General features: G+C 40.0%; 3 protein-coding genes, 1 long non-coding RNA gene and 1 pseudogene across 5 annotated transcripts; 1 reads left to right on the plus strand and 4 right to left on the minus strand.

Moving 5' to 3' along the window:
* Positions 1-13,354: 13,354 nt before the first annotated feature.
* LOC145145689 (protein CORTICAL MICROTUBULE DISORDERING 1) lies at positions 13,355-15,069 on the minus strand. Its single transcript, XM_079074953.1, has 3 exons — positions 14,332-15,069; positions 14,160-14,251; positions 13,355-14,077 (listed from the first exon to the last, which is right to left on the minus strand). Exons 1-3 carry the CDS (start codon positions 14,995-14,997, stop codon positions 13,399-13,401), a joined length of 1,437 nt encoding a protein of 478 aa, XP_078931079.1. The 5' UTR covers positions 14,998-15,069; the 3' UTR covers positions 13,355-13,398.
* Positions 15,070-22,566: 7,497 nt separating this feature from the next.
* Positions 22,567-27,752, minus strand: LOC145145721 (ABC transporter B family member 19-like). Its single transcript, XM_079074956.1, has 8 exons — positions 26,681-27,752; positions 26,546-26,600; positions 26,292-26,467; positions 26,034-26,198; positions 25,659-25,954; positions 25,266-25,582; positions 23,066-25,188; positions 22,567-22,991 (listed from the first exon to the last, which is right to left on the minus strand). The coding sequence occupies exons 1-8, from the start codon at positions 27,710-27,712 to the stop codon at positions 22,644-22,646; spliced, it is 4,512 nt and encodes a 1,503-aa protein (XP_078931082.1). The 5' UTR covers positions 27,713-27,752; the 3' UTR covers positions 22,567-22,643.
* Positions 25,133-28,008, plus strand: LOC145145737 (uncharacterized). 2 transcript variants are annotated; one of them, XR_013726700.1, is made up of 2 exons: positions 25,133-25,471; positions 26,048-28,008. It is a non-coding gene; the product is annotated as an uncharacterized LOC145145737 (long non-coding RNA). The 2 variants fall into 2 exon arrangements; XR_013726706.1 differs by having other exon boundaries at positions 26,052-28,008.
* Positions 28,009-30,259: 2,251 nt separating this feature from the next.
* LOC145145705 (ABC transporter B family member 4-like) lies at positions 30,260-31,372 on the minus strand. Its single transcript, XM_079074954.1, has 2 exons — positions 30,847-31,372; positions 30,260-30,783 (listed from the first exon to the last, which is right to left on the minus strand). The coding sequence occupies exons 1-2, from the start codon at positions 31,358-31,360 to the stop codon at positions 30,422-30,424; spliced, it is 876 nt and encodes a 291-aa protein (XP_078931080.1). The 5' UTR covers positions 31,361-31,372; the 3' UTR covers positions 30,260-30,421.
* A 25,316-nt stretch (positions 31,373-56,688) lies between these two features.
* Positions 56,689-57,276, minus strand: LOC145105156 (uncharacterized; annotated as a pseudogene).
* Between the last annotated feature and the right edge of the window lie 6,560 nt (positions 57,277-63,836).

Below are 63,836 nucleotides of genomic sequence, written 5' to 3' on the forward strand. Positions count from 1 at the left end.
AATGAATGATAGTCTTGATTTTGATGAAGTAATCAGTGACAAAGTGTAACATCCCAAAAATGCAACCCAAAATTTTTTGTTTGAAAACTTTACTAAACCATAATATCAAATATTAAAGGATAAAACCATGAATCATGTATCTCAAAATGTCATAATAAATTTATCAAATCGAAACTAGTGTCAAGATCATATCAAAATATCAGAGTCTAACTCCCAGGCTAAAACTGTGGTGTGTGCCATGCCATCATCCCGAGCCCTTCCCTTTGCTAGCTGAAGTGCCTGAAACCAAAACTGAAACTGTAAGCACAAAGCTTAGTGAGCTCCCCCAAACTACCACATACCATACAATAACATATAATGCACATACTGGGCCTCGCCCACTGCATCGGACCGAAGTCCGGAACTGACTAGGGCCTTGCCCACTGCATCCGACCGAAGTCCGGAACTACTAGGGCCTTGCCCACTGCATCGGACCGAAGTCCGGAACTAACTAGGGCCTTACCCACTGCATCAGACCGAAGTCCGGAACTGCATCGGACCGAAGTCCGGAACTGACTGAACATAGCATAACATAATCATAGCATATAATATGAACACATATACTGCATACTGCATCAGACCATAGTCCGGAACACATAACACACACCATGCCTGTATCACAAAGACACCAAACATACTGAACTACTGCATCGGACTGAAGTCCGGGACTACTGCTAACTAGACGGGCCAGCATTGTGGTCGTAGACCCGTTCCTACTGGAAGGAAACTCACCTCGCAAGGCTGGCTGCTGAAATGCTGCTCGGGAACTGTCTGACTGCTGCTCCGGTAACTCCCCGGCTACAATTCCCAAAAGACACTTAATCAGACACTGATAACTAATCTTAGGGTAAAATAACTATTTTACCCCTGGTCAAAGTCAACAATCCGTTGACCTGACTCGCCGAGTTGGGCCGCCAAATCGTCGAGTCCCTATCTTTCCTTCTACTCCCCTTCCTGACTCTACTCGTCGAGTTTAGAGAAGACTCGATGAGTTCTCCTTCTATAATAACATCAAGACAACCTTTATCTGACTCACCGAGTTGTATGAACAACTCGTCGAGTCCTCCTTCATCATATGAACACGTCCAGTCTGTGACTCGTCGAGTTGTATAAACAACTCGTCGAGTCTGTTCTTACGGGTAAGGAGATTGCCTTGGACTCGCCGAGTCAGGGCGTAGACTCGCTGAGTCCCTCTACACTCAGATCCATGTCTTAACTCACTGAGTCTTTACTCCACTCACTAAACAGACTCGCTACTGCTGAACAGGGAATCTAAGACTCGCGACCTGACTCGCCGAGTCCGAAGAACGACTCGCCGAGTCCTTTGCATGCAGTTTCTATTCAGCCGATTCTAATCAGTTTCAGTGCATCCAATTCATAGATCTGGGTTTCTGGGACCATCTGAACACGTAAAGTTGCTAACTTTACGTGTATCTATGATGCAATGAAGCAATAACACTCAAACTTGGCTATAATGGGGGTTACTTGTCTAGAACAAGGCTATGGCTGCCAAAAGGTGGCCTTCTTGAGCTCCTGGAACTCAAGAGAGGCTAGATCCGAGATATGGCTTGATTACAAAGCTTCATCACTAGGGATTTGGGGTTTTTGAGCTCAAAACCATCAATTTGGGGACAAACTAGATCTAGCAATACAACAACCAAGATGAAAGCTTTATTACCAGAAAGGATGGCCAAAGAGGAGTATAATCTGGATCTACTTCTTCTTCATTGAGTTCTTCTACTTTCTCCTTCTTCTTCTTGCTCAACAATGCACCAAGATTCCTTCACAAGGGCAAAAAATCACTCACACACACTTTAGGGAGGCTAGGGTTTCGGGAATAAGTCTCTGAGAGGTGAAGGAGGCTGGTTTGGGGATATAATGGTGTTTAAATAGGGTACACTCCCTAAAATTAGGGCTTCATCCAGACTGGCGGACTCGCCGAGTCCGGAAATATGGACTCGTCGAGTCGCCACGCCTACTCCACGTGCTAACTCGCTGCTACTCGACGAGTTAGGGCCACTGACTCGTCGAGTAGCTTCTAAAATCAAAAGAAAAATAATGTTTTAAATACATACCAGGAACGGGGCATTACAACTCTCCTCCACTTATCTTAGACTTCATCCTCGAAGTCTGCTGCTACTGAATCTGAAAATAACTCCGGATAATGCTCCCTCATCTCCTCCTCGGTCTCCCATGTCCATTCCGAAGCCTTCCGGTGCTGCCACTGCACCTTCACTAGCTGAACCACCTTGTTCCTCAAGGTCTTCGTCTTCCAATCCAAGATCGCAACTGGTCTCTCGATGTAATTCAGGCTGATGTCAACCTGAATATCCTCCAACGATACAACTGCTGACTTATCCACCAAACATTTCCGTAACTGAGACACATGGAAAGTGTTGTGGATCTGGCTAAGCTCTGCTGGAAGATCTAACCGATAAGCAACCCGACCCACCCCGACCAAAACCCTAAAGGGACCAATGAATCTGGGGCCCAACTTGCCCCTCTTCCGGAACCTAATGACACCCTTCTAGGGTGACACCTTCAGGAGGACCATATCGCCTACCTGGAACTCCAAATCAGAACGCTTCCTATCGGCGTAACTCTTTTGCCGACTCTGAGCGGTCTGGAGCCGGCTACGGACCTGCTGTATCAACTCTGTGGTCTTAAGCACCACCTCAGTGCTCCCCATGACTCTCTGACCGACCTCGCCCCAACAGATTGGGGTCCTACACTTCCTCCCGTAGAGCATCTCAAAGGGAGGCCGGTCTATACTGGAGTGGTAACTGTTGTTATACGAGAATTCCGCTAATGGAAGGTACGTATCCCAACTGCCACCAAAATCTAGGACACATGCCCGAAGCATGTCCTCGAGAGTCTGAATCGTCCTCTCGCTCTGCCCGTCCGTCTGAGGGTGGAAAACGGTGCTGAAAAGGAGACGAGTCCCTATCTCGTCATGGAACCGCTTCCAAAACCTGGAAGTAAACCGGACGTCTCGATCTGATACTACTGAAACAGGCACTCCATGACGTGCCACAACCTCTCGCACATAAATATCGGCTAACTTCTCGGCCGATATGCTCTCCTGGATCGGTACGAAATGCGCGCTCTTGGTCAACCGATCCACTATGACCCAAATCGAGTCAACTCCACGTGCAGTCCTGGGAAGCTTAGTAACGAAATCCATGGTGATATCCTCCCATTTCCACACGGGAATGTCTAATGGCTGCATCTTGCCATGGGGTCTCTGGTGCTCTGCCTTGACCTTCCTTCAGTTCAGGCATCTCTCCACGTACCAAGCTACGTCCCGCTTCATGCAGGGCCACCAATAATCGGGTCGAAGATCTCTGTACATCTTCGTCGCCCCTGGGTGGATGGAGAACCGAGACTTGTGGGCCTCATCCATCAACACCTGCCGTACTCCTCCCCAGTACGGCACCCAAACTCTCCCATGAAGGGTCAACAATCATCGACTGTCATAATCGAAAGAAGCTACTCGGCTCACGATCCTCTCGCACTTCTGTCTTTCCTCTTTTAGGCCCTCAACTTGTGCCTCTCTAATCCGCTCCAACAATGGAGTAATCACTGTCATCCTCAGACATATATCTCTGATCGGGGCCGTCATCGCCTTGCGGCTCAGGGCGCCGGCCACTAAGTTGGCCTTGCCCGGATGATAAAGAATCTCACAATCATAGTCCTTAACCACATCTAACCACCGACGCTGCCTCATGTTTAGATTCGGCTGATCCATAATGTATCTCAGACTCTTGTGATCCGTGTAAATGGTACAACGGACCCCATAGAGGTAATGCCTCCAAATCTTGAGGGCTAACACCACTGCCCCCAGCTCTAAATCGTGCGTCGGATAGTTAGCCTCGTGAGGCTTCAACTGTCTAGAGGCATACACTATCGCGTGCCCTCGTTGCATCAGCACTGCTCCTATACCTGTGATCGAAGCATCACAATAGACTACGAAGTCATCCACTCCCTCTAGCAGGGTAAGAATCAGTGCCTCGCACAATCTCTGCCTGAGGGTCTCAAATGCTGCCTGCTGCTCAGGCCCCCGGCGAAATTCCACCGACTTCCTGGTCAGTCGAGTGAGCGGAACTGCTATCTTGGAGAAATCCTGGATGAATCTCCTGTAGTACCCTGCCAAACCTAGGAAGCTCCGAATCTCAGATGGAGACCTCGGGACCTCCCACTGCATCACGACCTCTATCTTGGCCGGATCTACTAGAATACCCTTCTGGTTGACGAGGTGTCCAAGGAACTGCACCACGCGCAACCAGAACTCACACTTGGAGAACTTTGCGAAAAGTTTCTCCCTCCTCAGTGTCTCTAGTACCTCCCTCAGGTGCTCCTCGTGCTGCTCCTGAGTCTTGGAATAGACCAAGATGTCGTCAATGAACACTATCACAGACCGATCTAACATCGGTCTTTATAAGCGGTTCATGAGATCCATGAACGCGGCTGGTGCGTTGGTGAGCCCAAATGGCATCACCATGAACTCATAATGACCATAGCGGGTCCTAAAAGCGGTCTTCTGCACGTCCTCACCTCTGACCCGCATCTGATGATAACCGGAGCGCAAATCAATCTTGGAGAACCAAGATGCTCCCTGGAGCTGATCAAACAAGTCATCTATCCTCGGAAGTGGGTAACGGTTCTTCACCGTCACCTTGTTCAACTCCCGGTAATCTATACACATACGGTGTGACCTGTCCTTCTTCTTCACAAACAGGATTGGGGCTCCCCATGGTGAACTGCTCGGTCTGATAAAACCCTTGTCTAGCAGCTCTTGCAGCTGCGTAGACAACTCCTGCATCTCGGGAGGAGCCAACCGGTATGGTGCCTTGGCTATTGGAGCCGCACCAGGAACCATGTCAATCCTGAACTCAACCTGTCTCTCAGGAGGTATCCCAAGCAAATCCTCTGGAAATACATCCGGGTACTCGCGTACTACCGGTACATCGTCAACTGTCGCCTTGCCCTTCTCCCGGGCATCTAAAACATAGGCGACGTACCCCGCGCAACCCTGCTGAAAGTAGCGCCTCGCTCTCGCTGCTGAACACAGAATCGGTCCGCGCTGTGGCCTCTCTCCCTGAATCACTAACTCTCCCCCACTAGGAGTGCGAACCCTCACTAACTGCAGTTCACAATCAATCACTGCCCCATTGGGGCTCAACCAATCCATACCCACTATGACCTTATTTCCTCGCAGGGGAATAGGAACCAGATCTACTGAAAACTGCTCATCAAATAACCGCACCGAACACCCCCAGGGGCGGAGCCAGGATTTGAGGATAAGGGGGTTTATATTGTGTCCGACAAAGATCTTGGACGATAATAATTTTTTTTGTATAAATGGCGGTTACATATTATATTGGTTAAGCGAAACCACATTTGTGAATGAAAATAAAAGAACTACTTACTATGTCGGTTTATCAGCAGTTAAAAGACCCATCAATGATGAATTATAATATTAAAATAAGGATAAATCGTAATTAGAATAAATGGGTTGAAGTCAATAAGATTTTAGTTGTGGGCCCTAATTTTAGTGATAGTCATGACCCTATATATAACAACTGAAATTGAAATTTCAATAAAGATTGGGAAGGGCACTGGGAAGTGGGAAGGGCTTAACACGAATAAATAAATAAAAACAAATGTGGGCTTCAAATTTGTCGTACCCTGATTATTTATGTATACTATAGTTTATAGTTTGAAGTTTTAAAGGAGATTGAGGGGGACAGAGCATCCGACAGCCCCCCTACTGTCTTCGCCCATGAACACCCCCTATGTACCCTCGCGACCCTGATGGTCCTGTCATCAGCTATCTCAAGCTCAAGTGGACGGTCCAGCTCCCCCAGAGCTCTGCTAAACCGCTTGCTAAGCGCAAGCGAGACAAATGATCGGGTGGCCCCCGAATCAAACAATATTGTAGCTAAAATGTCGTTCACTAAGAACGACCCTGAATACAAACACATAACCATGAGAAATAATCAATATTAAATACAAAGATAAGATGAAAATACATACCTGTCACCACATCAGGAGTCGTCCGCGCCTCCTCTGCTGTCATATGGAAAGCTCTACTCTTCGCCACTGGCGCCTCAGCCCGACCTTGACGGCCGTCTGTAATCCTCAAAGTAGCAGGGGCAGGTGCTGCCACCTTCCCTGCTGCTGCTAAACTCGGGCAGTGGGACTTTTTATGTCCTCTCTGATTGCAATGGAAGCAAATCAGGTCAGCTGCTATGGTGGTGGTGGTGGCTGTACAATCTCTACTCATGTGCCCGGTCCGACCGCACTTGTAGCAGCCGGAGATCCCTGCCTTGCACGCCCCATCGTGCAATCTCCCACACTTGCCACACCTACTGTGGCTCTGCTGTCCTCTGGATCTGTGATCCGATACCTTGGGCTTTTTGCCCGAACTCCCTGTGCCAGATGCCGCCTCTGGCTTCCTCTTCTTCTCCATCTCCAAATCTATCTCTCTCTCTTACGAGCCCTCACAATCATGTCATCCAGCGTTTTACAGCTGGACCGGCTCACAAACTGTCTGATATCACTCCTCAACATCTCATGATAACAAGCCTTCTTCATCTCCTCATCAGTCGCATACTGAGGAACGAGAAGAGCCCTTTCCCTGAACTTGGCGGTAATCTCCGCCACAGTCTCAGTAGTCTGAGTAAGATCCTGAAACTCCCTCGCTAACTGCTGTACCTCGATAACCGGTGCAAACTCGGCTCTGAAACTGGTAGTGAAATCGATCCAGGTCATCGCATCGAGAGTTGCGTCATCTCCCAAGACATGTCCGATCTCCTCCCACCAATCTCGTGCCCTGTCCTTCAGGAGACAGGATGCTAGTCTGACCTTGTCCCCCTCGGGACATCTGCTGGTGCGGAATGCATTGGCGACATCCGTCAACCACCTGGTACTCGCAATGGGATCCCGCGCCCCATGGTAGTCAGGAGCTCCACATGCTCTGAACTCCTTGAAAGTGAGGGTGCGCGACCCCATCATGGCCGCCACCTCAGCACGGAATGTGCTCAACTTCTCGTCCATCAACTCCAAAATACCCTCCTTGATCGAACCAAAGATCACAGGAGTCTGCTCGAGTATGATGCAAGTAACCTCTGAGGAGAGAAACTCCCTAGTCTGCTCATCCAAATACTCAGCCCCCGAGCCTGATCTCGATCCCTCACCGGCACCTGAACTGCCGACTGCTGGTCTAGGTCGTAAAACCACCATTCTGAAAACACATAATGACAATGTCAGGAATACAGATATATCTCGAGGGATCGCTACTACTACAAGTTTCCTGGTCTCATATCAGCCTTCCTTGATTCGAGTACGAATCCTCTGCTTTCAGTAGTACGGGCCCATACTACCTTCCACATCTATCCGTACTTTCCTCAAGAACTGCCTTGACTCCACCAAGTCCCTTCTACTACCACTGCTCTCTGCTACTCTCATCCTAGGCTTGCCCTAGGGTAATCACCAACCCACTCTCCGCTATCAGCTGCACAAGAAGTCCCGACTACCTCCCCCTAACTAGCTTGTGAATACTATTACATATCACTAAAACTAGATAATTCTTCGAATGAGAGATCCTACCCTACAACGGTTGGACTCAGACAAGAGCTGCGCAATAGAGCTAGACCTAACCTTCTGAAATTATTTAATCCTCACAATATGTAACGTAACATATTCATTTACTAGTTAGTGAAAGATAACTAAGATTCCTAAAAGCACAAAGCAAGCAGCATTCGAGCATCGAGTACTCATAATCAAGCATATACTACTCTGGCTATCATACTGACAATTCTGTACTAGCATGCAGTTTTCATAGAGCTGAAACACATATAACAGACACATAAGGCATCCTTCCTAGATCCTTAGTCCTAATCTAGCATGTTGTTCTAATAAAGCTGATAATCATAACATAACATAAACTTGTATGGATAATTTGGGAGTACTTACTTGAGCTCGGCTGATTGCATGCACCACACCCTTTTTCTCTTTTCAAAGTTCTTTTCTTTATAAAAATTCTTTTTGCTTTTCTAAAACTCTTTTCTTTTGAAAAATTTATACCACTTCCTTAGTTTGAGTTCAGACACACTCGGGAGTGCGCCCGAATCCCTCAAACCAAGGCTCTGATACCAACTTGTAACATCCCAAAAATGCAACCCAAAATTTTTTGTTTGAAAACTTTACTAAACCATAATATCAAATATTAAAGGATAAAACCATGAATCATGTATCTCAAAATGTCATAATAAATTTATCAAATCGAAACTAGTGTCAAGATCATATCAAAATATCAGAGTCTAACTCCCAGGCTAAAACTGTGGTGTGTGCCATGCCATCATCCCGAGCCCTTCCCTTTGCTAGCTGAAGTACCTGAAACCAAAACTGAAACCGTAAGCACAAAGTTTAGTGAGCTCCCCCAAACTACCACATACCATACAATAACATATAATGCACATACTGGGCCTCGCCCACTGCATCAGACCGAAGTCCGGAACTGACTAGGGCCTTGCCCACTACATCCGACCGAAGTCCTGAACTACTAGGGCCTTGCCCACTGCATCAGACCGAAGTCCGGAACTAACTAGGGCCTTGCCCACTGCATCAGACCGAAGTCCGGAACTGCATCGGACCGAAGTCCGGAACTGACTGAACATAGCATAACATAATCATAACATATAATATGAACACATATACTGCATACTGCATCGGACCATAGTCCGGAACACATAACACACACCATGCCTGTATCACAAAGACACCAAACATACTGAACTACTGCATCGGACTGAAGTCTGGGACTACTGCTAACTAGACGGGCCGACATTGTGGTCGTAGACCCGTTCCTACTGGAAGGAAACTCACCTCGCAAGGCTGGCTGCTGAAATGCTGCTCGGGAACTGTCTGACTGCTGCTCCGGTAACTCCCCGGCTACAATTCCCAAAAGACACTTAATCGGACACTGATAACTAATCTTAGGGTAAAATGACTATTTTACCCCCTGGTCAAAGTCAATAATCCGTTGACCTGACTCGCCGAGTTGGGCCGCCAACTCGTCGAGTCCCTATCTTTCCTTCTACTCCCCTTCCCGACTCTACTCGTCGAGTTTAAAGAAGACTCGACGATTTCTCCTTCTATAATAACATCAAGACAACCTTTATCTGACTCACCGATTTGTATGAACAACTCGTCGAGTCCTCCTTCATCATATGAACACGTCCAGTCTGTGACTCGTCGAGTTGTATAAACAACTCGTCGAGTCTGTTCTTACGGGTAAGGAGATTGCCTTGGACTCGCCGAGTCAGGGCGTAGACTCGCCGAGTCTCTCTACACTCAGATCTATGTCTTAACTCACTGAGTCTTTACTCCACTCACTAAACAGACTCGCTACTGCTGAACAGGGAATCTAAGACTCGCGACCTGACTCGCCGAGTCCGAAAGACCGACTCGCCGAGTCCTTTGCATGCAGTTTCTATTCAGCCGATTCTAATCAGTTTCAGTGCATCCAATTCATAGATCTGGGTTTCTGGGACCATCTGAACACGTAAAGTTGCTAACTTTACGTGTATCTATGCAATGAAGCAATAACACTCAAACTTGGCTATAATGGGGATTACTTGTCTAGAACAAGGCTATGGCTGCCAAAAGGTGGCCTTCTTGAGCTCCTGGAACTCAAGAGAGGCTAGATCCGAGATATGGCTTGATTACAAAGCTTCATCACTAGGGATTTCGGGTTTTTGAGCTCAAAACCATCAATTTGGGGACAAACTAGATCTAGCAATACAATAACCAAGATGAAAGCTTTATTACCAGAAAGGATGGCCAAAGAGGAGTATAATCTGGATCTACTTCTTCTTCCTTGAGTTCTTCTACTTTCTCCTTCTTCTTCTTGATTAACAATGCACCAAGATTCCTTCACAAGGGCAAAAAATCACTCACACACACTTTAGGGAGGCTAGGGTTTCGGGAATAAGTCTCTGAGAGGTGAAGGAGGCTGGTTTGGGGCTATAATGGTGTTTAAACATGGTACACTCCCTAAAGTTAGGGCTTCATCCAGACTGGCGGACTTGCCGAGTCCGGAAATATGGACTCGTCGAGTCGCCACGCCTACTCCACGTGCTAACTCGCTGCTACTCGACGAGTTAGGGCCACTAACTCGTCGAGTAGCTTCTAAAATCAAAAGAAAAATAATGTTTTAAATGCATACCAGGAACGGGGCGTTACACAAAGAGGTCTCCCATAGTGACATTGTGAATTTGGTTATAAAGTTCCACCGCTTTTGCATCCTTGTTCACCCATAATAGGTTTTCAAGCCTTGTCCAAACATTTTTTGCGTACCATTTGAAGAAGTGACATGGGAATCCTCCTATAAATCAAAAATATAACAATAGAGTCAATCTTTTTCATTACGGGTTGGTGGATTTAGGGTTAGGCTCCATATATGTGTCATCAATATGGTTGATGAAGTCGAATCCGGTGTAGGGGTGGAGAAAAGTTCTCTCCATGCGTAATAGTTAAGACGTACTAGGTCAAGAACAAGAGGGATATTGAGACTTGATATTGGTGATGCCAAAAACCTTGTTTGTTGTGGTTGTGCTTCGACTATGGAGACTAACGACGACAATAGAGAGAGATAGAGTTGTTGATGACGACAAAAAGAGGAAGTCCAAGGCTGAGATGAAGACCCAATCAAAAGGAGAGATAAAGAAGGTAGATATATCAAAGAAAATTGGTAAGGATAAGAATTGCTCTTATACTATGATATTTGGTATAATTATGCATCATATATAATGAGTATATTACCCAATATAGGGATGAGAATTTGGCCCAAAAACCCGAACCGAACCGAACCAAATTAGGCTCGAATAAGCAATTCGATTCGGGTTTCGGGTATTTATATTATGCTTATTCGGTTCTCGGGTTATTCGGTCCGGATTACCCAAATAAGAGCTTATTCAGTTCTAAATACCCGACCCGAATAAGCATTCATCCTCCCTTTTTTCTGATCGACAGAAATCAAAATCACTCATACTTCTGTCCTCGTCGTTCATTACAGAAAAAAAAACCCTACGCTCATTCTCGTCGTTTCGAAATCGACCCATCTTCTCATCTATTTCCAAACTCGAAATCACTTATGTCGATCCTCCTTCTTGTTTCAAACTTTCAAAAATCAACCATTCCTATTGTCTTTAAGGATTCACGAATTCCTACTTTGTCTAGTCATGAAAAATTGGGCTCCAACTCAAGAAACTCAAGTAAGAAATTAATTCTCATTATACAATAGATGTATATAACCGACAAAACCAAAACCGAAGCATAAACAGACGGTTTGGGTTTGGATTTTAAAAAACCGAAAATTTAAGTTTAAGTTCAGTTTTTGGATTTAGTAAAACCCAAAGAAACCGAACTGAATCGATTATATATAATGTGTGTGTCTCTCTCTCTCTCTCTCTATATATATATATATATATATATATATATATATATATATATATATATATATATATGTTTTGTGAAATAACAAAAGTAGCAGGTTGTTCAGATGGTTAGCACGCTGACTCTTTGAACCAAGGCCTCAGGTTTGAAACATGACACATACACTCTTCTTGATTTATTTTTCCAAACAAATTTAGCATATGTACCATGACTTATAAACACAAACAGATTCGTGGTCAGATGGTTAAGGTGCTTGTTGGTTATCTTCATGCTTTATTTGATATCAACTTTGAGTCCCACATCAACTCAAGGATCAAAACATATATCAACTTCATGTTTATATAAGAAGACTTGAGGTGGGTTAAGAATTTGCTTGAGGATTGGGTTTAAAACCGAAACGTACCCTGGGAAACCCAAGTAGAAACCAAAAACAAAAACACCGAACCGATGGGGTTGGGTTGGGTTTTAAAAGTTTGAAAACCAAGGCTATCGCTTTTGGGTTCGATTTTAGGTCAAAACCGACCCATCCTCACTCATAAATGTATATTCTAACAGTTAACGTCTAAGCATATGTCAAAATAATATATTAGGCCGAGCAGCCCACGAGACAAACAAAGGTTCGACGTCGTAATTTTCTTTTTGAAATCGGATTGTTGCATACATATTTCATATTTGATTATTCTTTCAGCTCATTATAACTATGTGATCATATTAAGTAGTTGTTAAACATTTTCAAACGTAAACAACATAAATCTAACTGATAAAATCAGAGCGCCACATGTTCAAACCGAATAAAGTTCATGCAAACTTTTAAAGATTGGCCTAACCTATTCAATAGGTAACGTAGTGTTTCATAAAACATTATGTTTCACATCCAAGTCCACTTAGGGCGTGTTCGGCAAAAAGTCAAAAATAGCCGGTAGCAGGTAGCTTCTAACGGGTAACGTTTTGTTAAACACTATGTGAAGTAACATTTGAATGTTGAACGTTTTGTTTAAACTAAACGCTAGAAGCTTGTAGTGTCAAACGAGACTTTCTGTTCAAAACGGAGCGTTTTGTCAAATGCTAGAAGCTAGAAGCTCTCAAAGGTTCCGTGCCGAACACGACTTTAGTGTTTATCAATTCTTTTAGACCACATATAACACTTAGAAAAACAGACCTATATCCAAATCATATGAACCGTGCATTTTGGATATAACCTGTGACCATTTGATATGGTCTAGGAGAGTTTTTTCTTTATTAAAACTTAAAACTTAAAAAGCTTCTTTTAAATAACCGATAGATGTGTTTAATCATCTTAGCAAAAAGAGGATGTGAATGGTAGGTGTGGACCTGACCTTGGTCTAGTCGAATTTTATTAATAAACGCCTAAGATAACTAATAACTTCCCTTTTTTTGGCAACCAAACTTCAACACTCACCAAACCTAATAACTTCTTCTCCTCTAACACCCCCACCTACTTGCTTTAGACTACACTATCACCAACACACCTAACCTTTCTACCTCCAATTCCTTACTACCACCTCAAAAGAAGTTAACATTGCATTCTATATAACAAACGTAAATCAAATCTACTTAATCAACTATGTTTGTTTTGTCTAAAGTATCTTCCGCGACTTCTTAGCCTAGGGAGACGGTTCATGTTGGAGAAGCAGGGTACATGCTAGATGAGATTGATTCAATCATGTGATTTCGCATGTACACTAGCTCTCCATCTTGAACCTTTTTCCTTAGATTCTTCACAATGGAATCACAGGTATGATCAAACAAATCTTTACAAATCATAAATATACAAGTAGTATATAGTCAATTAGTCATGAATCTTGATTTTTTGTTAAGAAATAAAGAATTCATGTAGTATAAAAGTTACTTTGAATAAATTAAGGTAAGTCCATTGGTTTATACACGATCTAATCTGTTTTTTTCTAGAGCAAAAGCAGCCGAGTCTACATGGACAAGCAAACAAGTATATATTTTTTGCTTCAAACGATCAATGGTCTCCACCACAACTTCTTTTCTCTCTGAAATCATCATCATCTTGCTTCTCAATTTATCCAGCCACTCATTTGCTAGCTTGAGTTGACACAATGTCACAGCAATCTGACTATTTGGTTCAGTCTTATTTCCGACATTATTATTGTGATTAATTTTCCCTTTCCCTTTGACTGTTTCAAGATTTCCCATTTGAAACCCGACATCTAGTGCTCTTTTCAAGAACTCTAGAAACCATGATTCAGTTTCTTCTAACAAAATCTCTCTTAACTCTTTCCCCTCTTTCAAACCATCTCCTTTTGCCCATTCCAGTTTATCAGAAACACTTAGCTCCATTGAAGTGATCTTTGGAGTCTTCGGTATACTTTTACCTCGAGCAATCCCTATCTTTTTTCCAGATTTTTCTGTATTTTCTGGTGCTTCTGAGTTACTCGAAAACTGATCATGAAACAATCTGTCCTTCGTGGGGACAATACTGTCATTTTCTTGTTCTTTGACTTCTATCAGTGCGTAAAGTGAAAAGAATTTGGTCAGAGACTCGTGGGGTTTTGCATGTGATGCGGATGAACACAGCTCACCAAACATTCTGACATGAGAATTTTACAATAAAAAATTGTTAGATTTATTTTCTTTTTCAGTTCTTCTAAACTGCCAACAAAACAACTTACTGGAGGCATTTGACAAGATTTGCTGCTGTTATGGCTTCCTTTTGAGCTTCATCTGCTACAAGCGAAGCTAACATTCTCCTTCGCATCATTCCCTTGTTATATTCAGACATGTAAACAACTCGTTTAATTTAATTTTCAAATAATTTAATTTGGACAAATTTTCTAAAGATACCTTGGCAGGATTTAGCAGCTTAGAAGGCAGAGAGGACAATGAAACTGTTTCTGAAGAACTTTTTTTGTTTCTCCTTCTTGGCAATTGCAGCGAGTTTGATTTGATGTTTTCTTGCTTAATCGTTAATGGTTCTTTGACACACTCATTCTCATCTTTCTTTAAACCATCGTTTTTTGCCACAATACCTTGCAAATACCTTGAAGCAACTGTAACTTTCTCCTCTTTGATCACAATTTTCTTTTTTATCATCTCTTTCGCCTCCACCATTTGATCACTGGATTTCAAAGCTTCAGATGGGTCTAACATCTGCATCAAATCTTTAGGGTTCCCAATAAACGGATGTCTTCCTGGAACAGGCCTAACTCCGACAAGAACTGGAACTGGAGTTCCAACATCCATTCTATCGATCCAAAAGAATTGACCCAGTTGCAGTTTATTGTTTAAAATGAGTTCGTTGTCTTGTTTTGAGAGTGATGCGTATGTGGAATGAGATGAATCTGAGATTTTGATGAAGAAGCCATGGTTTGGCCATAGTTCGGATCCATTTAGAGCTGGAACAATGCTGATCACTTGCAAGAGGATGGATCGATATTCACCACGAACTTTTATGTTGGAGTTGATAGTTCGAAGTAGTTTCAGGAGCACTCCTGGTGTAAGAGATGCCATTTTTTTGAAAGAAAGTAGATATGAAGCATCAATATTAAAATATGAAAATGGAAAATGAAGAAGAAAGGAATCTATTTGCCAAATTTTTGGTACCTTACCATAATGCAACTTTGACTTGGCTTTTAAGCAAAGGGAACTTTTTCCGCATGGGAATTCACTTGCTTGTTGATGAAGCTTTGAAGGAGAAACTAGCTTTTTGACAGCATTGGAGGAGGTTAAATTGGTACAATTACCAGCCTAGGGTTCTGTTCGTGGTCGACTGTCTCTTTATTGGAAGAGCAAATGGTTCTATTGGAGAGGGAATGAAGTTGCAATGTTTTAATCACAGGTGTTAAGAATATTCAAGATCTAAAACACCCTTTTCCCATTAATAAAAACATGATAATCACACAAAAACGACAAAAATGAGTGGAGTTACTTAACAAATAACTATTTTCTTTAAACTTAAAACAAAATGGTTATTAATTTCGTAACAAATCTTATTGTGAATTGTAAGAACATTGCCACTGTGATCTCAACCATCACATATTCAGATCACTCAATAAACAAAAAACCAAAAAATAGTTGAAAATATATATAATAAAATTAGTCGTTGGCCTTATAGTTTTTTTTTTTTTTTTTTTATAAGAGTGAATGTGAAAAATAGGTAGAAGTTTTTAAAATATGTAAAATTACAAAATGATAATTATTTAAAAAAGATAAATATATTAAAATATTTTTAAAGACAATTCTAAAAATTGATTAAAAAGCTCAATAACATTATCTTAGTCACTACAAACTTTTGTATTTGTACTTTTTTGTTTAAACTAAAAATAAACATTCATGCTCAAAACAAAACTTTGTGTCTAATCAAGTATTTTTGTTAAAAACTAACAGTTAGAAACTTTTAAACACTCGCTACAAGAAACGCGAGCATTAGCGGCGACAAGCGTCGCCGCTAAAAGGTCGTCATTGTTGTCTCGCTGCAAATGTTCTATATGTCGCCGCCAATGCTCTATGACGCCGCAAATGCTCTGTCGCCGCTAGTGCTCACAGTCACCGCAAAAGACCTTTCGCCATTAATACTTACATGTCGCCGCTATATATATATATATATATATATATATGTGTGTGTGTGTGTATATATATATATATATATATATATATATATATATATATATATATATATATATGCTTAGGTTATTCTATTATAACTAATTATTGTGCTGATATCGTATGCTATGAGAATTACTAAGACAATAAGTTGTTTAGCAATGCGAATACGTTCAACCTTACAAAAATATCGTCATTTTCATGCATTCTCGCTAATTATTATTTAATTTTGTTCTCACACATCGTTTTTCACTCATTTTCATTCTGACAGAATACGACCCAAAACATTCTGACAACATTCTGACAAAAATGAGAATAATAATAATAAGTATATAATAACCTTATAAATGATTTAATTAGTGAGAATGTGTGTTAATGACAATAGTTATGTAAAATTGAACGTATTTATATTATCAAACAACCTATTTTCTTTATCATTCTCATAACATACGATATCCGCACAATAATTAGTTAAAATACTTGAACCTGACTCTTTCTCTCTCTTTCTCTCTCTCTCTCTCTCTCTCTCTATATATATATATATATATATATATATATATATATATATATATATATATATAAAACAATATAACATGTATAAAAACTACTACAAAACTTAATTTTGCAGAAAAATAGTTCGAAACACTAATCACACTTAATAATATATCTAATATAAAATATTAATTCATAGACATCCGGTCCAAAATATTAATCTAAAGAGAGTGCAATATATCCAAAATACTAACCCAAATAAAACATTTCATAAATCCTAAAAAGTCAAAAACGCAGAAATGGTCCTTGTGGTTTGCCGATTTTTTGGATAAGGTCCAAAAATAGTTTATTAGCAAAAAAAATGTCCTTATTTTGTAGTTTAGTTGTGGTTTTGGTCATTATTTTATTAAATTTAACACTTGACTGTTAAGTTTTTTAAAATGACAATTTACCCTTAGAGATCATTTCTGTAGTTGTCTCTCTTTTTATCAAACTACAATGACCATTTTTGCAATTATTCTTTTTAGTTTTATTGAATTATTATACATTAATTCTGCTTCTTTTTAGTTTTATTGAATTATTATACATTAATTCTTTTTTAATTTCATTTGTTATCGGGTTAATTTTTTTTATATGATTATCATATATTAATGAATATTATTATTAATATATAACATTTAGATATTAATAATATTACATTATTATATTATTAATTTCTAATTAAATTTTTTTATATTTTTTATTGGATTAATTTTTTTAATTTCTTTTTTATTAGATTAATTCTTTTTTATTGGATTATTACATCTAATTTATTATTTTATTTATATAACAAATATTATTTTATTGGATTATTAACTTATTTTTAATGTATGATATTAATATTTTTACATTTTCTTGGTTCCACCACAAAGTCGTCGGAATACGCAAAATCACTGCATACCATCGTCGAAAATCATCGGGACCATTGCCAATCACCTTCATTGGACGTCCGATGGAAACACTACTAACCTATTCCACCCAACGCCACCAGTAGCCACCTGCGACAACCTCTTCACAATCCGTCAGAATCCTCTATATTTACCACTAAACTTGTCGTTTTCCACTATAACCATCACTATTCGAACCACCAGGAAGTCAAATCCAAACACCCCTGGTCAGTTCCTCAATTCATTTCCTTTTACTACTTTGTGTCGTTGCATCATACCACCTGGCCAGTTCCTCCATTTGTTGCCTTCCACAACCCATGCACAAGCTTATAACATCGAAGCTTCAAACCTGTACTACCTGAAAAGATCTAGCGGCAGATCTGGTGGTTTGAAAACCCTAGATCTAACATTCTCGTCATTGACGACGGTGTTAGTAACTAATAGTCGTATGGAGGCTGTTTCCAATGTTTTGAAAACCGGTTTGAACTGTCCGGTCGAACCGGTTGGATCGGGAACTGGGGAAATGAGTGGTTCAACTATCATCAGTTTTATGCCTGTTTCTGAACAAGAACGAACCGTTCAATTTTTACAAAAACCTAGTTGAACTGATTAAATTAAATAAAAACACATGGAAAAAACCATTTTGCATAATAAACTTTGGTGGTCCTTTTCACATATATTTACATTTTCTCTAAATAAAAAACATATGGTAAATCTTATGAAGTTTTATTATGCGTTTGTATTCATTTAAAACTATATTTGTTTCGGTATTATACTTTATTTTCATTTTGGTGTATGTGGATTGATATAAAACTTATAGTTATGTGTTATTTTAACATATTTGGATTGACCTACAAGTTATATATATATATATATATATATATATATATATATATATATAATGTTTGAACCGACGGATTGTGAAGAGGTTACCGCCGGTGGCTTAAGGCATCGTAGAGTGGAACATGTTGGTAGTGTTTTCGTCGAACCTCCGATGAAGGTGGTTGGTGGTGGTCCTAAAGATTTTCAACGATGGTATGCGCCACTTTTGTGTATTTCGACGATTTTGTGGTAGAACCAATAAAATTTAAAAGAATTAATATTATACACTAAAAACTATTAATCTAATAAAATAATATTTACTATATATAAAAATAATAAATTAAAAGTAATAATCCAATAAAAAATTAAAAATTAAAAAATTAATACTCCAAAAAAGTAATATTTATTAATATATAAATATTATATATTAAAAATAATATTTATTAATAAATAATAATCCAATAAAGAAATTAAAAAAAAATAATTAAAATTTTTTAATCTAATAAATTAATATTTATTAATATATAAATATAATATATTAATAACAATATTTATTAATATATAATAATCCAATAAATAAATAATCCAATCAAAAAGAACTTAATAAAAAACTGAATGTGTATTAATTCAATAAAATTAAAAAGAAAAATTGTAGAAATGGTCCTTATAGTTTGGTAAAATGATACAACTGTAGAAATGATTCCTAAGGCTAAAACTGTCATTTTCAAAAAGTTAACAGACAAACTGTTAAACTTAACGAAATTTGGACCAAAATCACAACAAAACCATCAAATATGGACATTTTTTGCTAATAAATTTTTTTTGAAATTTACCCAAAGAAATCGACAAACCGTAGGGACCATTTCTGCAGTTTTATCTTTTTAAAAAAGTAGCTACTCGTCCTCATCACTCCCCTCGTTTTATTCGTTTTCATTTCGTGACGGCAATGAGCAAAATCAGTCTTCTAGTGCTGCACAACAGGTCGGGTCTTTTAGCATTGTTTACAACATTTCCAACTACAAAGAAAACAAAATATATTATCAACATATCATAATAGCATTGTACTTTCCAAAAACTACCAAAATACAAAATACCAACATATAAAACTATAACCAACATATCATTATAGCATTCTATTTTCCAAATACACTTAAACATATATCATACACAATATTGCATATACATTATAGCATTGTAATTTCCAAAAATTACCAAACTACAAAATACCAACATATCAAACTATAACCAAACTACATGATCCAAATATTGCATATACATTATAACATTGTACTTTTTTTTTCATTTTTCCATTATAGTATTGTACTTTCCAAAAATTAACAAACTACAAAATACCAACATATCAAACTATAACTAAACTACATGATACACAATATTGCATATACATTATAACATTGTACATTTTTTATCCAATTTTCCATTATAGCATTGTACTTTCTAAAAATTACCAAAATACATAATATACCAACATATCGTTATAGCATTCTACTTTCCATTAGAACATTGTACTATATACTAAACAAACAATTACCAACATATCATTATAGCATCCTACTTTTTTTCGTTTTTCCATTATAACATTATACTTTTCAACTTAAATTAACAATTACTTGTGATTGTGGTGGTGGTTATGTCATCGGTTGTTCCTGATCGTACATAGACACAATCATAGAAGGTTTATGCCCAGTGCCTCTAATATGTTTGTGTGGAGAACCCAATATTCTTTCAAAACAATTTTTTATATCATTTGGTTTTAGACCGCTTGCTTCAAAAGAAACTTGGGTTTGTTGATTGATCTCTTGGAGTAAAGCATGTTGTATTTTCAAAAACTGATAAACATCATAAAATTAGATTACTAAATACCCCTTGACGATATAAACATTTATATGAAAATACAAAAGAACTAAATACCCATTGGCGATTGGTATTAGTCTTACAAAATGCTTCGATTCGAGTGATGTCCTATTTAACATTAAAAATTAGATTAATTATACTTTAAGTTATGTACGCAACGAGGTCCAAACCGTTAGATTTGCAACAAGATCGACAGATAGGGTGTAATCTCAGACTTTGACACGGATAGTGGTTGAAGAGTATTAGCGGCGACAACCACTATTAGCGGCAAGAACCAACGCAAATGTTGGTTGTCGTCGCTAATAGTGGCTGTTGCCGCTAAAGACGTCGCCGCTAATACTCGCCTTTCTTGTCGTAACTTGCTGCCAAACTAATTGTATCCACCACCAAAATTGTTCATAGATAATATAAAAACATAAATTATCTTATTATGTAATATATATTATCATATTATGTAAGCTTATATTTTTAAGCTCGTCATAAAATAGTATTTGATGACTTATTAAATTAATATATAAGCTATTATTATAATTTCTTTTGAAACGATAAGCTTATAAAGTTTTTTATAAGTTTTTAGGGAAAATGTTTTTGAGACCCAACAAACTAAAACATTCTATTTTAAAAGGCCCCTTGTCTTTTTTTTTTTTTTTTTTTTTTTTTTTTTTTTTTTTTTTTTTTTTTGCATCCTAGGGGTGTATACTTGATTTTTTTGTTTTAAAATGTCCTTATTTTTGAATTTCTTAATTTGTTACCGGTAAGAAGTCCAATCATCAAGTTTAATATCTATTTCATTAAATGATTTCACCACCACCATCCATAACCACTAAAGCCACCATATACAACAATCTGAAGCTAACAACGATGAAGAAAACATTAATGGTAGCTGGCATTGCAACTTGGTAATTCCAACTATCCGGAATCAATCTGCAACAAAATCCTAAATCATAAATGAATCTATGGGAAAGACGTGAAAGATTTGTAGTGGAATCAATACATACATGAAAGATTTCAGGTCACCACCAACACCACCATCAGACACCTACCTCTCCCACCATCGTCCACCAATCACTATGAACACATATTGAAAATCTAATAAAACCAGAACACTAAAAAGCCTAGAAAAAAATTCAGATCATCTGCAATCAAACATTAATCCAAACCACCACCGTCTCTAACAAAAATCAAACCAATAATCCTGTTGTTTGGAAGTGAATGGGTGAAACAAAAACCAACATTTCAATACTTGTCCCATGACCATGACTAGGTTCTTACCGACCACCATCTGTGGCGGATTAACAACCATCGTCACCGTCGTTTATAACGGTATCAAAAACCATCGTTGCTGTCTGTGGCAGATCAACAACCAGTGTTGCCGTCGTTTCCGTCTGTGGTGGATCACAACCATCGTCGTCTTCGTTTTGTAGCGAATCAACAACCATGACCGTCGTCCGTGGCAAATCATCAAGCATCGCCGCTATCGTTCCGTCCTTCAGATCTAGTAAAACTAGGGATAGATTTGAAATCTTTCCCGAATCATAAACGATTATGTGTAATGGATGCATAGTCAATGGTATCAATTTTTCGGTGGTTGATAAGCTGGTTGGGAGAAAAAGCATATTAACTGTAATGGCAGTTTGGTGGTTAAGGAGAGTGCCGGAGATGAAGGTGAATAGAGGAGTACAATAAACATAGGTGATGGTTGAATTTTGAAGTGATTTAAACTATGAGTCCTAATGTCAGCAGGCAAAGGGAATCCACGGTGGAAAATAAGCAAGCCACATCATTTGATATTATTTATATATGTCATGAGAAACCTGTAGTAGGAGGTAAGTTACCTAGATTAACAGGTTAAAATCAAGTTTACACCCCTACGATGCAAAAAAAAAAAAAAAAATCAGTGACTTTTTAAAATAAAAAGTGTTAGTTTGTTGGGTTATAATGACATTTTTCCTAAATTTTTAAGATATGTATTTTTACAAGCCTTTCAAAAAATTATTATTTATGTTATTAATAAACAAATAAAATAAAAAAACTTTCAAATTGTTAGGATCCCAAATCAAAAGAGTTTAAAATTGATTTTTTTTACCATAACTTTTTAAATATATATTGTTTTTTTAAATATCTATTTATTTTAAAAAATATTATTTTTAAGTTCATTGTGATGAAGAATATCGAAGATCATCAATACAAATTCTCAATTTGCGATTAAAATTGATAGTCAATTTATACTAAACAAATTAATTTTTTTATTAAATAACTTCATCGATTTTAAATTTTTATGATTATTCAATAAAAACTCAATACCATGGCTGATTTCATATTTGAAGATTTGTCACGAAAGAAACGTTGTAGTTAATACGGGGCAAACCAAAACTGAATAGTTCATTAAGATTAGCTGAATAGTTCATAAGATTATTTACAGTACACTAATGGGGGATTCCATTAACCAAAAACATTAGCTTCCATTTCAGCTCGAACAAGGCTAGCATAAACACCATCAACATTGGAAGCCATGAGTGTCTCATGGGCTCCATATTCAGACACCTTACCATCTTGAACCACCGCTATAAGGTTGGCTTCTCTAATGGCGGAGAGGCGGTGAGCCACCACGATGGTGGTGGTCCGTTTGGTGATCTTCCTAAGCGCTTCTTGAACATGCTTCTCCGATTCCAAATCCAGTGCACTGGTTGCTTCATCTAGTAACAACACCTTTGATTTCTTCACTATTGCCCTAGCTATTGCAATCCGTTGTTTCTGACCTCCTGACATCTGAATCCCACTCTCACCCACCTGAAAACCGGCAATCGTTAAGGTAAACAGCAATTTAAATTACAAATGTATCGTGATTTGGTTCGGAATTATACCTCAGTTTCATAACCTAGAGGGAGACCACAGATGAAATTGTGAATGCAAGCTTCTTTAGCAGCTTCTTCAATCTCCGACATTGAAGAATTAGGGTTTCCGAATCGTATGTTTTCTCGAATGGTGCCAGCAAACAAAGCAGGCTCTTGACCCACCAAAGCAGTTTGAAGACGCAGCCATTTCAAATCAAGCTCCCTCAAATCCACTCCTCCCATCAAAACTTTCCCTCGGATCGGATCATAAAACCGTTGTGTAAGCCATACGACCGTCGATTTCCCAGAACCACTCCCTCCGACGACCGCCACCATGGTTCCACCTTTCACCTTCAAACAGAAATCCCTCAAAACAGTCACATCTGGCCTAGAAGGATAAGTAAAAGTCACCATCTTAAATTCCACATCATACGGCCTTGATCGTTCCATCGTTTTGTCTTTCCCGTGAATCAATGGCTTACGATTAAGAATATTAAAAACCGCTGGAATTGCAGTAGACGCCATTGAAGTATCTGGAGCAAGACCCGCCAGTTGTCCAACCGAAAACGAGCTCAAAACAAGGATCAGGAAGATCTTGTACACATCTCCAAACGTCGTGTAATCTTCTTTCACAAGGTAAGCCCCAAAAAACAGAACCAGAGTATACGCAGAGTACATTGCACCTTGAGAGAACCCTAATGCTATCCCTGTAAGTTGCGATCTTCTCACAGAAGTTGCTTTTGGCTCCAACAAAGATTTCTCAAAAGATTGAACGATCTTTTCTTGAGTTGCAAAAGTTGCCACTGTACGAATGTTTGATACTGCACCTGAAGCTATACCACTAGCTTTATCATAAGAACCATTATCAAGCTTCGAACCAATGTTGACAATCAAGCTAAAATAGCTAGCGCCAAGTGTAAATGGAGTAAGAATAGTAGCCAAAAGGGCTAACCTCCATTCAAGATAAAACGAGGCACTAAGTCCAACAGCAGCTGAGCTCAAACCCATGAATATAACAGAATATCTATCTCCTAGAACTGATCTGAAACTTATACAGTCAACAGACAATCTTGAAATAAGTATTCCGGTTGAGTTTTGGTCCGAGTCAAACCAACCGGGTTCTTGTTTCAGTATTGACCGGAAAAGAACATCACGAACCCTCTTTGTGAGCTTTGTTCCCGCCAAACCACAGAATCCTTGTTGAATCGTCATGGTGAGAATACACCCAAACCCTAATCCGATCAATGCCAAACAAAGGTACCCCACATCTTTCTTTAATTTTGACTTTTCTGGATTGAAATAGACCTTTAGGGCTTGACCTAAAACCAATGGAAATAAGGAGAGAATCGCACCTGCAAGTATACCAAAAATTACACCAACAAAAAGCAAACTCGCCTCTGGTTTCTGTAATTTCCATACTTGAGAAATCCCATATGATGATACTTTCTCTGTTTCTACTTGGTTTGCTTCTTGAGCGGATTTCATGTAGCCAGATAACGAAATCTCATACACATGGTTTGATTTCAACAGATCATAATTACCAGATGCTTCATGATTTATAATACCCATTTTGCCCTTTTCGGCTACTGGGCTCATTGAAACAGCTTCAGATGCAAGCTTGATGAGAGAAAAGTAAGCTCCTTCTCTTGTCATGAGCTGATTATGGTCACCGATTTCCACAACAGATCCTTGCTCAAGAACAACAATCATGTCAGCATTTCTGACAGTTGCGAGTCTATGAGCAATCACAATTGTGGTTCTTCCTTTTGAGATGTTATCAATGGCGTGTTGAACAAGAGACTCAGAGTTTGAATCTAAAGCACTTGTGGGCTCATCTAAAAGAAGAATCTTAGGATCTTTGATCATAGCACGAGCTAATGCAATACGTTGCTTTTGACCTCCTGACAGCTGGCTTCCTTTGTCCCCTACCTGTGTGTCATACCCTAGTGGTAAATCAGATATGAATTTGTGTGCATTCACTGCAACACAAGCAGCAATGGCATCTTTCTTAGTGGCATTCTCTTTCCCCATTAAAATGTTTTCAAGAATTGTGTCTGCAAACAAGACAGGCTCTTGACCCACCATCCCCATTTGACTTCTCAGCCATTTCACTTGTAAACTTCTTATATCTTCACCATCCACCATTATTAAACCTGCCATTTTTAATTTTTATACCAAGATTAGCTTCAAAACCAAATTGTAATTTAAAGTATATCAAGCTCTTAATTACCTTCATTAGGATCATAGAATCTTTCCAAAAGAGCAAAAATGGTGGACTTTCCTGCCCCACTAGCACCAACTAATGCTGAAGTTTTTTGAGATGGAATCACCAAATTTAGAGAATTCAAAATCGGGACACTTGGGCGAGATGGGTAAACAAAAGAAACACCTTTAAGCTCTACTTTTCCACGAACATTATCAAGCCTTCTTCCTAAGGTACTATAAGGATCAATGGCTGGGATTCTATCTATAACTTCAAACACTCTACTAGCTGCTACTGTCCCTTGTGCAAATTGAGCCAAATATGATAAAGATAATGCCAATCCCCTGCATCACACACAAGTTATGTGTGAATATGTTTATATAGGTGGTTAATTAGTTAGTTAGTTGGCTGGTTAGTTACCTTCCACCAACATTGACACCAAAGAAGCAAGCAATGGCTGCACCACCTGATAACTCATTTCTTGACACCAAAATAGATCCATACCAGAAAGCTAGTGCCCATGTTGAATAAGTAACTAAATATATCACACCAATTCCTATACCCTTTGCAAAACCCAGTTTTTTCCCTACTGGAACTGATTCCTCCAATACTGCATCATATTTTGCTGCTAAATTCTCTTCTGCCACGAAAGAAAATACAGTTCTGATTGTACTTATGGCTTGTTCTGCTATGCTTCCCGCTTTTCTATATGAATTCTGTAAATAAAACATCAAAAATTAGATGAATATAAATAAATATGTCAGAGTGTTTTTTATGGTTTTATTTAATTCTTACCACTTCTTTTGTAGCAAGGCCGACATAGACTGCTTTATAGGCAATGCCACAGAACATTGTTAATGGAGTCACAGCAAGAACTGCGAGAGAAACCTTCCAAGATTTTAAGAACCCAACTGTGTAGCCACAGATGAAGGTAAATATGTGATAAATGAAGTGTGCCATCTGCAGCATTTCACAAATTTCACCAAGTCAAACACCAACGAAGGACACAAAATTAGTCAACATAGATCATGTTTTTTCTTAAAAAGATTATACCTTGTCCCCCATAACTTCTTGGATTTGAGCAACATCACTTGAGATTCCATGCATGATGTCACTAGTACTAATGTCAGTGTCAAAGAAGCTAACATCCTGTCTCAAAACTGCTCTTAGGTATTTGGTTCTTATTCTATGAGCTGATCTTTCCCCCACCAATCGCCAACAACCAATTTCTATCAGTTATAACAATCATATTATTAATAAATAATTATACTTAATATATAAAAATATCACTTGACAAAGAAACCTACGTAAATAAGCTCCAAACACCACTATTCCTGCTAACCCCGCCATTAGCACACATACCTGATGTTTATACGCCAAAAAAATTAGATGAAGATGTAGAAATAACTCAATAAGAGTAAAAAAATAAATAAATAAATTACCTTTCTGACATCCTCTATCATCTGGTCCTTGTCGTTATCTAAAGCAATTTTATTGACGAAATTTCCAAAAAGATAAGAGTACCATGGTAAAGACCCGCCGTTTATCAAAGCACCCAAACACCCTATTACTACAAGAAACATATCAAATTTTGTCAAATACTTAAACAACCCAAAAACCCCGATGCTTTTTGGTGCTACAACTTCATCCTCGTCAACCTCGTCCCCCTCCTCCACGTAACTTTGAAGATACTGACTATGATTACTATTATAATCATGGCTCCTAAAAGAAATCCCGTAAGGACTATTTTGCCCATCATTATCATATCCCCCCATATGATCATGATCAACATAAGCACGTGAAACAGAGAACCATCGGGGATCTTGTTTGTTTCCTCCTGTTTCATTCTCTATATCATCATCATCATAATCACTCATAAAAGATTCAGCATTACTTTTTCTAGGGGTACGATTTCCCATTTTTGCAAAAGTAGGAGACTTAGTGTAACCAGCATTGAAGGAAGTGCTATGTGGCTGATGATTGTCGACAAAGCTTTGGAGTTCGATTCTACCAGGAGTAGGAGACAACACACTGGAATATTCATAATGTGGATTTGTAAAGTTACGAAAGTTAACATCATAACTATTAGAAGTACGAGAAAGATAAAATTCGTTAGCTGATTGGCGGAATACACGGTTGCCAGGTGTAGGAGTCGGGGAGGGTGAGTGTGAGGGTATGGGCCCGACCCATGGGCTTAGAGCTGCACCAAGGGCGGCGGTGCTACGGTTGTCTTGCGGTTCAAACTGCCATGAGATCTCAGCTTGCCATGACCGGTCATTGTCGGAGGCAAAAGGGGTGGTGGGAGGTACACGGTGGTTGTTATGTCGGGTTCTTTGTGAAGATGGGAATGGGTATGTGTGAGGGCTGTAGAATGAGAGAGAAGGAGACTGGTGGGAGCGGGATGGAGTTGGGTGGTGAGGCCGGTGGATGGAGGTGGAGCTGCGGTGGTCTATCTCGCCGGAAAATTCTGCCATGGAAGAAAGAGGTTACTTACTGCATGCAGAAGTTGGTCAGCTTTTTTCTTGGTTTCTGTTTAAAACATAAGTGGTATGTGAGAGATGGTCAATGATTCGTTTGAGGAATTATATTAAAAAGTTATATATTTTTTGCAGGCGCTATCAATTAGAAGGAATTGTTTAATGCTTTTGAGTTTTGACATTTTAGTTGATTATAACTTGTTTTATTTCAGTGTGGCTTCTTCTTCCTGTACTGTAGTTATGAGTATGACATGTTTACATTTATATAATGATTACCCAACTCTATTTGGCCATGTCCAAGTGTCGTTTGTTGAAGAAGCTCCTGCATGTCAAAAATAGCAAAAATTAATTAATTATATATTTCTTGGTTGGAACAGCAACAAATGGCAGAGACTTTAATTAAGACAAAATTATAAAAATGGTCCCTGTGGTTTGCCTAAAGTCATAAAGTCAGTCCCTGTTAATTTTTTTTTGATGTAAATGGTCATTGTGGTTTGTAAAACTTGCAAAGTTGGCCATTTTTACTAACACCGTTAGTAAAACGCCGTTAGGGACTAAATCTATAAGGGCATTTTCGTCTTTTCAAATATAAAGGGACTGAATTCGTGACATTTGATAAACCACAGGGACCATTTTTAAGTTTCTTTGAAAAAATGAATCAATTTGTTGAAGGAAGGTGGGGAAGACTCGAACTCACGACCTCCACCCCTCTTTTATTGGCAAAGCCTTAAACATTTGAGTTGAATGCTCAATTGGTTATACTTCCTAAAACTAACATATATAATAATCAAAACGTTAAAATTTAAATAATAAATAAATTACAAAAAACATTTTTTTACATAATTTTTTTTAAATAAAACAAAATGTATTTTAGTCGTATTATAAAAAAAAGTTTTTTTACAAACAATTTGTATGTATTTTTATGTATTTATTTTACGTAAAATATATTTTTTTTTATGTCTTTAAAAAATACGTTTTCGTATAAAAAAATATGTTTTCGTAAAATATTTTTTTTTGTCTTTGAAATAATAATAATTAACACTACTCATAACATAAAAAATATATATAAATTCTTTTGGTTTGCTAGTTCTAAAACCGTTTTTCGGTTATATGTATTAAAAACAACTTAACAACGATTTTGTTATGTATTTAAACAAAAAATGGTTTTTTTCTGAAAACCGTTTTTCGGTTATATGTATTTAAAAAAGATGATATATATATTTTAAATAAGATGAAATATGTATGTTAAATAAGATGAAATACGTATTTGAGAATTAGCGACCCAAAAGAATTTATATATATTTTTTTATGTCATGAGTAGTGTTAATTATTATTATTTCAAAGACATAAAAAAAATATTTTATGAAAACATATTTTTTTATACGAAAACGTATTTTTTAAATACATAAAAAAATATATTTTACGTAAAATAAATACATACAAATTGTTTGTAAATTTTTTTTTATAATACGAATACATTTTGTTTTATTTAAAAAAAAGTTATGTAAAAAAATGTTTTTTAATTTATTTATTATTTAAATTTTAAAGTTTTGATTATTATATATGTTTGTTTTAGGAAGTATAACCAATTGAACATTCAACTCAACTGGTTAAGGCTTTGACAATAAAATGGGTGTGGAGGTCGTGAGTTCGAGCCTTCCCCCATCTTTTAGCAAATTAAATCATTTTTTCAAAGAAACTTAAAAAATGGTCGAAAAAACGAAAATGCCCTAACAGAGTGTTAGTAAAAAGGGTCAACTTTGCAAGTTTTACAAACCACAATGACCATTTGCATCAAAAAAAAGTAGCAGAGACTGACTTTGTGACTTTTGGCAAACCACAGAGACCGTTTTTGTAATTTTGTCTTTAGTTAATGTAAGTGCATTCTCTAACTCCAATTAATGGATATTTGAGTTTGACAAAGTCTTTAAACATCAATCAAACTAAATCTACCCAATTACAGTAGTGAAAATGGCTTTATAATTGGATGACATTGTTAAAATCGGATAGATTTTTCAAGTACGATGCTACATTGCACCTTGAGAGAACCCTAAGGCTGGAGGGTGTGGTGCAGTTCCAGGGAGTGCGGTTTCGCCACATAAGCAGCGAACACCGCCCCCTGGGTGCGGTTTAAACCGCAGTGCGACAAAAAATGGCTGCGACTTGTGATTGGGTGTAGATAATTTGACTGTTTTGTGATTGGGTGGGGAGAAATTAAAGTTTTTATTAATTTTTTTTTTCTAAAAATAAAGTGTGACACCACTCCTTGGGTGTGGCAAGGAACCGCACTTTTGTAATAAAAATGACATGACGCTTACGTGGCAACGAAGGGAGTGCGGTTTCGGAGGCACCACTCCCTCCAACCTAATGTTATCCCTACAAAAGTTGCCACTGTACGAATGTTTGATACTGCACCTGAAGCTATACCACTAGCTCTATCATAAGAACCATTATCAAGCTTCGAACCAATGTTGACAATCAAGCTAAAATAGCTAGCGCCAAGTGTAAATGGAGTAAGAATAGTAGCCAAAAGGGCTAACCTCCATTCAAGATAAAACGAGACAGCGCCATCTTTCAAACAACTTGCAATGCCACTTGTATAATATTAATATGCCATGTCCACACACTTCTTTCAAGTATTGAAAGCCTTGCAAAAAAAATGGCCCACATTTATGAATTGTTAATTGCTTATTTATTTAATTATTTTTATGTGGCATGTATTGCAAGCTCCCCACATTGCACCGATGTGGATGCTCTTAGTCCAACAGCAGCTGAGCTCAAACCCATGAATATAACATAATATCTATCTCCTAGAACTGATCTGAAACTTATACAGTCAACAGACAACCTTGAAATAAGTATTCCGGTTGAGTTTTGGTCTGAGTCAAACCAACCCGGTTCTTGTTTCAGTATTGACCGGAAAAGAACATCACGAACCCTCTTGGTGAGCTTTGTTCCCGCCAAACCACAGAACCCTTGTTGAATCGTCATGGTGAGAATACACCCAAACCCTAATCCGATCAATGCCAAACAAAGGTACCCCACATCTCTCTTTAATTTTGATTTTTCTGGATTGAAATAGACTTTTAGGGCTTGACCTAAAACCAATGGAAATAGAGAGAGGATCGCACCTGCGAGTATACCAAAAATTACACCAACAAAAAGCAAATTCGCCTCTGATTTCTGTAATTTCCATACTTGAGAAATCCCATATGATGATACTTTCTCTGTTTCTACTTGGTTTGCTTCTTGAGCGGATTTCATGTACCCAGATAACGAAATCTCATTTACATGGTTTGATTTCAACAGATCATAAGTACCAGATGCTTCATGATTTATAATACCCATTTCGCCCTTTTCGGCTACTGGGCTCATTGAAACCGCTTCAGATGCAAGCTTGATGAGAGAAAAGTAAGCTCCTTCTCTTGTCATGAGCTGATTATGGTCACCGATTTCCACAACAGATCCTTGCTCAAGAACAACAATCATGTCAGCATTTCTGACAGTTGCGAGTCTATGAGCAATCACAATTGTGGTTCTTCCTTTTGAGATGTTATCAATGGCGTGTTGAACAAGAGACTCAGAGTTTGAATCTAAAGCACTTGTGGGCTCATCTAAAAGAAGAATCTTAGGATCTTTGATCATTACACGAGCTAATGCAATACGTTGCTTTTGACCCCCTGACAGCTGGCTTCCTTTGTCCCCTACCTGTGTGTCATACCCTGGTGGTAAGGCCGGAGGGAGTGGTGCCACCGAAACGGCACTCCCTCCCCCGCTACATAAGCGTCATGTCATTTTTTACCACAACAAGTGTGGTTTCTTACCAAACCAAGGGGGGTGGTGCCACACTTTTATTTTCTTTTTTTTTTTTTGTTTTTTTTGTTAACTATTTTAATTTAATAAAACTTATTTTTTTAATAAAAAAAACATAATTTTAAAAAGATAATATTTCATTAATTAAAAATACAAATACCATACATTACTTAACTTAAAAAAAAACCTAAAAATTTAGAAAAACAAATTAGAAACATAAAACCTATAACTTAAAAAAAAATACACACACACCATACCATGGTTGTTAAGATCCCGATCTTGATCTTAAGATCTTACGATTTTAAGATCCTACAAGCCAAAAACGATCCCGATCTCAGTAGGATCTATCTGAAGCAAAATTTATAGTGGGATCTTAAGATCCCGGCTAGGATCTTAAGATCTTAGCACGATCCGATCCCACCTCTCGAGTTTTATTATATAGTTGACACTCAAAAATTCGTCTTTCATCTTAAAATCGAATATTGTAGGTTTGAAGAAGCCTCATAGAGTTTCATTGATATGTCACATTCATGATACTCCTTTTGTGATGTTAAGCCTTTAGTTGTATATGATCATAATTATCTTATTTCTTTTTGCAATTAATATGTTTTCTTCCTAATTTTAGGCTTTAAAACAACAAAAATTGTGGTTCATGTTCAAAAAGTTAAAGTTAACTTCATATTGACGTCTTAATCAACATCAAACTATTATATATGTTGCACACTCAATACCTTACAAGCAAATTTGCAGATGAGTTCATTTGGTAGGATCTTAAGATCTCGATCCGATCTTACGATCACGATCTTGCAAAACATAAAACGATCCTGGTTAAGATCCCGATCTTGACAAGTTTGCACCAAACGATTAAAAACTTGAAAAAAAACTAGAAATTAGCCACAATTGATGTAACGGTTTTTCACTTCCTCCTTCATCGCAAAAACCACTTCAAGCTCGGCCCCGGTCATATTCGACGTGTCCGTCGCTAGTATTCGCAAGTCGCTCTCCCTTTGTTTCCGAAGCTCTCTTTCAGAAGCAATTTGCAAAATCTTGTCCATTCTGTCTTTTATACCCTTCATGTCGGCTCCCATTTCTTTCAAATCATCTGAATCCGACGTTTTGCCTTTGCCTTTGCTTTTTGCTTTGTCTCTTCCCATTGGTCGGGAAGGTGGTGAAACAGGAACAGGTTCATCTTCGTTCAGATCAAATTGAACACGAGCATCTGATGTAGTGTGGTCGGACTCAGATGTTCTGCTGCGTTTTGAACCACTGTCGATATGCTCGTCTGATGTTTTGCTACTCAGCCATTTCTTGTTATCTTTCAAAAAATTCCAAACTTCAAGAAACTTGAAAGCCTTCAGATTTTCTTTTTGATACACTTTCAACGCTTTCTTCAAAATCACTTCATCGCTTTCTCCACTTTTCCATTAACGTTTCATGTTGTTCCACAAGTCATTAAACAACATGACTTCCTTGTTCATCTTCCCCCATTTGGAGTACACTTGATGTTTTGAACGGTATTCTCCACGGTTCATTCCTTTATGGAACCTGTGTAAAACGCGAATCCAAAAGCGGTCATGCTTTTGGTCTTTTCCAACCGTCGCATCTTCTGAAATATCGATCCAAGATTGTGCCAACACTAATGCTTCCAAAGGTTCCCAACATCTAGCCTCCGCCTTCTCTTTTCTTTTAGTTGCTGCTCGAGTGGGTTGAGTTTCTATAACGAATTCTGGTTCAGAATCAGAAACGACTGTTTCTGGTTGTGTTTGTGTTTGTTGAACAAACTCGGGTTGAGACAAAAAATCAAATGGATTAAAATCTGGGTCGGGTAGTGGTAGTGGTGGTGTTTGTGGTAGTGGTTGCGCTGGTCGTTGTGGAAAATACGGAAGCATACCGCCGTAGTGGTAAAACGGAGGTGAGAAAATCGGTTGATCAAATGAAGGTATTGGGGTGTTGGTGTTTCTGACTGGTGTTTTTTCTTTGCTAGGCCTTTTGGAAGAAGACATTTTTTCAAAAAAAATTGGATGAAAAGATTGTGTAAATATTTGTTTAAAGTTGGAGTGAAGGTGGTGAAATAGTTAAAATGGTAACATATATATATATATATATATATATATATATATATATATATATATATATATATATATATATATATATATATATATATATATATATATATAGAGAGAGAGAGAGAGAGAGAGAGAGATGGAGTAATGGTTAAAAAAAAACAAAATTACACGAATCTTCAACGGTCAAACATGGGGAAAAGGAACAACCAATCAGGCTTCGCGGTCTTGTATGGCCGCACTGCGGTCTTGACCGCACGAAACCGTGCCCGGGGGGGGGGGGTGTTCGCGATCCACGTGTCAGCATCGCGGTTCCAAACCGCACCCACACCGTTTAGTCTAAATCAGATATGAATTTGTGTGCATTCGTTGCAACACAAGCAGCAATAACATCTTTCTTAGTGGCATTCTCTTTCCCCATTAAAATGTTTTCAAGAATTGTGTCTGCAAACAAGACAAGCTCTTGACCCACCATCCCCATTTGACTTCTCAGCCATTTCACTTGTAAAGTTCTTATATCTTCACCATCCACCATTATTAAACCTGCCATTTTTAATTTTTATACCAAGATTAGCTTCAAAACCAAATTGTAATTTAAAGTATATCAAGCTCTTAATTACCTTCATTAGGATCATAGAACCTTTCCAAAAGAGCAAAAATGGTGGACTTTCCAGCCCCACTAGCACCAGCTAATGCTGAAGTTCTTTGAGATGGAATCGCTAAATTTGGAGAATTCAAAATTGGGACATTTGGGCGAGATGGGTAGACAAAAGAAACACCTTTAAGCTTGATAAGAACAGGGAAGAATTAAGAACAAACCAAAGTAAAATTCAAAAATTGTGTCTGCAAACAAGACAGGCTCTTGACCCACCATCCCCATTTGACTTCTCAGCCATTTCACTTGTAAACTTCTTATATCTTCACCATCCACCATTATTAAACATGTCATTTTTTATTTTTATACCAAGATTAGCTTCAAAACCAAATTGTAATTTAAAGTATATCGAGCTCTTAGTTACCTTCATTAGGATCATAGAACCTTTCCAAAAGAGCAAAAATGGTGGACTTTCCAGCCCCACTAGCACCAACTAATGCTGAAGTTCTTTGAGATGGAATCACTAAATTTAGAGAATTCAAAATTGGGACATTTGGGCGAGATGGGTAGACAAAAGAAACACGTTTAAGCTTGATAAGAACAGGGAAGAATTAAGAACAAACCAAAGTAAAATTCAAAAGTAACTTAATGCTTGCATGAAACCCAAAAGGCCTGAGTTCGAGATTCAGGAGTCTCCACACGAAAAACAAGAAAACAAAGAAAAAATTCTCTAACCCTCCTCCAGCCGTCGATACCCCCTTATAACCCTACCCTAGCCGAAAACTAGGCTTCCTAAAATAACTTAATAATATCCAACTAAATAGTTATCAATAGGAATTAAAAACATAAAACTGAAATGGACTAAACACCCCCTGCAACTTTCTTCCCTTTTCTGTGATACACCTTAGACCATCTCCCGGGACGATTCATATCAATACTCCCTCCCTGAAAATTCGCCTTGTCCCCGAGGTGATGCTCCTGAAACTGATTCTTGATAAAGTCACGATCTTCCCAAGTAGCTTCTTCCTCTGGTAGCCCAACCCACTTGACCAGCCATTCATTGCTGCCCGAACTATCTTGACTCTGCAACACCTTTTCGGGCAACAACACTGTTGCAACCCCAGTAGCCAACTCTCTTGGAATATCAACTGAGACCGGCTGGTCTCCCACCGCCTTCTTAAGCTGTGAAACATGGAAAACAGGGTGAATGGCAGCAGTAACAGGTAAACCAAGTTTGTAAGTCACCTTGCCGATTCTCTCAACTATCTCAAGAGGTCCATAAAAACGCGGAGCCAATTTTTCGTTTCGTTTATGCCCAACAGTAATCTGTCGATATGGTCGAAGCTTCAAGTACACTCGATCCCCCACCATATACTCCACATCACGGCGTTTCCCATCCGCTTGAGCTTTCATCAACTGTTGAGCCCTTAGCAAATGACCCCGTAGTTCCTTGAGAACTTAATCCCTACGACTCAAGTACTCATCCACTGCGAATGTAATAGCCAACCCCTGGTCATAAGAAATTAATTTGGGAGGGTCCCGTCCATATAGTACTTTAAAAGGAGTCATGCGAATCGACGAATGGTATGAAGTATTGTACCAATATTTTGCCTACGGCAGCCATTTCACCCATTCCTTCGGCTGAGCTGATGAGAAACACCGCAAATATGTTTCCAAACTTCGATTTACTACTTCCGTCTGACCATCCGTTTGAGGGTGGTAAGCGGTACTTCTTTTCAAAGTAGTTCCTTGTAACTTAAAAATTTCCTTCCAAAATAAACTCACGAACACCTTATCTCTGTCCGATACGATTGAACGGGGTATACCATGTAAACGTACCACCTCACGGATGAAAGTAGCCGCCACTGATGCTGCCGTGAATGGATGTTTCAGCAGAATGAAGTGGGCTGACTTGCTCAAACGATCCACTACTACAAATATGACGCTATACACTGCTGATTTCGGCAAGCCTTCGACAAAATCCATAGATAAATCCTCCAACTCAGGTTCATTGAGCAAATCAGCCAAGAGCTCACTACCATGACTTACCTGTGAAATTGTAAGTTCCGCCAACTTGACACCTTCTCCTCGCCTGGACAACGCACCGACTGCCCCATTTTCCTTTCCCGGTCGATATAAAATTTCAAAATCCAAACCGGAAAGCTTTGAGATCCATCGCTGATGCTCACCCGCCACTACTCATTGTTCCAAAAGATACTTTAGGCTTTTCTGATCGGTTATTACCGTGAACCGGCGTCCTAACAAGTACGGTCTCCATTTTTGTACCGCCATCACAATAGCCATTAGTTCCCTTTCGTACACCGACTTGAGTTGCGCCCGGTTGCCTAAGACTTGGCTAAAATAAGCCACCGACTTATTCTGTTGCATAAGAACTGCCCCGACTCCGAACCCTGAAGCGTCGGTCTCTATTGTGAAAGCTTTAGTAAAATCCGGTAACGCTAAAACAAGCACCTGTGTCATCGCTTTTTGAAGCCGTCGGAATGCTTGTGATGCTTCCTCTCCCCAATGAAATTTGTCTTTCTTGAGTAAGTCGATCAACGGTCTCGCGATCCTGCCATACCCCTGCACAAATTTTCAATAATACCCGGTTAGTCCCAAAAAACCTCGCAGTTCTCTGATCGTTTTCGGTACCGGCCATCCCAACATTGCCGAAATTTTGCTAGGATCAGCTGCTACGCCCTCACTGGTCACCACGTAACCCAAATAGTCAACTTGAGCTTGACCGAAGACACACTTTTTTCTATTGCAAAATAACTTCTCGTTTCGCAAGCATTCGAACACCACCTTTAAATGTTGCTGATGATCGGCTAAAGTTCGACTATACACGAGAATATCATCAAAGAAAACTAAGACAAACTTACGCAAATAGGGACGAAAGACCTTATTCATGAGAGATTGAAATGTCGACCGAGCGTTTGTGAGTCCGAAGGGCATTACTAGAAATTCATAATGCCCTTCGTGAGTTCTAAAGGCCATTTTTGGCATGTCTTCCCGTTTCATCCGGATTTGGTGGTAACCTGATTTCAAGTCCAATTTTGTAAAAATTGTTGCCTCGTGAAGTTCGTCTAGTAACTCGTCAATGACCGAGATTGGGAACTTATCCAACACCGTAGATTTGTTTAATGCTCGGTAGTCTACACAGAAACGCCAGCTTCCTTCTTTTTTTTACTAGAAGGACCGGGCTCGAGAACGGGCTTGAGCTCGGCCGTATGACTCCGACAGTCAACATCTCTTCCACCATTCGCTATATCTCGTTTTTCTGTAGTTGCGGGTAGCGGTATGGCCGCACATTAATGGGTTCAGTGTCATTTTTCAACGTGATGGCATGTTCGTGACCTCGAGGGGGTGTCAACCCTATCGACAACTTAAATACATCCGCAAATGCCTTCAACAGGCCTTCTAGTTCCGGGTGAGTGTTGTCCTCCTTATGGTCGTTGGCTTCCAGTTGTTGTACCGCAATCAAGAACCCTTGGCTAACCTGGGTTATACTCCTCACTAACGATTGTAGGGACGAATCTGATCGGTTCAACCTCGGTTCACCTTGTAGAGTCACCTTACGACCCTTATCCTTAAATGTCACGGTTAGCTCGCGCCAATTATTCCGTGTGTCGCCCAGTGTTTGCAGCCACGCGATACCCAATATGACGTCCGTACTTCCCAATTCTAACGGGTAAAAGTCGTGAGTCAAGTCATAACCGGGCAACGATAGTAGCACATTTTTACAAATCCCGATTCTTCGATCTATACCTCCGTTGCCCAACCTAATCTCCTTCTCGTGCGTGCCTGAAATGGAGAACCCTAATGGCTGGACCAGCCGTAATGATAGGAAGTTGTGGGTTGCTGTGACAACTGTCAATTTTTTTGGTCAAGTCAAAGTCAACTAAAGTCAACAAGTCAAACCGGTCAACTCATCTAACCCTTGTATGTTAGGGTTTCCATTACGTTTCTTATTGTACAACTCACAATTTTAATACAAAGTATCACTTAGAGTATTCACGTGTTTGGAAATTCTAAACCCTAATCAGGGTAAGTGATGAATCTATTCGATAAAACATTATTCCTTAACCCTCGAGGGCATATAACAATCATAACGAGGCTTAACAGAGTGTAAGACCCTTGCGTTACGAAGCCAAACACTCAAAAAGGTCACAAACATAGTCTCTCTCAACCTCTTTCACTCTATCTCTCCCAAATCTCTCTCTGCATGAGAAATCTCTCCAAGTGTGTGAAATCTCTCCCAAATCTCTCTCTGTATGAGAAATCTCTCCAAGTGTGTGAAATCTCTCCCAAATCTCTCTCTGTATGAGAAATCTCTCTCTGTATGAGAAATCTCTCCCAAATCTCTCTCTGTATGAGAAATCTCTCCAAGAATGTGAAATCTCTCCTAAATCTCTCTCTGTACGAGAAATCTCTCCAAGAATCTGAAATCTCTCCCAAATCTCTCTCTGTATGAGAAATCTCTCCAAGTATGTGAAATCTCTCCCAAATCTCTCTCTGTATGAGAAATCTCTCCAAGTGTGTGAAATCTCTCCCAAATCTCTCTCTGTATGAGAAATCTCTCCAAGAATATGAAATCTCTCCCAAATCTCTCTCTGTATGAGAAATCTCTCCAAGTATGTGAAATCTCTCCCAAATCTATCTCTGTATGAGAAATCTCTCCAAGAATGTGAAATCTCTCCTAAATCTCTCTCTGTACGAGAAATCTCTCCAAGAATGTGAAATCTCTCCCAAATCTTTCTCTGTACGAGAAATCTCTCCAAGAATGTGAAATCTCTCCCAAATCTCTCTCTGTATGAGAAATCTCTCCCAAATATCTCTCTGTATGAGAAATCTCTCCAAGAGTGTGAAATCTCTCCCAAATCTCTCTCGAAATCTTTCTCAACTGTTTATAATCACTCGGGGCATCCCGACCCTCGAATTAGACGAAAACAGCTCGAAAACGGAAGTCTACGCGAAAAACAGCCTTAAGGAGCCGAACCCTCTTAAGGAGGCGAACCCTCTTAAGGAGCCGAGCCGAACCCTCTTAAGGAGCCGAACCTCTTAGGAACCGAACTTGTCAGAAGCGAAGATGTCAGAAGCGAACTACACCCTCTCGGACCGAAGCTCAGCAGACCGAACCGAGACCTCGGACCTTCGGTCCCTCCCCCTCGCACCTTCGGTCCCCTCCTCTTCCTCTCGGTTCCTTCCTTCCCTTCTCTCGGTTCTCACTCTCTTAGAGCCGAACCTCGCAGGTTCGGTCCATATTGCCGGTTTTTGACCCAAACTTCGTTTTAAGCTCGTTTTTCGTGATTTTAACGCGGGATTTTCACCCAAACTCGTATTTTAACATAATAAACCCTAAATATCCATATTTTAATTATATTTTGGGGAAAATCATTGCCTAAGAATAAAATCTAGTAGGTAAGATTTATGGGTGGAGTGTTGACTTACCCTTTGGGCAAAGACACAAGTTACCTCCCATACCCACTCCAAGACCATCCCCAGTTACTATTTTACCATACCTGGTCATTTCATTGTCCTTTTTCCCCACTCTTTCCAGCCAAGTACCTTGCCACAAGGATAGAAAAACCCTTATCTCTCCTCCCACTTATTACACTCTTTCTCAAGAATAACAAACACATCTCTCTCACTTTCTCTCTCTAAAATTCGAGATTCAAAGGCTGATGTTGGGTTTTTCCTCCATATTTTGTAAGTATCTCCCTCCTACACTTAAATATTCTACTATCCTTCCTCCAAACTATGGATTGCTTACACAAATATCATCATATTTGTTCATAGAACCTTCAAATCTTCAAGCATCACCCAAGTGTTCTTGACTTGGAAACTCCTTTTCTCCATCATCCCTCCTAAGAGATCACTCAAGGTGAGTTCATACCCCTATCTTTTCATGTTTTTCTTAAGTTTTAAGTGGGGGAATACAAGTTAAAACACCAACAACTTGACTAAACTCAAACAACAGCTTTCATCAGAAAAGTTGAGTCCTATTCACGGACTGCATTGACCAACTTAGACTTATTATCTTTCAAAACTGTTTAATATGCAATTAGTTCAGGTGCATACCTTTAAAATGACTACTTGCACATCTCCATACGATTTTTCTACAATTTATGGCGATTTTTACAAAACTGCCTATCACTGTAGCAACGAATTCGGACCAGTCAGTGAATATGAACGTTTTCACACCAGTTAGAGACTTCTAAAAATCATAATAAAAATTATGAACAAAGTAGACACAGTTTCTAAACCCTCAGAATTTACGGAATCAGTTTTCGACTCCGTATGATTTTTCTATAATTATTCCAAGAACAGGAACAGAAAAGATAAAACTAGCAAATTGTCAGTAACTCATTTACACCTTGTAACTTGCTGAGCAATGTGTGTATTATAATATATAAGTACATGTTGGTTATATTACATGTCTTTTACCTCATTATAAAGGTTTACATCATATACAAAGAAGATTTCTACCATTACAAAATGTTTTGATAAGCTATAATAGATATAGTTTATGATTCCATTAACACAACAAACACAGTTCGGAAGGTTTTATTCCCACAGAAAAAGGTTTTACACACACACACACACACCACACGTAAACTTGTTAACGTAAATTGTGAGACATTCCTCTTAGTACTCCTAGAGTACGGGTTAAAATTCCTGGTAGTTATAACCAGAGTCTCTTGTAGGGAGAACGTGATAGTTGTGTTTAGATCTATATTGGGTTTGACAAACCACACCTGAGCTGCATGCAACAGCTAGACCGTCAGGTCTGGGGTGACAAGTGTCATTATATTTTTCGACGCCTGAGAAACGTCGTGGCAGGTTCATTAGTCATAGTATGGTTATAGTGACTCACATAGGGAGTTAACAACACATAAAGTTTACGGGGATTTTTCTCAAATCAAAAAGGGTTTTATGTCAATTTAAAATCACTTTTTATATCAATGAGTATGGATAGTACTGTACACTTTCGGTCTTGGAATTAAAGACAACACATCACTTTTGTAAGGAAAATATTGGATTTTTCTTGGTATCACACAATTCATAACAAAGATCGGTTTCCAAACTCTTCATCTAAAAAGCTTATGAACTCACCAACTTAATTGTTGACACTTTTTCAAAACTACTTGTATTCTCAGGGAATCAGCAAAACCAGGTAATCACAAGCTTTTGAGGATGGAACGCTACGGCGTTGAACAACTATTTTTATATCATGTTGTAATCAATCATTGAAATATGTAACACTTGAAACCATGTAATTCTTTTCCTTTATATTTATGATTGGTTGTATTGCTTTGATCACTGTTATACACGTTGTTATGATACTATACATGAAGTCCGCCACCCCCGGACGTTTCCGCTATCCTTGGTTTGGGGGTGTGACAGATTGGTATCAGAGCATTGTTTATAGTGAACTAAGTATATCGAACCACATAAGATATACAAACTATAAATACATTGGGATTAAAAGTCTCTGATTTAACAATTTCAAAACAATTATACTTTTAGAAATGAAATAGTTTCTTGTTAAAAGTATGAGTACATACATACATACTAGTATAAGATCGTATCTAGGACAATACAAAAGTAAAACGAGGAGTTGGACACTACGAGTAGAACTTGGGATATGTAATCAGACTTGGGATGAATATAGCCTGATCAACTATATTTATCCGAGGTGTGACTAATGTATGCCGGGGTATGGTCGTAGTGAGCAACAATCCTAAAACTTCCCAAACAAGAAAATCGTTAAGAACCAAACATAACATTTAAAATACTATAGGAGTATTTTGTGGTACTGTAATTTATGTGAAAACTAAACAGATCCTTATTAATAGGTCTATAGTCACTAAGTGGATACTCTAAAGTTATATCTAACTTAGAGATCATAGACTTAGAATCTGTGGTCATTGCCTTACTTCCTTTTCCTTGTTTGGATGTGGACCTAGGGTAGGATCACTTATTCGAAGGTCTATCATATCTTTGTTATATGTAATTAGTATGCACCTTGCCATTATAGAAGTAACTAATGAGGATCAAACCCCTATAAGTATTTCTAGGGATACGACTAATATATGCTTCCTACCCCTCCTATTCTCGCACGTATAACATGGCAAGATTCTACTTACCAGGCGACTCCTACTTTCCCAACCAAGGAAATGGTGGACGGTTAGGAGAAGAAACCGAAGAAGACCCCGATGAAGAACCCGAGGAAAACGAGAAAGAAGAATCTGAAGATGAGGAAATCGAAATAATGAAGAGTGAAGATGAAGACGAGGCAGAATCAGAAGAGGAACCGGAGGTGATCAACCCTCCGTACATAGCCAAGGTTCCCACAAACTGCTTCGACTACATCGGACCTGTGCCCCGTTGGCCAACTGTGATCGAGGGTTGGAATCGACAGCAACGACAGCGATCACCATTTGGAGACCAACGAAGTTGCTATGACCTCAACCACGGGGCACCGACTGATAGAGCCCTCCCGGCGAAGACCCGGCAGATCGCGAACATCGGGGATTAAACAGGAGGACTGCAAATCGAGTACGGAAACTGCGCGCTACTACAGACACCACCATCTCACGTACCCGAGACTTAGAAAGAGACTGATATCCCATAGACCAACTTCTTAAGAACCATATCGCCGCTCGGGCGGAGTCAAAAGAGAAACAGGGTAGACGCACGACACTCGAAGAGAGAATGGTTGTAGCCAAGCGTCGATTAGCAGAGCTGCAAGGTGCATCGACTTTGTCTCAGGCATCGCAAGGGACGGATCATCGTGAGTAGAGTTCATACTGCTCACAAGACCTTGTAGATTAGGTTCATGAGTATGCGTTAGTGCTACTCTATTCTATGTGTAAGCTCAACCCTGCGATTTAAGTGGTTATTCTAATCGGGGGATTTATTTACTTTCAAAACTTTTCCTTACAATGAGTTGGTGTAGACCTGCATCAAGGTCAAAAAATTTCTCTGAAACTGAGATTGCTAGAATCATATCAACAAAATGGGCTTACGGCAGGCCCGTTAGACCCGAAGGTCTATTAAGTCTTACTCATGCAACTAAGCATACATCAAGTGGTCGAAAGAAGGACCTAGCTTGGATCAAATTACAAGGTTTCACTTGGATACAGAACTACTAAAATACATGGGTTTATTATATATAGACTTTCATTATGAATTGCTTTCAGAACACCATAAACACCGAAATACGATACAATTTGAACTAAGATAAACTTAGTTAGAAAACTCGCAACGTATAGCCATTCTAAAGACTCGTTATCGTTTCACCTTTAAACATTTTGGTTGAAAGGTGCCTTCTTCGTAGACCTATAGGGTGCAATCATACCAGCACTAATACACCGGATCCCATCAGAACTCCTCAGCTAGGAGTGTTTGGGCAAAGATAGTAACTAGGATGGGTAAATTTAGCATTCGTACAAAACCTACTTCTACCCATTTCCGTAACTCCATCTCAGGAGTGTTTAGCATGAACACTGAGAATAGTACAGCTAGGGGTGAGCAAAACCGAACTCGGAAACCGAAAAACCGACAAAAACCGACGAAACCGAAACCGAAAAACCGAAACCGAAGCATAAACCGACGGTTTGGGTTTGTATTATTTAGAAACCGAAAAATTCGGTTCGGTTTGGGTTTTAGGAATGTGCAAAACCGAGAGAAACCGAACCGAACCGAACATTACAAAATATATGTATTCTGCGATTTATTACGTATATATATCTTTTCCTTGACTTCTAAACACAAACAGATAGTTGTTGTGTTGGTTAAGGCGGCGGACATGTAAGGCAAAAGACCAAGGTTCGAGTCTTACTCTTGACGTGTGGACCTTTTATTTTAATTACCATTATCATTTCCCTTTGTTTCTTCTATTTCTTAAATTGAAACTATCCCACATCGACAGAAGAATGAAACATTCTTCCTATTCACCTCTTATATAAAGCAATACAAACTACAAAATGCCATCAAGTGAAATTTCCAACGGGTTGTGGGTTTAAAACCGAAACCAAGTTTGAAAAACCGAAAAACCGGGAAACCGAACCCATCAGTTTGGGTTTAGGGTTCGGTTTTAAATATTTGAAAACCGATACCATCGGTTTTGGGTTCGGTTTTGGGTCAAAACCGACCTAAACCGACCCATGCTCAGCCCTAAGTACAGCAATGTGCTAAATTTGCATATGTGAATATAAATTGTAAGAATGCACTTGAGATAATCATCCCCACTCACGAAGTCGTTTTTCATCATGAAACAGAATTATGTCTTCACCAAGAGGTAACCAACCAACTAGCAAGGAACCAACCCTGCAGATAGACTCTGCTACTTTTCAAGTTCCAGTCACGGCAGCCGTCATGACGCAACTCAATGCTAACCACGCCAGCGGGCGCGGAGATGGCGTCGGAAATACTAACCGCGATAACAATCAAGAACATCAGCGGGCGACTACCAACGAAAATGCCTCAAACCACAAACCTAAGAGCAAGAAACGGAAGTTTTGGGACAAAAAGCAGTGTAACCCATCTCAAAAACTCGCTAAAGGACAGCGATCCGTGGCTGCTCCTATAATTACGACAGCAGTCACAACTCATGCCTCGACATCAGCCACAACATCTGTCACTCAAGCACCGGACAGACAATATATGGGGACACTTCCAAAGTGTAACAAGTGTAACTACCATCACACAGGAGCTTGCCGAATTCTACACTATATCAACTGCAACAGGAAAGGACATACCGTCCGCTTCTGTAGGACCCTGACCCAGCACATCGCTTCAACCACCAATACTGGTGTAAATACAGTATGCTACCTATGCGGTGAAAAGGGACACTTCAAGAGGGACTGTCCAACCGAGAGGAATGACAGAGGAACGGGAGGAGTGTGACAACCGAACCAGCGAAAGCAACAAGGAACCTTATTAGGACTTTTGGAACGTTTCAAAACAAGAATATTTAAGTACCATATGTTTGTAATGTATGTGGAATGTTGCTAAGATTATCGTCTTTTAAAAGTAGTTGAAATACTCTCTCGTTCAATTAAATCAAAACACTTATGCGCATCGAGCGAACATCTAGAGGCCTGTTAGGGATCATAATATGAAGTATCATCGCTATCTATCAGAACACGTATACTACCAGTACTAGTTGCTGCAATGCGAATCATCTGCAGTAATAATAACACCGACCAACACATAACGTACTAACAAGAGGCACATGATACTCTATCTCCCTAACAAACATTTCATTCGAATACAACTTAACACATGTTTTACTAGGAAGTTTCGATAACGTCATTCGATTTGGATTGGTTTACTCCTCACCGTTCCAATTAAATGTGCTACGGAAAGACCCCTCACCTAACCTCCTGAATATCGAAACCCTCGTCTCTCCTAAGCACAAATCCGACGCGGACCTCCGGGTCATCTCTCGTTACGGAACCTCGAAGTACTCAAGAGAGGAGTACCACGCCATCCGACTGTTTTACCAACTCAATTACATATGACCTATACGCACGAGTTAATGATAGATGGACCAGGAATGAGTCCTACCATGAACTTCGAGATAAGGCTACCCAGAAGAGCGAGTGGATGTTCTACCATTCGACTTAGTCTAGTCGCATAAACCAAACCCATACGTTCCCTACCGACCTAAACAACAGACAAGATGGTGAAAATCCACTGGAACGACAAACAAGAATAAAAAATCACATAGAGAGAGAAGCAAGAAACCGCCCTCCAAACACAAAAGCAGGCCCTACGCAATGATCAGGAGTCAATACCAATACCTCAAGACGGCTAAAAGCGTACGAAGTCGGCTAGACCACACGTGACCCAGAACTAGGAACAGTAGTGTCCACCCCAGAAGATTGGAAGCGTCATCCCTACGACACAAAGATGCACAAGTTTTCATCGGTCATAAGAACATTCAGTACATTCTCGACCGAAAAGAACTTTGCCTGATTCAAGGACGATGGGTAGAACTACTAAGCGACTAGGAGTACTAGATTCGCCATTATCTGAGCAAGGCCAATAAGGTGGCAAGTACCTTGTACAGAAAGGAATACTCGTGCTACCAAGTAAGGTCATTGGCAATGACAATCCATCCATTCCTATCTATGCAAATCAGGAGAACTCGAACTAGAGACCTTGAAACCAGAGTATGCGATGGGTGAAAACTTAAGAAGAATGAATAAGAACCTAGGAGTCAAGAGCGACGGGGCTCGGTACCTCCGGAATCGAAATCTGGACACCAAAGTTCAGTGGATTCAGGGACGTCGTCACGAACGAAGCACACAAAACTCGCCAATCAGTCCATCCAGGTCCAGAAATGATGTATCTGGACCTTAAGAAACAATATTGGTGGCCGAACATGAAAGCCGACATCGCTACATATGTGGACGGTATCTGACTTGTGCCAAGGTCAAGGTAGAATAACAGAAGCCTTCGTGTTTCCTACAACAACCAGTGACACCCAAAAGGAAGTGGGAGCGGCTAACCATGGACTTCATAACCAAGTTACCTAAGACATTGGGTGGTCTCGATACCATTTGGATAATCGTCGACAGACTGGCCGAATTCGCGCACTTCCTACCAATCAAAGAAACTGACATGATGGAGAAATTGACTAGGACGTACATCAAAGAGACTATACGACTGCATGATGTGTCAATATCTATTATCTCTGTCAGAGATAGGAGATTCATTTCGCGATGCTGGCAACCCATGCAGGGACTAGGTTAGACTTAAGTATGGTCTACCACCTATAATCCGACGGACAGAGCAAAAGAAACTATTCAAACCTTGGAAGACATACTAATAGCTTGGGCGATTGACTTTGGTAAAGCGTGGGAATGCCCACTTACCACTCCCTGAATTTTCAACAACAACAACAATCACCCTAACATCAAGGTCGCTCCGTTCGAAGATCTCTAAATCAGCAAGGGCAAATCACCACTGCGCTGGGTTGAAGTGGGAGATACACAGGTAGCGAAGGAGCAAGTCCCTAACAGCACCCTCTATGGCCCGAAACCATAAGGGAGACAACGGAAAAGATCCTACAAATTCGAGACCGACAAAAGAGCTATGCAGATAAGCGACTCAAACCCTTGGAATTCCAGGTTGGGGACCATGTACTACTGAAGGTCTCACCGTGGAAAAGAACGATACGTTTTGTTAAATGTGGGAAACTAAATCCAAGATACATCGGGCCATTTGAAATCATTGCCAGAATTGGCCACTGGCGTACAACTTCGACTGCCACGAGAACTTAATAACGTACACCCGACCTCCCACGTATCAAACTTAAAGAAGTGTATGTCCGACGAGACTCTTGTAATACCACTCGGCGAAATCAAAATCAACGAGAGTCTCCACTTCGTAGAAGAACCGGTTGAAATCATGGATCGGGAAATCAAGAGAACAAAACAAAGTCGCATTCCTATTGTGAAGGTCCGTTGGGATGCTAAACGAGGACCCGAGTTCACCTGGGAGCGCGAAGACCGGATGAAACGAAAATACCCGCATCCTTTCCCCAACTCTTGAAGTCCCAGTCGAAACGTTAATTTCGGGACGAAATTCCTTCTAACGGGGGGATGATGTGACAAACGTCAATTTTTTTGGTCAAGTCAAAGTCAACTAAAGTCAACAAGTCAAACCGGTCAACTCATCTAACCCTTGTATGTTAGGGTTTCCATTACGTTTCTTATTGTACAACTCGCAATCTTAATACAAAGTATCACTTAGAGTATTCACGTGTTCGGAAATTCTAAACCCTAATCAGGGTAAGTGATGAATCTATTCGATAAAACATTATTCCTTAACCCTCGAGGGCATATAACAATCATAACAAGGCTTAACAGAGTGTAAGACCCTTGCGTTACGAAGCCAAACACTCAAAAAGGTCACAAACGTAGTCTCTCTCAACCTTTTTCACTCTATCTCTCCCAAATCTCTCTCTGTATGAGAAATCTCTCCAAGTGTGTGAAATCTCTCCCAAATCTCTCTCTGTATGAGAAATCTCTCCAAGTGTGTGAAATCTCTCCCAAATCTCTCTATGTATGAGAAATCTCTCCAAGAATGTGAAATCTCTCCCAAATCTCTCTCTGTATGAGAAATCTCTCCAAGTATGTTAAATCTCTCCCAAATCTCTCTCTGTATGAGAAATCTCTCCAAGAATGTGAAATTTCTCCCAAATCTCTCTCTGTACGAGAAATCTCTCCGAGAATGTGAAATCTCTCCCAAATCTCTCTCTGTATGAGAAATCTCTCCAAGTGTGTGAAATCTCTACCAAATCTCTCTCTGTATGAGAAATCTCTCCAAGTGTGTGAAATCTCTCCCAAATCTCCCTCTGTATGAGAAATCTCTCCAAGAATGTGAAATCTCTCCCAAATCTCTCTCTGTATGAGAAATCTCTCCAAGTATGTGAAATCTCTCCCAAATCTCTCTCTGTATGAGAAATCTCTCCAAGAATGTGAATCTCTCCCAAATCTCTCTCTGTACGAGAAATCTCTCCAAGAATGTGAAATCTCTCCCAAATCTCTCTCTGTACGAGAAATCTCTCCAACAATGTGAAATCTCTCCCAAATCTCTCTCTGTATGAGAAATCTCTCCAAGAATGTGAAATCTCTCCCAAATCTCTCTCTGTATGAGAAATCTCTCCAAGAGTGTGAAATCTCTCCCAAATCTCTCTCGAAATCTTTCTCAACTGTTTATAATCACTCGGGGCATCCCGACCCTCGAATTGGACGAAAACAGCTCGAAAACGGAAGTCTACGCGAAAAACAGCCCTTAAGGAGCCGAACCCTTTTAAGGAGCCGAAACCTCTTAAGAAGCCGAACCTCTTAGGAACCGAACTTGTCAGAAGCGAAGATGTCAGAAGCGAACTACACCCTCTCGGACCGAAGCTCAGCAGACCGAACCGAGACCTCGGACCTTCGGTCCCTCCCCCTCGCACCTTCGGTCCCCTCCTCTTCCTCTCGGTTCCTTCCTTCCCTTCTCTCGGTTCTCACTCTCTTAGAGCCGAACCTCGCAGGTTCGGTCCATATTGCCGGTTTTTGACCCAAACTTCGTTTTAAGCTCGTTTTTCGTGATTTTAACGCGGGATTTTCACCCAAACTCGTATTTTAACATAATAAACCCTAAATATCCATATTTTAATTATATTTTGGGGAAAATCATTGCCTAAGAATAAAATCTAGTAGGTAAGATTTATGGGTGGAGTGTTGACTTACCCTTTGGGCAAATACACAAGTTACCTCCCATACCCACTCCAAGACCATCCCCTGTTACTATTCCACCATACCTGGTCATTTCATTGTCCTTTTTCCCCACTCTTTCCAGCCAAGTACCTTGCCACAAGGATAGAAAAACCCTTATCTCTCCTCTCACTTATTACACTCTTTCTCAAGAATAACAAACACATCTCTCTCACTTTCTCTCTCTAAAATTCGAGATTCAAAGGCTGATCTTGGGTCTTTCCTCCATATTTGGTAAGTATCTTCCTTCTACACTTAAATATTCTACTATCCTTCCTCCAAACTATGGATTGCTTACACAAATATCATCATATTTGTTCATAGAACCTTCAAATCTTCAAGCATCACCCAAGTGTTCTTGACTTGGAAACTCCTTTTCTCCATCATCCCTCCTAAGAGATCACTCAAGGTGAGTTCATACCCCTATCTTTTCATGTTTTTCTTAAGTTTTAAGTGGGGGAATACAAGTTAAAACAACAACAACTTGACTAAACTCAAACAACAGCTTTCATCAGAAAAGTTGAGTCCTATTCACGGACTGCATTGACCATCTTAGACTTAATATATTTCAAAATTGTTTAATATGCAATTAGTTCAGGTGCATACCTTTAAAATGACTACTTGCACATCTCTATACGATTTTTCTACAATTTCTGGCGATTTTTACAAAACTGCCTATCATTGTAGCAACGAATTCGGACCAGTCAGTGAATATGAACGTTTTCACACCAGTTAGAGACTTCTAAAATCATAATAAAAATTATGAACAAACTAGACACAGTTTCTAAACCCTCAGAATTTACGGAATCAGTTTTCGACTCCGTATGATTTTTCTATAATTATTCCAAGAACAGGAACATAAAAGATAAAACTAGCAAATTGTCAGTAACTCATTTACACCTTGTAACTTGCTGAGCAAGGTGTGTATTATAATATATAAGTACATGTTGGTTATATTACATGTCTTTTACCTCATTATAAAGGTTTACATCATATACAAAGAGGATTTCTACCATTACAAAATGTTTTGATAAGCTATGATTCCATTAACATAACAAACACAGTTCGGAAGGTTTTATTCCTACAGAAAAAGGTTTTACACACAAACACACCACACGTAAACTTGTTAACGTAAATTGTGAGACATTCCTCTTAGTACTCCTAGAGTACGGGTTAAAATTCCTGGTAGTTATAACCAGAGTCTCTTGTAGGGAGAACGTGATAGTTGTGTATAGATCTATATTGGGTTTGACAAACCACACCTGAGCTGCATGCAACAGCTAGACCGTCAGGTCTGGGGTGACAAGTGTCATTATCTTTTTCGACGCCTGAGAAACGTCGTGGCAGGTTCATTAGTCATAGTATGGTTATAGCGACTCACATAGGGAGTTAACAACACATAAAGTTTACGGGGATTTTTCTCAAATCAAAAAGGGTTTTATGTCAATTTAAAATCACTTTTTATATCAATGAGTATGGATAGTACTGTACACTTTCGGTCTTGGAATTAAAGACAACACATCACTTTTGTAAGGAAAATATTGGATTTTTCTTGGTATCACACAATTCATAACAAAGATCGGTTTCCAAACTCTTCATCTAAAAAGCTTATGAACTCACCAACTTAATTGTTGACACTTTTTCAAAACTACTTGTATTCTCAGGGAATCAGCAAAACCAGGTAATCACAAGCTTTTGAGGATGGAACGCTACGACGTTGAACAACTATTTTTATATCATGTTGTAATCAATCATTGAAATATGTAACACTTGAAACCATGTAATTCTTTTCCTTTATATTTATGATTGGTTGTATTGCTTTGATCACTGTTATACACGTTGTTATGATCCTATACATGAAGTCCGCCACCCCCGGACGTTTCCGCTATCCTTGGTTTGGGGGTGTGACAGTTGCTCCACTGTCAATGAGTACCACTACCTCGCGCTGTCCGATGGGACCCCGTAGTTTCATAGTGTGTGGTGCGGTCAATCCGGCGACCGAACTAGCGGATACCGCCATCATGTCTAAGTGTGTGTGTTCTCCTGTATCTGTCTCTTCATCTTCCTCTTCTTCCCCTTTTTCATCGCCCACCAACAACACCTGAAGGGTTTTCTCTGGACAGCGATGACCTGGACCGAACTTCCCGTCGCAGCGAAAACATAACCCTTTGGCTTTCTTGTCCGCGAATTCCGTGTCGGTCATTCGTCGGAAGGGGGTGCGGGTTGCCAATGCTCCTGTTGCCGTGGTTTTAACCGTGCCTGGCGAGCAGTTCACATTGACTTTTGTACTTCCTTTGTCTGACCCCGTGATTGTTCCAGTTCGATTCTCATCCACCACAAGTGCCATCTTCATCGCCTGTCCCAACCCATGTGGTTGCAAGATCCGAACCGACTTGCGCAAGTCCGGTTTCAAACCTTTGATGAAAGTCCCCTCCAAAATTGACTCTTGGATGCCCTCGAGCTGTGCAACCATCTGTTCAAAACGCCCCACGTATTCACGGGCCAATCCTATCTGTCGTATGTCCAAAAATTGTTCTTGCAAACTACCCTCCTGTGACGTCTGGAAGTGTTCCAGCAACCTATTCTTTAAATCTTCCCAACACCGGAAAGGCATCCGGGTGTCACTCCATCTATACCATGCCAGTGCCGGCCCTTCCAAACATAGGACTGCTGCACGTAGTCTCTCACCCGACGTTGCCAACCCTTGCATATCAAAGAAACGTTCCGCTTTGTAAACCCACCCGTAAACATCTTCCCCTTCCAATAGCGGCATCTTGAGTTTTCTCAATCTGTAATCCATGTTTAGGACCCATCCCCTTCCATGTCCTAGGTTAGACCCAAAGTATGGTCCCATTCGAACGGGTTGTGTAGCCGGCTGTTCCTCGATTCCCCAGCCCTCCCCCGTATATGCTCGGAATCTGGTGTTGCTTGACCCGGATTCTGGACGCATGTTATGCGGAGGAACCGGATACCCTTGTTCGTCGAATTGAAGCGATGACGTGATCAAGGGCGGTTGTGTGTAGATGATAGGGGTTTGTGGCCATACTCCTGTTCTGGGCGTTGGTGATTTGGAGGTGGCATCGAAAAGTTCGGGGGTGGTAGCGATTGAATAATCGGTCGGCCGGTGGTGATGGGTAGCGATTGAATAAACGCTCATTAGCTATGGTTTGGTGCCTTTCTGATTCGGTCCTGATCTCTGCTAATTCTGCCTCCATCTTCTCTATCCGATCCCATGATGAACTCTCTTCTAAGACTGAATCTTGATTCAAATTCCGGGCAGCGGTATCCGATCTGGTGTCGGGTTTTGGCATCGTGCAGGGACGTGAACAGTAAAACGACGTGAACAGTGTTTCGATGAACAGTAAACGACGTGAACAGTACTCCAGGAAAGCGCTCTGATACCAATTTGATAAGAAGATGGAAGAATTAAGAACAAACCAAAGTAAAATTCAAAAGTAACTTAATGCTTGCATGAAACCCAAAAGGCCTGCGTTCGAGATTCAGGAGTCTCCACACGAAAAACAAAAAAACAAAGAAAAAACTCTCTTCTCCTCCTCCAGCCGTCGATAGGAATTAAAAACATAAAACTGAAATTGACTAAACACCCCTTGCAACTTTCTTCCCTCTTCTGTGATACACCTTAGACCATCTCCCAGGACGATTCATATCAAAGCTCTACTTTTCCACGAACATTATCAAGCTTTCTTCCTAAGGTACTATAAGGATCAATGGCTGGGATTCTATCTATAACTTCAAACACTCTACTAGCTGCTACTGTCCCTTGTGCAAATTGAGCCAAATATGATAAAGATAACGACAATCCCCTGCATCCCACACAAGTTATGTGTGAATATGTTTATATAGTTAGTTAATTAGTTGGTTAGTTAGTTAGTTACCTGCCACCAACATTGACACCAAAGAAGCAAGCATGGCTGCACCACCTGATAACTCGTTTCTTGAGACCAAAATAGATCCATACCAGAAAGCTAATGCCCATGTTGAATAAGTAACTAAATATATCACACCAATTCCTATACCCTTTGCAAAACCCAGTTTTTTTCCTACCGGAACTGATTCATCCAATACTGCATCATATCTTGCTGATAAATTCTCTTCTGCTACAAAACAAAACACAGTTTTGATTGAACTTATGGCTTGTTCTGCTATGCTTCCGGCTTTTTTGTAAGAATTCTGTAAATAAAACATCAAAAATTAGATGAATATAAATAAATATGTCAAGAGTGTTTTTTATGGTTTTATTTAATTCTTACCACTTCTTTTGTAGCAAGGCCGACATAGACTGCTTTATAGGCAACGCCACAGAACATTGTTAATGGAGTCACAGCAAGAACTGCTAAAGAAACCTTCCAAGATTTTAAGAATCCAACTGTGTAGCCACATATGAAGGTAAATATGTGATAAATGAAGTGTGCCATCTGCAACATTTCACAAATTTCACCAAGTCAAACACCAACTAGAACACAAAATTAGTCAACATAGATCATGTTTTTTCTTAAAAAGATTATACCTTGTCCCCCATAACTTCTTGGATTTGAGCAACATCACTTGAGATTCCATGCATGATGTCACTAGTATTAATGTCTGTGTCAAAGAAGCTAACATCCTGTCTCAAAACTGCTCTTAGGTATTTGGTTCTTATTCTATGAGCTGATCTTTCTCCCACCAATCGCCAACAACCAATTTCTATCAAATTATAAGAATCATATTGTTAAATAATTATACTTGATAAAAAGATCCTATGACACAAAGAAACTTATGTAAATAGGCTCCAAACACCACTATTCCTGCTAACCCCGCCATTAGCACACATACCTGATGTTTATACGCCAAAAAAAAATTAGATGAAGATGTAGAAATAACTCAATAAGAGTAAAAAATAAATAAATTACCTTTCTGACATCTTTTATCATTTGGTCCTTGTCGTTATCTAATGCAATTTTATTGACAAAATTTCCAAAAAGATAAGAGTACCATGGTAAAGACCCTTCGTTTATCAAAGCACCCAAACACCCTATTACTACAAGAAACATATCAAATTTTGTCAAATACTTAAACAACCCAAAAACCCCGATGCTTTTTGGTGCTACAACTTCATCCTCATCAGCCTCGTACCCCTCCTCCACATAACTTTGAAGATACTGACTAAGATTACTATTATAATCATGGCTCCTAAAGGAAATCCCATAAGGACTATTTTTCCCATCATAATCATATCCCCCCATATGATCATGGTCAACATAAGCACGTGAAATAGAGAACCATCGAGGATCTTGTTTGTTTCCTGTTTCATTTTCAATATCAACATCATCATAATCACTCATAAAAGATTCAGCATTACTTTTTCTAGGAGTACGATTTCCCATTTTGCAAAAGTAGGCGACTTAGTGTAACCAACATTGAAGGAAGTGCTATGTGGCTGATGATTGCCGAAAAAGCTTTGGAGTTCGATTCTACCAGGAGTAGGAGACAACACACTGGAATATTCATAATGTGGATTTGTAAAGTTACGAAAGTTAAAATCATAACTATTAGAAGTACGAGAAAGATAAAATTCGTTAGCTGACTGGCGGAATACACGGTTGCCAGGTGTAGGAGCTGGGGAGGGTGAGTGTGAGGGTGTGGGCCCGGTCCATGGGCTTAGAGCTGCCCCAAGGGCGGCGGTGCTACGGTTGTCTGTGGGCTCAAACTACCATGAGATCTCTGCTTGCCATGACCGGTCATTGTCGGAGGCAAAAGGGGTGGTGGGAGGTACATGGTGGTTATTATGTTGGGTTCTTTGTGAAGATGGGAATGAGTATGTGTGAGGGCTGTAGAATGAGAGAGAAAGATACTGGTGGGAGCGGGATGGAGTTGGGTGGTGAGGTCGGTGGGTGGAGGTGGAGCTGCGGTGGTCTATCTCGCCGGAAAATTCTGCCATGGAAGAAAGATGTTACTTACTGACATGCAGAAGTTGGTCAGTCTTTTTCTTGGTTTCTGTTTAAAACATAAGTGGTATGTGGGAGATGGTCAATGATTCTTTTGAGGAATTATATTAAAAAGTTATATATTTTTTGCAGGCGCTATTAATTAGAAGGTATTGTTTAATGCTTTTGAGTTTTTACATTTTGGTTGGTTATAACTTGCTTTATTTCAGTGTGGCTTCTTCTTTTTCTTGTACGTAGTTATGAGTATGACATGTTTACATTTTGATAATGATTACCCAACTCTATTTGGCCATGTCCAAGTGTCATTTGTTGAAGAAGCTCTTGCATGTCCAAAGTAGCAAAAATTAATTAATTATATATTTCTTGGTTGGAACAGCAACCAAATGGTAGTCGAGACTTTAATTAATGTAAGGGCATTCTTTAACTCCAGTTAATGGATATTTGAGTTTGATAAAGTCTTTAAACATCGATTAAACTAATTCTACCCAATTACAGTAGTGAAAACGGCTTTGTAATTGGATGACATTGCTAAAACTGGATAGATTTTTCAAATACGATGCTATAAGCCTATAATAGGAAGAAACCAAGGTTGGATACTATATTAGACAAATCAATGAAACTGTGTTACTGTTTCTTGTATTTAACCTAAAATATAATCAAAGTTGGCTGCATGTTTCTTTCATGTATTGGTAAATACTAAATACCAAATGATTTATTACCCTCTGATAATCCCTTTGCCTCTGCAAGTGTAAGTTGCCAAAGAAGCTAACATGCAAAACGGGTCAACCGGTTAGTCAAACATCCATGGAAGAAAAACAAACCACAAGAGGGAACCTCAAAAATAGAAAATATCAATTAATTATATTTCTTAATTTGAAGTTTGAATAACAGAAGCTTGAGCCAAATGGCAGTCGACCCTTTTAGGACATTCTTTAACTCTAATGGCCGTTTGACTTTGACAAAGTCTTCAAACATCAATCAAACAAAATGTGCATAAAAAAGAATCCACATCAGAAAACAGAAACCAGTTTCAATGATTTGTAATCTCAGTTTGAAGTTTTGATTATCATACTACAAAAATCAACAGAACATTCCACAAACAGGATATTAGAATCATCAAATACAATAAGATCTGATTACTCCTCATCTTCATTGTCATATTGTTGACATAACAATTGTACTCCATTTCTGGACTTAGATGGCTTCTTCTTAACAGAGAACTTCATGTTGGGAACAAAAAAAAATTGCCACCTTCTCCATTATTCGACTTGCTGGTTTTCATCATCGGAACTTCTTGAGAAATCTTCCTATTTTGCATACAACTAACTTGGAAGTTTGATTTTATATGTGCTCTGTCCTCTTCTTCATGCTTCTATGACTTGAAGCATCGCATCAACCCTTACAATTTCATGTCTTGACTTCACGGACTTGAGTTCTTGGAGTGTAGAAAGAATGTCCATACTTATTTTGAATCACATTATATTCTCCATCATTTTCATTGAATCTCCCTTCTCTTCAACCTCTTTTTCTGTATACCAGGGCTCAAAATTTCTCACAACCCCTAACTCCAAAGCATAATCTGAGTTTTGAGGGTCTGTTGTTTTGGTTATCTCGGCTAAACATTGTGTACACTTAAAATAAAAACGGTATATTTTAATCCCTAGATAATTCTCGTCAACATTCTCTTCTTTACGTGAGTTGAATTTAATGTTCCACATGTTTTGCAGCGGATGCTCATTGGAAGCATAGGAAGCATATCACGTACCTTTTCTTTTTGTTTATTCTTCGGCATTCTTCTTCTTGGAATTTTCGTCGGATTAAAATATGGCGGATAGTAGTATTTTTGTACCTTTCTCTCTCCCATCTCTTCTTTCTTTCTTCCTTACTGCTCAAACACCACTATCTGATAAACGACAATGGAAGACAACAATGCTGGTGGGACGTTGGAGAATCGAGAAGATGATGGTTTGTATGCGGCTGAGAAACGACGATCAAAGGCGATGATGGTGGTGGGACGATGGAGATCCGAGGGTTTTCACAAATAGTCAAGTCATAAAACTTCAGGAAGATAATAATCAGGGTAGACGAATGAAAAACTAATTATGCTATACTTTAAATCCCGCCCGACTTATGAACAGTAACTTTTTGAACGGGAGGTCTTCCATTCCGGAAGAGATTGTTATTTCCCTCTTTCCCTCACTTCTCATCTCTCTCTGGGACTTGTTCCCTCTTCAACTCAACTCAATGCTTTAGCTTTACATATAGGCATTTTTATTGAGAATGCAAAGATCTGACCTTACCTTAAAAAATAGCCAATACGAAGGAGCTATCACAAATAGAGTTTGAGTACCACGGGCCCTTTGAGTCAGGGGCCTTCCACCACTTCGACTGATGCGGACGCGGTTCTCTCGTCGTGAAAGAAGTAATTAAAGTTAAGCCTCGGGTCAACCCATGCTCGTTGTTGCATGTATAGTTGTCTAGAGTAGAGATCTAATGACATTGTTGTTGATAGCAGTTTTCTCGGGTTTGGAATGAATTTTGCCTCCAAATGTGTTTGTCGTTCCTCTCCTTGCATATTGCATAGAAAGAGTGGATCACCTCTCTCAAAGTGATATTGCTAGGATAATAGGGTCTCATTTCTCTCCCACTCTCAGTGTGGATTACTTTTATAAAGCTCCTCTCTTCACCATCTTTTGGCTTCTTGGTTTAATGGTGCCAAATCAAAATCACATGTAGCTTTCTTAGGATCATGCTAATGAGTTGTGCTTGTTGACATAACAAACTATGCGATCCTCCCAACGAAGCCACCGGAAATCCAATCTGAATAAAAATAAAATAAAAGGCAGTTTCATTATGGTAGTATGAGACTGAAAGTTCCAATCGGAGCAAATAGATCCGTGAATGGATTTATATGTATAGCCACTTCACTCGTGTTCGTTGTTTCTTGAAAGCATCTTTTTTCTGGGAACACGGTCAACCAGAAATTCTTATGTTTGCGATTCTTCATCCATTGATGCAGAAAATGCTCCAATTTTCCATTCTCATATGAGGCTGGAAAGTGTATTGGCAACAGGTCAACACGAAGTGATTCGTCATCCTGAGTCGATCGTTACTTAGGGACGAGCCTCCTGAAGATTCAAAGAGCGAACACTTAAATAAGAAAGGCCTGTAGACTCGTGACGCTGAACGAGACATTCGAAAACTAAATCACACACTAGAAAGTGCTTTGAAAGGTGTCTGGAGGTGCGCGGAGCCAGAGCCCAACAACAGTAAGGCTTCCATATCCAAGGCATGTTATGATATATTTTGCTTCCCAAGAGGATCTCGTTCGTGCTTGGTCTTGAGACTCTAATATGATAGAGAACTCCCTATTTCTATTGTTTAGATGGTCTCCGAACTTCAACCCTAAGAGGCTTCATTTTGGAGCTGGACAGATTCAACCCCTCAGTTTGGTACATCTTGTTCAGGTTTGCGTCTTGCCACCTTCCTCTTCCAATCGGATGCTTACATCCAGGTTACACTGCCTTTCGTCTTTACGACATCTAAACACCATCTCCTTCTTTCTCTCTCGATAGCACCTGCGTTTGGTTTGTTGCGGCCCAAAGCTCCAAAATTGACAACTTCATGCATCCATCTTCATTTAAGATTGTAATTAACGGTTATCAGCAAGCTTATTGCAACCTGCTTCATCTGAAGGTTTGTATTCTGCTATTTGTTCTTTGGTTTATCATGGTCTTATTTTGGGAGCATCAATGAAATTACAATTTTTTTTTGTTCCGGTTTTGATTGTTCTTGATGTATTTGGTCCCAGTTTTCTCTTTTACGAAGATTACGTGAGAGTTGGTGCTTAAAAAACGATGAGGCAGTCTAACAAGAAAGTTATTGGAATTGCTATTATAAGTTCGTTTTACTCTGGTGGTCCTTTTCTTTCTTCAAGCTAAAATTTTACAGTGTTCTTCATTTTAATTTTGTGCTTTGGTTTGATACAAGGTAAAACCCACTGTTCTTCATTTTAATTTTGTGCTTTGGTTTGATACAAGGTAAAACCCACTGCAGTGGGTTACAGTTGGTTTTTCAAAAGGTAAATTTTACAGTGTTCTTCATCACATCCTCCTCAGCGACCTTCCTCCTCAACTCTTCCGCCTCCAGCTGCCCACGTTGTTCCTCCACTCGGCCCTCCAACACTTTCTTTTCCTCCACCAAGACTTCAACTCGCCGGGAAAGACACTCTACCGACCCGTCCAAGTTCACCACCTGCTCCTCCATGGATGTCTTCTCTCCGGCTAAGAGGTCATAACGTTCCTCGAATTTACGCTTCTCCTCCTCCATCCCCAACAATTTCTCCCTTAATTCATCCCGGTCGGCCTTACCAGAGGTCAACTCCGTTAAATCCGAACTAACATGGTGGAGACGCCGAGTGGCAGTCACCAAGTAAGGAGCAACTTGTGCCGCCACGTACTGGAGACTGTTGGACATATGATAGTTGAAGAGGAGCTCTGAGGCTTCGATAGTGGCATGAGGGAACACATGTCGGCCCCACTCGTACGCAACAGGATGTTGCTTAAGAAGAGACTCTCGAGTAAGCCTCCACTCCGGGATGTAGACGCCAGGGGCCGTCAAGGGCAGGGAAGAGGAACATGCAACAACATTATCCTTCGCTGAAGACGAAGTAAACCTAGAAGCAATTTGAAACCCACCTTCATACTCCTTCTCGAAGACGCCTTCCCGGGGTCGGTAGCTTCCTCCGGCTCTTCCTTTGGTTCACAAGGCAGTTCAGTTGCCTCCTTATTCATTCTCTCCGACAAGTTCGGAGCGTTATTATCGAGAATGTCCACCACAACATCGGACTCCTCCAGCAGAAAATCCACATTACGTCTCTTACGAAGACGCCTGCCAACAGTGCTAATACTGATGCCTTCAGTAAGCGGGGAGTACAACCAGACTATCCGTCGCTTGCTAGTCGACCAGCTCCATCCAGTTTCCACCTCCTTCGTCGGCTCGTCCTCGAGGTCAGGAGGTAGATGATTATCGCGGGAAAGACCCTTAACAGGTGCGTCAACCAAATCCTGGTTAACCTGAGGACCGGATCCTTGCTCCACGACAACGGTAGGAGAAGCAAGTGCCAGAGAACGATCAATACTCACTGGTGGAGGAAGTATCTCCACTAGGGGCACTTCCCGATACTGGTAATTGCCCTGGAACCTACCCCGCAAGACCATCTTGAAAGGTATGATCCTCTCACGACCTACAAAAAAAACAACAAAACAAACAATACACATAAGGGAAATCGGAAAAACTCCCAACTTCTCCCCTTCGAGATAAAAAGGGGGAGGGGGAGGAGATGAACACTTACCATCCTTCTCCACGAAGAACTGAGGTATCTTTCCACGAGCCCTCCAGACGGTGCTCATACCGACTGCAACTAGCATGCAATCCTCCCAATCATCCCTATTAAAGGAAATGGTCATCAACTCTTGCGCCACAATCTCGCTAGCACCCCACAGTTGACGCGTTCGGTCGGAAAAAGTAGTCCTGCAGGGGTAGCCATAACCGACCAAGTTGCGATTCACCCATAACCACTTGTCTTGCCAATTCTTTTTGGGCGCATTCGGGTTAATGATTAACACATGGATGCCCCGCCTGTAACATCTCGAGTCCAGGTATACTTTGAGAACCTTGATCTATTGAGCTATTGTCATTTTTGGTCCTTATCATAAAAAGAGTGAAAAACGAGTACGCGGGGCGTACATGAGGTGTACGCTTAGCATAATCGTCAGCGTGCTTGTGACACAGAGGCCACCTAGTATGCTGGGCGTACCCGTGAGTACGCTGGGCGTACTAGGCCCAGAGTGCAACCCTAATTTGGGGTGAGTACCCTATATAAGGGATATGATGGCCTCATTTCTGGCCACCATCCCCAAAGAGAAAACCCTAAGAGTGCCCTAACCTCTGTTCTAGAGCTTGTGTGTGTGTGTTTGAGCCTTGAGAGTGTTTGTGTGGTTTTGAAGATAAGAAAAGGTCTTGAAGAAGGAGAAGTTGGAGTCCAAGCTTCTAGATCCGAGCAAATCTGAGTGGGAAGCTTCTTATTGAGGTATAAAGCTTCAGACTTTGCATTTCCTTTGTTATGAGCATGTTATTTGAGCATTTTAGGGTTTTGTCCCATAAAGGTGGAGTCTTGATGAGATCTTGAACTCCGGAGTCTAGGACCAACCCCTTTTGAGTGTATGAGTAGTGTTATGTCATAAAAATCCAATCTTGGTTGGTGAAATCACTCCATGCATGAGTTATGAGATCCTTGAGATAAAAGAGTGTATATTTTGGAGGATGGTGCCGAATCAGCCATGCAAAGGCTTAAAGTCGATGACTTTATGGATTAAGAGACATTAGAGAGTCTAGATCTGAGATATGAGCCTATGTCTTAACTGATTAAGACCAAAATCGTGAGAAGGGTGAATCTGGGGCGTACGCTGGGCGTAACCCCAGTACGCGCAGCGTAGGGGTCGAGCATCCCCGATTTCTGTATCGCAGCCGAGTACGCCCAGCGTAGGGAGGTGGAACGCGCAGCGTACTCCCAGCCTTGACTTTTGTTGACTTTTAGGGTTTGGTCAATTTGTGAACTATTGAGCCTTTGGAGGGGTAAAATGGTCTTTTACCCTTCTGTGAGTGTAGAAGGATGAGTCTAGCTTCTTGAGGACCAATATTAATTAGGGATAATTATTATGTGATAGGCGGAGGCTAGACCGGTGGGTAAAGTTCTGGATTTCCGAGTACGAGGTTTTCACTTGTTAGCTTACGAGGTGAGTCTTCTCACTATACTTACCTTGAGTGGTAATTTTATGTGTGACCAGAGGGTCTTATGTGAATGAGATGTGTATTGAGATATCCTGCTATTTGTTATGTGATATGTTTACTGTGTATTATATTAAGCTGATGTGTTGAGGGACCAGAGGATCCATCTGAGTTGTGGGACCGGAGGGTCCCAATGAGACACATTGACCGGAGGGTCTTATTGAGTTATAGCCTCGAGTGGCTGATGTGTTGTGTGTGATATTTTGGGGAACTCACTAAGCTTTATGCTTACCGTGTTATGTGTTATGTGTTTCAGGTAGTTCCGAGGATCGCGGCAAGGCACCGGCATGATTGTACACACTGGCGAGAGATTGTTTTATGATTCTGGGATTTACGTTTTATTTGTTGACATTTGAGACATATGTGATTTTGAGAATTATGAAATGAGTTATATTATGTTTTTAAAATGAGAAAAATTGTTTAAAAATTTACGTTGTTACAAGTTGGTATCAGAGCCTTGGTTTGAGGGATTCAGATGCACCCTCGGGTGTGTTTGGGCTCAAACTGAGGATTTGAGAAAGATTTTCAAAAGAGATGAAATTTGTCTAAAAATGAGAAAGAGTTTAAGAGAAGACGAGCCGAAGCAGTGTGTACAATCAGCCAGAGTCCAAGCGGTGATTTCCCAAAATACCCTCACCTTGTGTTACGAGATATTTTATGTGATATAATGCATGCTAGAGAATAGGCTAGGTGATTCATATATTAGGACTAGGGTGGCCTGATTTGTGATGCCTTAGCCTAGGGATTTCTGCTATCAATGATTTGCTTTGAGTATGAGTATCTAGCAGGAGCGAGCCGATGAGAGGACTACTATGAGAGTAGCTTGTGAGGTATAGAGTACTTGTAATTGGTATCCGAGGAGGAGGACTTGGAGTGAACTCTGATGCGGTGTGGAAGGTAGTATTGGGCCCGTACTACTGAAAGCACTGGATCGGTGAGCGGTCCAAGTAAGAATCCTTAGGATGCTAAGGAGCAAGTAGGGGCGGGTGATCGAGTGTGAGTATGCTCGAGCGAGTCTCTGATTATTTTGTGTTGTATTTCAGAGACATCATGGTGGGTACGCGCCACAACCCGGGGGGCAGTGGTACCAGTGGTACCAGTGAGGATGATCCACGAGGAGGTGGTTGCAGCTATCCGAGCAGAGATTCCAGAGATGTTTGGGTCTATCAAGGCCACCCTGATTGAGACGTTTGATGAGCGATACGCTGCCGTCACTGAGGCTGCTGCTGCTGCCGCCACTGCAGCTGTTGCTGCTACTAGGCCACAGGGAGGTGACTCGTTGTTGTTCCGGAAGTTCAGCAACACGAAGCCACCAGAGTTTGATGGGACGCAGGATCCGATTGCTGCGATGAGGTGGATCTCTGATATCGAGGGGTATTTTTATACGTGTTCATGCCCCGACCACTTGAGAGTTCGGTTTGCACTGAACCAGCTTCGCTTGGGAGCGAAGGACTGGTGGAAGTTTGTGACAGTTGGCTTTACCCCTGCAGATCATGCTGCAGTGTCATGGGAGAGGTTTGTTCAAATGTTCCGAGACGAGTATGTTCCCCCGGTGGAGAGGGAACGTTTGGCACA

The sequence above is a fragment of the Lactuca virosa genome, chromosome 1 (assembly GCF_052849685.1).
Source record: "Lactuca virosa cultivar CGN04683 chromosome 1, Lactuca_virosa_CGN04683_v6, whole genome shotgun sequence".
NCBI classification, from domain to species: Eukaryota; Viridiplantae; Streptophyta; class Magnoliopsida; order Asterales; family Asteraceae; genus Lactuca; species Lactuca virosa.

What these genes read in the sequence shown, in the direction of transcription:
- LOC145145689 (XM_079074953.1), bottom strand. Translation starts at nt 14,997, where the DNA reads ATGGCATCTCTTACACCAGGAGTGCTCCTGAAACTACTTCGAACTATC. An exon ending in AGCTGCTAAATCCTGCCAAG is followed by an intron (nt 14,252 to 14,331) that starts GTATCTTTAGAA and finishes GAATATAACAAG; the next exon opens with GGAATGATGCGAAGGAGAAT. An exon ending in AATCTTGTCAAATGCCTCCA is followed by an intron (nt 14,078 to 14,159) that starts GTAAGTTGTTTT and finishes TTCTCATGTCAG; the next exon opens with AATGTTTGGTGAGCTGTGTT.
- LOC145145721 (XM_079074956.1), bottom strand. Translation starts at nt 27,712, where the DNA reads ATGGCAGAATTTTCCGGCGAGATAGACCACCGCAGCTCCACCTCCATC. An exon ending in ATTCTATGATCCTAATGAAG is followed by an intron (nt 25,189 to 25,265) that starts GTAATTAAGAGC and finishes TAAAAATGGCAG; the next exon opens with GTTTAATAATGGTGGATGGT. An exon ending in CTCTAGGTTATGAAACTGAG is followed by an intron (nt 22,992 to 23,065) that starts GTATAATTCCGA and finishes GCCGGTTTTCAG; the next exon opens with GTGGGTGAGAGTGGGATTCA.
- LOC145145705 (XM_079074954.1), bottom strand. Translation starts at nt 31,360, where the DNA reads ATGATCAAAGATCCTAAGATTCTTCTTTTAGATGAGCCCACAAGTGCT. An exon ending in AATTTTTGGTATACTCGCAG is followed by an intron (nt 30,784 to 30,846) that starts GTGCGATCCTCT and finishes ATTTCAATCCAG; the next exon opens with AAAAATCAAAATTAAAGAGA.